This window comes from Myiozetetes cayanensis, unplaced genomic scaffold, assembly GCF_022539395.1.
Source record: "Myiozetetes cayanensis isolate MyiCay16 unplaced genomic scaffold, myiCay2020 scf2-11, whole genome shotgun sequence".
Lineage (NCBI taxonomy): Eukaryota > Metazoa > Chordata > Aves > Passeriformes > Tyrannidae > Myiozetetes > Myiozetetes cayanensis.
The window spans coordinates 82,123,478-82,195,566 of NW_026087411.1; the positions used below are offsets into that span (position 1 = coordinate 82,123,478).

The following is a 72,089-nucleotide window of genomic DNA, read 5'->3' on the forward strand; positions in this document are numbered from 1 at the left end:
TCATATTAGCCAAAAGCAAAGAATCCTCATCTCAAAAAATGAGTCTTTAAAATACACAAAAAAGTCACCAAAATACCTCACCCCTGAACAAAATTCCTTCCTAGTTATTTAAAGGAGGGGGGGAGGGAAATGTTTGAGAGATAACTTGGTTGCTGTTTTTATTGTTGCTGGGAGCAAAAAGTAGCTATTACAGTGGTCTCTAATCTAGTGGGAAAAAGTTCCAAGGAACTAGTATCTGCAAGATGGAACTGGAGACAAAGCACAGCACTGAGCACAAGCACTGAAATAAAGCTTTCAAGAAGATTTATGAATAATCATCTTTGAATCAAATTTACTCTGAATGTTTTTGTCAAAAGTTTATTTGTCTCAATACAAAGGTAATACAATGAAATGCATTAGTGGTGATATATCAACACAGAGGTTAATTTCACTGTCCTGTCTGACTTAAAACTATGAAATAATTAATTACAAAGATCCCAACAGTGAGTTTGAGGCCAAAACCAATGTCAGACTTCAAAAAGTACTGTCTGTGCTGATGGGGATGGTTGATGCTGTACATCTGAAGAATACCAGTCAGGCTGAGGTATTATCTCTGGTTGCTGTCAAGGCATGAACAGCACAATTAGATGGGAACTAAAAACATGTTGTACATGAAAGATAGATCAGAAAAAACAATCTAGTAAAACATGAGTTCCTTTCATCAGAAAGAGAAGAGATCCCACTAAACACTGAACATTTTGAAACTCCTACTCATCAGTGTTTCAATATAATTTTCGTAAAAATGAAATTACTGTGGAATTACATCCATTTTTTGTCATCATAGACTAATTATTTGTGTAAGTACATTGCTCTCCATTTTTAAAAATGCAACATTGACTATGGGGTTGATTTTGTTCTAAATAAACTTCCCAGAACTATAAAATGCATTGTCACGTTTATCAGTTACGTTTTACTTCCTAAATGGCTTGCCATATGCTGAGTGACTGGGTTGCATTGCTGTATAGGAGGTGTAATTCATATGACATGAATATTTTGGGGAACTCTTATTTGCATCACAGCCTGTTTTCAACACTATGCATCTTAGTCCCATGTCTTCTCTAGTCCATCTGTTTAAATGGTAAATTTGCTAAAGATAGCTTTAAAATGAAACTTCTGAGAAGTAGTTCTCTCAGATTTGACCTTTCTGTTGAACAGAAAATACATAATTGTTGCAAGACTTACACAGCTTTTTGTGGAATAACGTATTTATCAAAATTTTTTTTCATAAGCAGCAGTAAGAAAGAAGAAAGTAAGATACATTGCAGAATTGAAGAATTCCAGAACAGTTCCAAAGTAATAAACTGAATATTCAGCTACGGTCCCTTTCTAACATACTTCTAAGAAATGTGGTTGTAGTGCACTCATAAGAGAAGCTACAATTAGATTTACCCATGCATTACCTCTCTGATGGTGGAACAGCTCAAAAAGGCCCAGCTCCCATCACAGTTGAATAATGCTGAAAAGACTCAACATCAGTGACACCCCCATATGCAAATGGTTTGGTGATTTAAGAAGATTCTGAAAGTCATGATAAATGGAAGTATAATAGTACACCTTTTCTTTTCCTTCAGGTAAAAAATATAGAGAAGCCTATAACAGCACATGGAATCCTAAGGCCTGGTCCAATAACTTCACCAAAGTTCATCTTTTTTTTTCCCTTTTTGCACACTGAATTCTCATCAGCTTTCCATGACACACACATCTGAGGCCTCTATCATTTGGCATTATTTTGGAAGTACTATATTCATGTGTCTTCTCAAACAATCCCATTCTCTTTGAGAAAAATCCTTCCCAAGTCCACTTTGTAAAATTATACTCTTATTCTCTCTGTCTTCACATTATTTTTCCCAAACAGAAACATCCATCCATTTCCTTACCCGCATTTGTCTTCTTTTTTGCATCCAGATGCAGCTCTCCTGCTACATGTTTCACTCCTGTACCCTTTTTAATGACTTTGTTAGAATAGCACTATACAGTAGAAGCCTCAGAAGACAAGGGGCTAATGCGTATGTCTCAAATACCAAGAGCTGGATATATGTGAAGCGAGCCAAGGGTTGTTGACAAGAACATTCTCTGAGAAAGAATGGGATGTGGCTGGAGAAGGGGCCATACGGAGGTAGGGCAGCACTTTTCTGGGACAAACATCCTTGTTCTGGCTCCTGGACTTAAGCACAACACAGTCCAACAGAAGCACAGGAATGAGGTCGAGAAGCAGGCATGGACTGTCAACCAAAGGCCAATCCAAAGGGATGATTAAAACCACCAAAGATTCCCCCAAACCCCTCTGAACCATTTCCAGAAAGGTCTGGAAAAACAAACTGTGCATGATAACTGATTTGGATAGAAAGTGAGAAACATAGATCCAGGGCAGGGAAACTTCTGTATAAAAATGTACCAACATGAAGTCTGGGAGGTAAGTTTTTGCAGACCCTCTGACTTTTGTTTTTCTTTTCTGACCATGAGGATCTACAAATATAGGGTCTTCCCTTTCCCTATGGGTCCAATGCCACACATACCAAGTCAGGCCTTGAACTTATACTTCTAGTAATGGCAAAATTCTTCAAATATCCCTGAAATAGCAGCTGTCTGGAATTGGACTTTCCAAGAGTCTATAAGGTCATTGGTGGTACTCAAACACATGTTATTTGCCCATCAAATTAACACATGGAAAGTGAATTACTGAGGGCGCTATTCCATCATTCTCAAGTGGTACTCAACATGTACGTGTACATATCATACAATCAGAAAATAATATAATGGTTTGGGTTGGACAGGGACCTTGAAGATCGTCTAATTCCAGCTCCCTGCCATAGGCGGGGACACCTTCCACTAGACCAGGTTTTTCAGAGCCCCATCCAACCTGGTCTTGAACACCTGCAGGGATATAAGTATCAGCAAAGGTATATATTGTCACATTGTTAAAGAGATATGATGTTTGCCTTTTGGGACAACAAAGACTTTACTCTCTTACTAACAAGCACATGATTTCACAGTTGCTGCAAGGAATCCCATTGACCTGCTCCTAGCATGGTGCCTAATGACTGCAGGATGATGGAAGAATGTGCAAGGTAAAATGAAAACATCAGTGTGTAGCGAAATACCTGGGTGCTGTCCTGGCCAGGTCTTTGCAGTATTCTGCAGCTTACATAGGAAGCACACACTACCCATGTTACCTTCTCATTATCTGGGAAGATAATGGCAAGCTCTGGTTGCATTCCTTATTCCCATAAACACTCAGCTTGACTATCTGGCACACACAGACGGAAATCCGATCTCCTCCCTCTAAGGCTAAGGGGAGGCAATCAGGGAAAATGAGGGATACCTCCTGCTCCCACATCCCTTATTGCAGGGTGACGTGGCTTAGGAATGAAGGAATGCCAGGCAACCGTGGGTCGTATGTGGTATGCATATCCACTCTCCTGTTATGGACTGATTTGATGTTGTGCATCAGAGACTTTTGGTTTTATAGAGTCTACCTATAAGAAAAGTTTTGGGTGGAACAACATGTTTATCCTTAAATTTCCAAGCACATTATCTGAGTTTTAGGGTAGCCAACCAATACATCAAAAAAATAAAATATATGTGCAAAACCAGACGTATGTACTGAACAACAGAAAATATTTTTAACAGAAGCAGTGGAAAATGTGTTCCTCTTTTCTAGGCAAATAAAGCTTAGTTAGGATTTGTTATCAACGTGACATGCATCTATTCCTATTTGGAATAATATGCATATGGAAGTCTGCTCTGAAGCAGTCTGGGCCAAAATAAACAAACAGTTCTCTGTTAAGAAGTTATTTTTCTCTATTAGCTAGTAAAAACCTTTAATAACTGGGAAAATGTAAGGGGGATTTGCTAGGAAAAAAATAACAAAACATAGTATGGCATCATGATTGTGTTACCAGAAATGGTTTCACTATTGCTTCATACTCAGTAGGCCCTGGAACACATTAGTAACGGAGACTGAAAACAGGCAAACTATGGAAAGATAAGCAGAATTCCATCTGTTAATGCAAAGGAGATTTCTTCATTAGTCACTGTTGTGACTCAATAGTGTATTATGAACTGCAACATGTGTTATGGAGGTTGCCATTCAAAACAAGCACTCACTAGCACCTTGTTGACCACTGCAATTCCCCCGGTATGAAGTGGTCTGAGGTGTCCCTTGACAGCTACAGGGAAAACTTAGACAAGCATGAAAAGAAACTAAACTATGACAGGAATTCCAAAAAGCAAATCTGTTTCACATCTTTCCACATCCCTCTCAGTCAGAAAAGGCTTGCTGAAAAATGGCACAAGCCAAAGACTGTAACTGTACTAGGTTCCACAGTCTATCCATTTGGGATAATTTTTCAATGTTAGTTAATCTGTCTCAGTATGCTGCTAGGTTAGAGTTACAAAAATATCAGAAGAGATGGGTACTCTTCCTTAATATACCTATCATCATCATCATGGCTAGGCTTCATGAACGAAGATTTGAGAAGGGCTCTACCCACGCTTGCTGCAAGCACGCTGATGGCTAAAAAGGCCAATGCAAGATAGACAAGTCTGGTTGCAGAAGGCACAGCAGAAAGACTCCCCAGGTGATATCGATGAGACACGATTCTTTCTGAGTTGTCTTTTCTCCTCGAGAGTGATCCTGCGTTGTGTTCTCAAAAGCAGCAGCAGCGTTATAGATGGTGTGTCTCCAGGCCTCCCGACTGGAGGCCAGGGTAGACCAATGGTGGTGATCGATATGGCCAAGGCTGAGGGATTGTTTCAGGCAGTCCTTGTATCTCCTCTTCGGGGCTCCTCTCTCACTGCAACCAGTGGCAAGTTCCCCACAGAGCACGATCTATACCTATACACCTATATCTCTTATATTTCTGCTAATTACAAAGATAGATCTTCAAAGAATATGCCAACTTGGAAGGGACCCACAAGGATCATCAAGTCCAGCTCTTAAGTAAATGACCCATATGGCAATTGAACCCACAGCCTTGGCATTATTAGCACCATTCTTTAAGCAACTGAGCTAGCTAATTGACAGATTAAAAGATCCTCTACTTGCATGCTTAAATAACTTTTCTTCCATCCTACATAGTTTACCAGGGATAGGGAAAAAAATGAAGTGGTGCAAGAGAGATGCTCCTTCTCCCATCTTTACACAAAGATAAATACAATCCATAGCTGTAAAACAGTAATAAATCCAGTGTGTAAAGCTGGATACTGCAAGGAAATTCAGGAGTGTCTTGCTGTTCTACTACGACTCACCCATGACAACAGTAAAAAGGATCAGTGGACCTTTTTCCAGCCATACATTCTCTAAGACATGTCCACAGCTTTACTTAGTCCAGCGCCTGTAGCATTCAGAACACCTTCTAGTTCATGACCCAGATAGCAGCAGGAAAGGTGACTTGGCATTTTGTTGCATGGCATAACTGATGAACTGTGTAGCAAATGGAGAGGGACATATGGAAATGGAAAGCAAAACATTGTGCAAATGTCAACTCATTAGGAAGTTATCAAATACATGGAAGAGTGACAGGGAAAAAAAACCAGGAAGAATAAAAACATGAAGGGAATTGTATGAATAATACTTTGAGACTAACTTAGCAACATTTGAAGTACCCAAGTGTTTGCTGCTTCCATACGGCAATGCAGAAGTCAACTTCGCAGGATTTGTCCTGCAGCTGTGGCGATGCACACACTGGTGACAGTAGGTTTATACATGCAAATGAGAAGTGCTGGACAAGAATGGCAGTAGGGGAATGAAGCCAGGAGGGGAGAGGAGTGGTGTAGGGAAAAATATACAACAAATCCATATTGAAGACAAGCTCAGAAATAACATGAAGCCCACTGAAGGTGTGAACAAAACCTGGCATCCGTAGATACCTATGTTCCCAATTGGCAGCAGGTAATGTTCATGATCTTGAAATTAAATCAGCTACACTAGCAAACTCCTAAAATGCTCCCAGTCCTGCTTTCATCCTGCACCAACTAGTTTTGTTCCCAGCTGTTCTGAAGCCTTGCTGAGGGAGTGTGATCCAAACACTCTCAGCCTGTCTTCACAGGAGGTGTGCTCCATCCCTTTGATCATTTTTATGGCCCTGCTCCTATGCTGAGGACCCCAGGGCTAGACACAGGTTGGGGCTCTTGAGAAGGAAGTAGAGGGACAGAATCACCTCCCTTGACCAGTTGGTCACACTTTTTTGGTGCAGCCCAGGATACGGTTGGTTTTCTAGGCTGCAAGTGCTGCTTGTCAGCTCATGTCCAGCCTCTCATCCACCAGTACTTCCTGACTTCTTGTCAGAATGCTGCCAGATTGTGTGTCTTTGCTGAAAGATGAATTCTTCAGAATCAAAATAAATGAATCATACAGACACAAAAATATGTCGAGTATGTGGAACAGGTATTTGACCCTTGCCCTGTCGTTCTGTCCTTTGTCTGGCTATATCTGTACCAAGTTTAGTGTATGACTGATGTGAACTCATCAGGAATTACCTTGTGCACACCGCACCTCAACCTGTTTACTGTGAATAGGGCGGAAGCGAGCGCCATATTACACTATTGATTTGGGAACCACACCTTATGATTACCTTATCTTTGGGCTATGATTGTGAGACATCCGCCAGTATTTACATTTATGCCACTGGCTTTCTATGCAACCTGGGACAACTTATTTAAACATGCTATGGCTGCATTTCTTCATCTCTAAATTGGGGGCAATTCTTTCCTCATGAGATTGTTATAAAGCCACATTAATTAATGTTTATAAACAGAGGATATCCTGAGGTGAATGAGATAGATACATGAAAAATATTCTTATTATTCATACTGAGACAGCACATTCTGCTTGTATGTACACAGAGAATAAACCACCTCAGAATGGGTGAAATTTACTTAAACAATACATAAAAGTAATAGCCTAACATCTTCTAATCACAGTTCTAGACTCTATATATTATTGAAAGAGACAGAAAACCTCAGGCAATGGCTTGTTTTATCTAAGGGTGGTAGAATACATCTTCCTTATCTAGGGTGGTAGAACACAACTTCCTCTGCAAGTGTCTGTTTCTCCCCACTGGCTATGAAACCTGGAGTAGTTCATAGAAAATACCCAGGTGCGCAAAGGAAAGTGACATTAAGCACAGACTTACCACTTTGATCAACCAACTGCTACTGTTTATTACTTATTCATAAGAATGATAGGGCTAAAATATCACCTTTACTGCACCTATCATACCCTTAAAATCAAGTTGGGCAGCCACATAAAAGTTATACAAGTGTGTACCTAGCTTTATCCTTGTACATGTGGGTTGTTGCTACACCGTGCTATTAAATGTACAGACAAGATGCAGGAGAATCACCTGGAAACTCTGGAAACTCCAGGTCCTGCAGGCCTGAGCTCAGGTTTCTTCACTGAATGCATGGCAAACTCTAACCCCAGAAACTGAATACGCAGCAAGAATCTATTTAAACTTAACATCAAAACTGAGCTCACGTTTGAAAAACGAAAGGAGAAGAAGGAAGAGTGAAGGAGGTGCAATCACCTCAGGTACCTATTTAAACACCAGTAAGATCGGTGAATCTTTGTTATAGATCACTATACCTATATAGTAATAATTTCTTGGCAGCCTCTACGCAGAGCATGGACCAGAGGTCATTTTCCCTAGCCTTCCTTCCTGTGGACAAAGCATTTTTCATGCAGGCATGTTAGAGTGTTTTGAAACTGCCAAAATCTGACTTGCCTGTAAGATATTTTTATCCAAGCCTATGTTGCAAGGCATTTATGGCAAGGGCTTGTGTTCTACTGTAGGTGTGATTTCTAGTATAAAGGTGGCAGTTTCCAGTTGCTATGGCATTACAGATAAACTATTATTATTTGCAATTAATATTTTCCTAAACCTCCTATAATACATAGTTATTATACAATGGATGTATTCTACATATGGATGAAATTCCATATGTATAAATTCCATTTATACATGTATTAGACATACAGAATAGTCACATTTTTTGATATACTGCGAGCTATTCTAACATTTTTGATATTGTCATGCAACAAAAAACTATACATTCATGGGGAATCTGAACCCAAGTGGCAATAAAAGTTGCTTGTTTGATTCTCTAAATAAAACAATCTTGCAAACACTCCTGTGATGACAATAAGGAATATTCCAGCTATATTGTTACTACTGTTATTCCTATACAATAGCATATTTGTGGTTATCATCACACTTGTACATTCAAAATATTCCTTTATACTATGTCTTATCTGTATCGTTCATGAATTTGAGCAAATTTTGGATTATAAATATTAACTGATCATAAATCCTGTATGATGTACTGTAAGATAGCATATACTGGAATTATAGCTCAGGACACATCACAGTGTAACCTGTGTTCTAGGATACATTTGCAGAAAAAAACAAAACCAAAACCAAAATACTGCTAGGAATAGATTTCATTTTTAGTTGCCATAAAAACCTTTTCTGACATTTCTGACACATTAAATGCAATACACATGGAACAGAATACAATTTGCATCCCACCTAGTTGCTTCACAATTCACTAAATAAAGCTATCTCGCTTGAAACAATGAAGTGAAGTTATAATTTACTGGACACAGATATTCAATTATATTGAAACTTCAAAATATTAAAGTTGGTTTTTTGGTTTTTTTCTAATCTTGAAACACTCATTTAATTTCAAGGGTATTAAACATTAAAAATGTTAAAAATGGGTTGATTTTCACAAACATGTAACTCATGAACATGACTTGGATTCAAGACTCAATTAAAAAGGCTGAAATAGGATTCTGTGAGAACAAAAGTAAAATATGTGTGTCCTCGTTTCAGCCAGGACAGAGTTAATGTTTTTTTCAATAGCTGAGGGGGTGTGGCTGTAGGCATGTCTAGGCAGTTATTCGATACTACTTTATGTCATTTGCTGTGTTGGGGAAAAGGGATTCTCACTTCCAAGAAGGGTGTTCCCTTCCAGTGAGAGAAACTGGAGTGGTGAGGAAGAGTGGTCTGTATCTGCCAGTTTTACATGTAAATAATTCCTTTGTCTCATATCTTTTGTTATTAATATTGTTGCCATTTCTGTTTTCTTATCTCATTGCTGTTTCCAGTAAGTTGTTCTTATCTCAACCAGTGATTTTCACCTTTTGTACCTCCAATTCTCAACTCCTGGAGAGGGAATGAGAAGTGGGGGGAGCACAGAATCATAGAATCAAAAGACCTCTGAGATCACTGAGTCCAACCTATGACCCAACACCACCTTGTCAACTATACCATGGCATTAAATGCCTCATCCAGTCTCTTCTTAAATACCTCCAAGGAAGCTGACTCCACCACCTGCCTGGGCAGCCCACTCCAATGTCTGATCACTCTCTCAGTAAATAACTTCTTCCTAAAGTCCAATCTAAAGCTTACCTAGCACAGCTTAAGACTGTGACCTCTTGTCCTACTGCTGGTTGCTTGGGAGAAGAGACCGACGTTCACCTGGCTACAGCCTCCTCTCAGGTAGTTGTAGAGAGTGGTGAGGTCTCCCCTCATCAGGGGCTAAACACTCCCAGCTCCCTCAGCCTCTCTAGCTTGTGCTCCAGCCCCCTCACTAGCCTCACTGCCCTTCTTTGGACACTCTCCAATGCCTCAATATCCTTCCTAAACTGCTGCAAGCAAGCATCATCTGGTTTGGGAGAGTTCTGGTGGGGACACTGAATTGGGGAATACAATTCCTAAACCATGACAGTAAACAATTAATGTCCGGCAAGATGGTATTATGAAATCCAAATTTTGTTAGATAGGCTTACTATTTGAAGATCAAAAGTCTGATTGATAAAGGTAATAATACAAGTATATAAGATAAGCATCTGAATTTGGTAAGCACCTGAAATACATGAGTTTATGAAAAAAAGTAGAGATGCAAAAATTAATTAAATTATATGGATTAACAAGTAGTTAAGTGATAGAACATATAGGGTAACTGCTGTATGTACTAAGATCATTATTGAAATACTGTAGACATATCTGGCATTTACATTTCTACAAAAATACTAAAAACTTGCAAAAACTTTGGTGAATGATAAAACATCTGGAATATGCCTTACAATAGCCATCAAAATAAGACTATTCTGGTTTGCACTCCAACAAAAAATCAAGAAGATACTAAATGAAGACATATGAATACCTACAAAAAGAAGAGATTACTGATGGTAGACTGATCTGTACAGTAGGGCTGAGAAGGTATAAATATATATAAATTTCCAGCTGCAACTGGAAATTCAAACAAGAAAAATTATTAAGTTCTCCTAAGTACTTAATTCAAAATAGAAGATAAATGGAAACTCTTGTATGCTACAGAAATAAAAGATACGACTTTTCTTTTTCATTGCTACAGAAACTTAGACGGAAGTTATTTGATAGGCAGCCAGTCTGGGCTGACAAGAAAGCAGAGATGGTGACAGCAACCAAGATGGATGTTTCATCTGTTTCTTGACACAGTAACCAGCAGGTCTGAGGACCATGTCTTCTGTACTGCAGCCACTGAGCAGTCTTGGGCTGGAACTGTGTCATGCACAGACCTGCACTTTGGCAGAAGTATCTGGTCCACACACTTACCCCCATGTCAGCGAGAGAGAGGAGATAGGTCCTCTTATAATCATGTACTGTCCTATAAGGGATTTTTATTAAGGTACCAATATTGTACTGTGTAAAACTGTAAAAAAAAAAAATTAGAAGTATAATTTCCTTTCTGTAGTTAAATAGTCTCTGTGGATTTTGAATACAGCCCTGGAGCTAGCCTTGTAGCTACAGATATCCTTTCTAGAGCATGCTGGTATAATGAATGTTACCATATATTATATATATTGTATATATACCTGTAGTATTACATGGTGTTATTCTATCCCAGATAGAATTTTTCATCAATTCATCAATTTTCCATTGATGAATTTCATAAAATGTTTGTTACCCCATTTCTCCAGCTTGTCAAGGTGACTCCAACTGCAGACGTATCACCCAGCACAAAGACGGCTCCCTCCCAGTGAATATCATCTGTGAGCTTGTGGCAGAGACATGCTGTCCCATTGTCAAAGCCATGAATGAAGATGTTAAACAATATTGGTCCCACTATGAATGCCCAGGGAATACCACCTATGAACAGACACCAGAACACTTTCAGTCTATTGCTCCAGCCTTTTCTTTTACTCACTTTAATTCACCCAGCTAGTCCTATCTCTGTAGCCCCAAATATTCTGGAAGACCAGGGTCAAAAGGGAAGGCAAAGGACATCCACTGCTCTGCCCTCATCTTCAAACCCAGACATTACATTGTAGAATGCAATTAGGTTGGTCAAGCACAACTTGCCCTTGGTAAATTCATATTATTTTTTTTCCAGTCACCTTTTTTTCCCTTATGTGCCTGGAAATGGCTTACATAAGGATTTGCTCCATAACCTTCACAAGAATGAAAGTAAAGCCAGTTGGTCTCTATTTCCCCATCTCTTCCTCCTTGTCTTTCTGGAAGATGGGTGTGGCATTTGCTTCTGCAGTCATTGGGAACTTCTGAACACCGCAACCCCTTGAAGAGATAGAGAACAGCCTTGCAGTGATATCAGCCATGCATCCTGCTTGGCTCTGTATTTAATTTGCTTAAGAAATCCCTAACTCAGTCTTCCCCCAACATTGGTTATATTCTACCAAACACATGGAAAGACTGAGAACAGATGTTGCTAGTAAAAACTAGGGAATAAAAACCTCAGCCTTTTTGTTCGGTCATCACTAGGTTCCCTGTCCACTTGGCCTTAGTCTTCGTCTTTCTACTTTTCTTCCAATAGAAGCCCTTCCTGTACTTCACCAGTTTTTACTCTGGCTAAACTCTGGATTTTCTAATTCAATCACTGCAGACTTGGGCATTCCTTCTGTATTCTTCCATCTCCCATAGGCTTCCTTTTTCCATCTAAGCCCTGTAGGAGTTCCACATTTAGCTAGTCTGGCCTCCTTATACAAGCTTATTTAAAAAAATATCTTAACATGTATTAATAAATTGATTCTCAGAACATGTTAATATAAATATTACATTGTGCTCTTTTAGTGCAATATCTTTGGCCTCCCTCACATTTGCCACTTTCTCAGTGAAAAGGCAAGTAGTAGATTTCTGTTGATGTAAACAACATAACATAGTTGTTTGTAAAGACTCTACTGAATTCCAGAGAGTCCTGTTCCTTTATACAAGCTGAGGATCTGTTCCAACTGTTGGTTCATGAATCCTTGAAGTCATTCAGATACAGAGTTATTCTTCTGTGTCCATAAGCACCTCTGTTCCTGTGATTTTGGGGCAGATATTACGCTATTTGTATGGTCTGTCATTTAGGCATACTTTAATACTGCATCTAACATATAGATCCTCTTCCAGTGTCAGGCTTCCCAGGCTTCAGTTTTTAGCATTTTGCTCTATTACATAGGTAAGACATAAGATTTTGAGACAAGACAAATAAAGATTTGTGGCTAGACGCGGAGTTGATAAAATGTGCACACAGAATAAAATGTGCATAGTTTGTGCACCTACTCATATGCAATAGCTGTCTTTTAAGAAACATGACAGTTTAAGGTCTCATCTTCTCTTTTGGGAGTCCATTTAGCTGCCACGTAGAGCTGTGACTCTTACCTTGGGGACAGGTGACTTTGTTCCCACCAGAGCTTTGTAATCCTGGTAAAACCTGCCTGAGTATTAATTGCCTCTTGAGCTAAGAATGGATGGCTCAGAGGCTAACGCCAGGCCCAGTGCCACAACACCCTGTAATGGGCAGTGCAAATCCCAGCAGGAAGCATGGTATGCCTGCACAGCAGTCCTCCCTGGGGATTTCCCTGCCTGTATACAGGAGGGAGAGACAGATGCATGGCAATTTGGGATGAGTGTGGACGGCAGGTTATAGATGACAGCTGCAAGGTCCTTTACAAAGTAATGACTGTTTTTCTGATTTCAACAATTAAATATGTTGTATTATCATTTTCTTCTCTTTTCTTGTTTGTTCTATTCAAACATCACTGTGTTATACACACATACATACACACTACTGCTACTAAATTTTCTGTCGAGCTACCCTGCTAACTAAAAGCTTTAAAGCAGTCACTGCATGACAACTTAAAAGAAAATTCTCATATGCTTTGTAAGAAATTTGGAATTTCACTACACAGCATAGGAAATGCTATGTTTTATATGTGTCTCTCTTGCCTATATATATATATATATACCTAATGGATCTTCAGGTTCATTCCAAGTAGGGTCCTGAGGCTCATGCCCTAATCAATCATACCTGAATATGGCACTGGAAAGACCAGTGAACCACAGGTTTATACTAGTAAGCGACCAAGACTTAGCTAACCTGGGGGAGATCCCAAAATTTTTGCTCTCTTCCATTCCAAAGAGCTGGAACTGACATCACTTTTCTCTAGGCTTGGTTTTACCATACAAAAAGTGAAGGTAATACTGCCAGCTTATCTCCGTAGGGCTATATGGCTAACACACTATTTATAAAATGTTTAACCCTGTGGCAAATACTTCCACATGATCTTCTGAGGATAAGTCAACACAAGCCTATAATGAGGACTGGCACTCAGGTTGTCCATCAAGAGTGTACAGATCTACAGAATACCCCCACTGGCAGAGTGAAAGGTGGAGCACGCACCAGGTCGCACCAGTTCAGAGGCCCAGAGGCTGACACAGCCTTTATGTAACTCCTTTAGCACAATTTCATCCTCCACACATCATACAGACAAAGGGTACGGCCGGCACCATCGTTACCACCCATACTCACACAGTCACAGCCGGAGACAGCATAATAGAACTCAACTTGCACAATCAACGCCCTTCCACCTAACTATATTGCTATAAGCGGCTTCTGCAGGGGACTATGCCCTACATTTCAGGCCATTACCAGCGCAGAAGCAAAGGTGCAAGATCATCCCTACAAACAGCTACACGCCTTCAGGAGGCTGACACACCCAGCGAAGTGGGTGCAGTAGCAGTGACACACACCTGTGGAAAAGACTGGATTTGGTAGTTAGCGACGTGCTGCAGATCTGACTATACATGTTGCTGTCGTTTCAACACAGTGCCCTCAAAACATCAGCCCGTAGTTTAGCATCGTCCTTCTCCAGCATGTACACATATGAAGCCCTCATTGCAAAAGCGTGCTTGCCACACCTCGCAAATGATAGATGCTGTGACAGATATCACTGCAGATAGAAATCTTAGCTGTGTAAAAGTATGAGAAACCGTGTAAGAAAAGTATCAGTAAGGCAGAACAAGATGGTATACATACAGGTTTTTATCATCCTCCCGTCTGTGAAACACTCATTTTTAAAAGGAAGATGAAACATGGGTAAAGCTATGAACATGTGAGTATACAACACATCTCATACACTGTATGTACACATTAACTTCTTGGTTAGTGACATCTCCCACAGAGGAACTAATTATAAATTTATCTCTCAGATTGGGGCTGGGAAACACTGGAATAATGGCTCCTCTTCTGAAACAGTACTGAACACCAGTAGTTTAAGACGGATGTAGCCCAGCCACTGCAGGCCAATGCTTTAAGTCTCTGTCCAGATTGCAGTAAATGGGGTTAGTTCTACAGTTCAAAACCTGTAAACATAATGATCCAGAGTCAAACCATAGTTATATTTGCTGGGGAGTAAAGCCTGACATGGCTGGGAGAAAGTTGCCCCCCACTTCCCTGGTTTTCCACCTGGGACCAAATTTGCATGCAGAAGGATGAAGAAGAAATGTCAATATGTATAGCGAGTCCTGTGAAAACAAAAGTTACATTCATTTTGCCACTGGGAATGTTGAATCTGGCCCTTGAGCATTTAAACCAGGATATTAAGCACACTTTAATTCTGATATTTCAGATAGAGCCACAGCAAGAATGGCTGATGTTCAAAACATGAAATTGACACAGATGAGAAATCCAATTCAGTGCTGATGTCAACAGATACAAGTGAGGTGGAAACTAGTGGGAACTTAACATCAAAGGTAAATTTTGGCCAAAGCCTTCACTGAAAATTAACACCTCTGGATACTTTCTGATGCATCATTACAATATATTTGGGTTGGAAAAAAATATTTTGATGTAGCTAAGTGTATGAAAGGACAGATGGAATCTAGCAGACTGTTTAGAAGACAAAAAGTAGGACCTTTTTTAGCTTCTAAAGGAAGGAAGGAAGAATCTCTGTGCAAAAGCTGTGTAATCCCTGTGTGCCTGAGTTACCCCACCTCAAATTACGGAGTTAACAATGTTACGTAATAAACAAAAAAAATTAGTTAGTGCTGAAAGACACTTTGTTGGTTTTAATGTTATTATTTTTAAAAGCTATGGTTGCATTTAAAAAATGTCTTTTAAGCTTGTATAGTATAAAGCTGACTTAAAACAGCCTCTGTATTGAAGCAGATTGCAGTTGTACTATTGCATATGAATACACTTGAGCCTGTGCTTGTTGATTCAAAGATCAGATAAGCGTTTTTTTGGCTCAGCTAGCAGTCTTTATAAGGCATATCAGCTCAAAAGCTTTAATGCAAGGAGCATATCAATTGGACAGGCTGAGCAAGAAAATCCCATGCACTGCAAATTAATGTGCTATTTTATTTCATCATTTTCCTTCTTGAGACATTGATGGAAACAAATGAAAAAATATGATAGTTCAACAGTTAATCAAAACACATTTCTAAAGTTAAGGTATTTTGAACATTTAAATTTGGTTGTGCTTAACACATGTAACACTTTATGTGCCCTCCTTACTGGTAAGTGAATAGGTAGTCCCTTACCACATGGTGTAACATTTAGGTCTGTCAAATGCATTGATTCAAGCACTTTTATGCTTTCCCACGTGGTTGTGGTGATTCTCTTTGTAGCAAGGCAGAATTCTTTCACTGCTGTTTTTGTCTTTTGGTGAGCTGCCTGGAGGGATCACTGGTGGCAACATACAAAGCTCTGACTGCTTTCTTCCTGCTACACTTCATAAATATTACCAAACATACCTGTATTACGTTTTTCCCCTTACAACAATTTCATTGCTAACCTGAAGCAAAATCTGAGTGGGAACACTTGCAACTAGTGCAGAAGCATCTGCTGATTCATCAAACATTATGATAAAGTAAGCTTCACTGAAATTAACAAATACATGTGTTTTTATAAGTAGTCCTGAAGGCACTGGTCATCTGGAATTTGAAAAGTTTCTATCACTATTTATTTGTTTCAGGAAGAACCAGAAAATGGCTTTGAAACAGTTCTGAAATGAGATATAATTGGGGGTTGTTACCAAAAGATCTGGAAGAAATACAAACTGTTTGTAAGTGGAATGGGAACTGTGAGGAGACCTTCCTTGAGGCAGGCTGTCCCACAACTTCCTGTTGCCTTCTGCACCCTTCCTGAAGCACAAAGACTTGCCTGCTGCCAGCACAAACACCCTGGAGTGCTGGCCAAATGGACAGAGCACAGCTGGGAATACATGTGTGAATTCCTCTGGGGTCAGCTGCCACAGGTCTGCCTTTCCCAGCAGAAATTTGCCCATCTGAGATGTCCAGGTTTTAGGAACATGTAGATTACCAGGTAGATGAAAACACCGGCTAACTAACAGTATTGAAAAATCATCTTTTTCTGACTACCATGCTCCATTCCTGGAGGATGCTCTGCTTTTGGATGCTTCCTTCTGCTCTCTTTAAGTAGAAGACATGGTCTCAGCATTCTTAGATCCACCACATCCTGTTGGGTGCACAAATGTAGGAAAGTAGCTGCAATGTTTGGAAGCTCCCAGTCACAGACTTAATCTTAAAAGCATATCCATATACTTGCAGGCTGAAAGTTAAACTAATGAAAATAGTTTGTCATAGATTTCAGCACGTTTTTTAAAGGCAATCTCAAAGCACAAAGGAAGTTACACTGGTTAGATTGTTCATCTTCTCCCTGTTGTCCAACCTCTGCAGCTAAGCTGAGGCTCTTCTCAAGGCTTTCTTGCTCTGTAAAATTATCTATGTACAATCATACAGCCAATATAAAGAATTTAGTTGCATTCAAGAAAAGTTGTCTAATCTGAAACAGATGACACAGTAAACTGGACCGAATAAACATTTTATACACAGTAATTATTGGTGTCAATTGTGCAAAAAAGTCTTCCACACAATAAATAGGTAATCATTTTAATAAAGAAGCAAGCATATCTAAGCTATAATATAAATAACTATTAACAGGAATATATATTAATATTGCTAATGTGCCTTGTTCTTTTTTTGTTCTTTGGTAGTTAGATTGGATCTTCACTCCTTGTGTTGGTGGCACTTTCTTTAGTGCACATCTTGCCCAACAAGGGCAGGGAAGTGTGATCCTTTGTCATGTTGATTCATTCAGTAGCCCATTCTGTTTCAAGCATGTGGCCATCACAAATGGCCATACACCAATTTGAGGATTATGACTCAATCTTCTGGTTTCCTTTTGATTTAAATGATAGTGTTAAAAAAATTTCCAAATCTGTGCTTCAGACAACGCTAACCACATATCAAGATCCTAAATGTCCAGCAATGCACTGCAGTGGTTTCTCCTAAAGGAGGCACAGGAACCACAGCTAACAAACACTACACTGTCTGCCCACAACTTGGGAAGCAGGTTGCCCTACCCAGTGACAGATCCATTGCAGAGCTTTCACCAGACCTTCTGCCATGAGCAGTGCCATCAAAATAAAGAGTAATCCAAGTCAACGTAATTCATGCAGAGTTTTAAATGATGCTTCTCACGTGAGAGAACTAGCAGTTGTCCATACATCCCTGTGCAATGACCTTGCTTTGCTCCAACTTTCAGGCGGCATTGGGATAAGCTGGACTTCCCTGTCCGTCCAGGCCTCCAGGAGTTGACATAGCTCCTCTTCCTTTTCCCAGTGTAGGTGATTCCTACTCCCAAACACCTGGTTTTGGTGCAGCAGCTCAGCTCACTGTGGAGTACCTAGTGATGGCCAGTGTGCCTCTTCTGTCCATAGGGCTGGGATCGCAGCAGCCAGGGCAGTCCAGGAGCTAAGCAGAGGGTGACTCACCCAGGAGGAGCAGTGCAAGCTGTGCTCAACAAGACCAAGTGGCAAGTGACAAAGGTGCTGGTGCACTGGAGAAGGGAGAGGTAGATACCATCTGATCTGCTGTTTGCTGTGAGGAAAGCTCACAACTCGGGTGGAGCAGGTTCCCTCCTGCCCCTCAGTGGGCAAACCGATCCCGGGGGTGTCATGCAGCCATCCACACTATGCAGACCGTGGGAGAGGGAGGGTCAGAGACAAGCTGGCAGGAGGAGATAAGAAGCAAAGGGTATGAGGAGCAGCTGGTGCCCTCACACCAGGGAGGGGTTTTGTTGGGGCTGAAACGCAGGGTGCCGAATGGATGCTCCTTCTCCTGCAGCACCCAGCAACGCTCCGGGCAGGGAAAACCTCTCTGCGCCATGGAGCGAACGTACAGGCCTTGGTGTAGGAGATGAGGGGAGAGCGTGCGAAGGGCACCTCGGTGGCGCCTGGAGGAGGCTGGTCAGGGAAGTGCCACCAGCCGGTGGGGCAGGGAGGTCCCCGTTGCTATTGCTGGTGTTATCCGTGCTGGGAGAAGGGATTTTAGCGGAGTCTCCTTGCAGCAGCAGAAGAGCCTCGGTGCGCATAAGCGGACCTAACGCGGGCGCGGCGAGCGCCGATGCCTCGGCGTGTCCGCCAGGGACGCGTCAGAAAGGGGGGGAATAGAAGGAAAATCCAAACCGCTACAAAGCGAAAAGAAAGAACGGCAATAAGAACTGACTGATTTTTTTTTTTACCCCACTGGTAAAAAAATACCCAAACCAAACCCTATTTGAAATAAAAAGCCCAGTTAAGTCAGCAAGCGCCCCCTCGCCGCCCCGTGAGGGAGGAGCGGGGTCCCCGCGCCGCCCCGCACCTGCTCGCGCCGGGGGCCGCGGGGCGCCTGCGCGGCCGGGCCGTGCGGGGCCGTGCGGCCGCGCGCCCCGCGGGCGCAGCCGGCGGGCAGCGGGACGGCGGCCACGTGACGCCTCCGCCCGGCTCCCTCCGCTCCGCTCGGCTCGGCTCCGCACCGCGCCGGGCCCTGCGCTCCGCACCGAGCTGCGGAGCCGCCGCCGCCCCCCGCCTCCGCGCCCTCCGCCCTGCCCGCGGGGCACGGGAGCCGGTGACGGGAGCGAGGCGGAGTCTGGAGGGAAGATACCGAGAGATAGAGATTTAAATCACATCCCCGGCTGTAGAAGGGGCAGCAGCAGCAGCAGCCCCGGCGCAGAGGTACGGACGCACGCGCCGAGACAGGTCTGTCGGCTCCGCCGCTGCTGCTGCTGCTCATCATCATCATGGGTGCCGCCGCCGCCGAGCCCCCCAGCGCCATGGGCCTGGTGTCCAGCGTGGTGAACGACACCCTCGAGTTCTACCGCTGGACCTGGAGCATCCGAGGTAACGCGCCAGCGCGGCCCCGGCCCCGCCATCGCCGTGCCCGGCGCCCCCCGCCTGCTGCCACTGATGCGCAGCGGCTCAAAATGGCTCCGTCTCCCGGGAGACGCGGAGCGCGGTCCGGCTCGCCAGGACCCCCCGCACCCGCCTCTCCTCATCGCCCTTCTGGGAGCGCTTGGGTGCTTTGTTTGTTTATCCGCCGTAATCCCGGGTGAGGGCCCGGGGTGCGCGGGGCATCGCGTCGTGGCAAGGTGAGGGTGTCCCTCGGGCGCCCGCGGGCGGGACGGAGCGAAATCCGCTTCCCAGAGCCGTGGCTCCTCTGGTTCCCTCTCGCCGCGGTGTGCCTTGAGGTGGTCATACGGGAATCTGATGTCGGAGGTAAGCGAGGCCCTCCGGTATTTCGTGCCGGAGCTGGGACGGCCTCCGGCTCCTGCGGCAGGTGGGAGCGCCGTGCCGGCATCGCGTGGAGTTCAGCGAACGCAGCGAGGAAACGATTGTCACCGTCAGTGCTGAAGATTTTCGTTTCGTGTTAGGTGTGTTTGGGTCAGTTTCGCTGGTTTTCGTTTTTAATACGCCCCATTTCTGTAACTGCACTCCACAACTGCAATGTGGAAGATGCTGAAGGAGGAGATAATGTCTTGGAATAAGGAGAAATGTGAGAAAGCAGCTTTCAGTGCTGGAGCAGTAAATGAGGTGGTAACTTGCTGCAGTGACCAGTAGCTCTGGAAGCGTTATTGGTCAGCGTGAATGGCTCTGTCTCGTTGGTCAAATGAAAGGAGTTGCAGCTTTCATAGCTCATACTGTGAGTAGGCACGGTCGGTTGACAGGAGGATCACTTCTCCAGATGTTTTCCTCGTTTTTGTTGTCCACACAGTGATGAGGTCTAGGCTATTTTGATTTAAACCTAAAAACACATAGAGCAAAACCGGAATGAGTGCAACTATGGATGTGTTTTGTGGCAGCGTGGTGAGTGGGAATGTGGGGCCTTCATTACAGACGGGGAGCTCACTGCATCAGCAGTCTTTGCTTTTCTGCCCACCTCCTTTCTGCCATCTGTCAGATAATAAATTAATTTCACGTTATACATGGAAGGAGCTCACTTTTTTCCCACAATCTGCCTTCCCATAACTTAGGTGTTTTGCCATATTTTAAAAATTAAACCTACATGCATACTTTTCTGTATTTAACAACTGCCAGAATATGAGAGCAAATAAAAATGCTTGCAGCAGCACTGCATTGTAATTTACCAGTGTTTGCTCTCTTTCTCTGCCTCTTGCAACATACCATTGTTTATAGACTGCCAGGTAACTCGTGAAAGAGATGCTGTTCTAGCCAATCAATAGCATTTTCAGATGGATATAGAAACAGATGTGAGTACAAAGTTGATATCCTTATGGATTACTTGATTTCTTTGGAAAAAATACTTCAACTTCTGATATGTTTCCTGAACTTCAAACACATTATTTGAGTCTGTACATTTCTTGTAAGCAAAAATGATGAGAGAAAAACTAAAATAAAAGAGGGGGATGAAAAAGTAAGTAAACATAAAGAATGTAAAGGTGACTGACAGTGATACTATGTATAGAGAAGACTTTCATTTCTTCCTTCTGCCTCTTTGCAGAATGTCAAATAGTAGTAGGGTGAATACATTGTTATGGCAACTAAAATATGCTTAAGTCTTGTTAATTTACTAATACAACTTTTTTAAATTTTCGCTCTAAGTTCAGTAGTGTTGCTGTTAACACAGGATTCCACTGTAATGAAATAATCAGTCCTATTTTGTGTAAGAAGTGGACTGTTTCTTGTTCAAATTCTGAATTTCAGCAGGTTCCTGCAAGGCTAGTTTTGGTAGAGCCTAAGTCACATGAAAAACATATTACGGTTCTTGTTTGTACCCAGTAGTACATAAACCAAGGTCCTCCTGTAGTGTTTACAGTCAGATATGGATAGGCAAAACATGTAATGTCTCACATTATAGTCACAAGGTAGCTCTGGATAAGAAAATGTCATTCATGAGGCAATGCTGTGTAGCTGTTCAGTGAAGTAATTTCTTAATGCATTAAGTTCCACTCAGTTTGCTGCTTTTCTGCATGTGTCTTTGTTCAGACAAAAATAATTGTCTCCATTTGCCATGTCTGAGTGACTATACAGCAGCCTTCCAGTACCTAAGGGCAGGTGATAGGAGAGATGGATAGGCACCTTTTACAAGGGCATGTAGTGATAACACAAAGGGTAATGGCTTCAAACTGGAAGAGGGCAGGTTTAGATTAGATATTAGGAAGAAATTGTTTACTGTGAGGGTGGTGAGGCACTGGAACAGCTTGTCCAGAGAAGCTGTGGATGCATCATCCCTGGAAGTGTTCAAGACCAGTTGGATAGGGCTCTGAAAGTCTAATGGAAGGAGGTGTCTCTGCCCACTGTCAGGGTGGTTGGAACTAAATGGTATTTAAGGATCCTTCCAACCCAAACTATTCTATGATACGTTCAGATCACGAATTCAGCGCTGTTGTGTGAATTCATGCAATTCACCTTCATGTCAAGAGCTATGACAGTGATATTGCTCAACAGAAAACATAAATTATGGCATGCAAGACCATTGCCTAATGTTCAATATCATTAAATAAAAAACTATACCACGCAGCAAAGTTGCTCAACAAATGATGCTATGCAATAGCATTACACAATAAATCATACTGAAACACTACTACACAGCAAAATTACACAACAAAATATGAAGAAATTTTATTCCCACTACGACTCCTACACTTATTCTCTCCAGTTCCCACTTCCATTTTTTATTGGACACCCATCTGTCTTTAGCCCTGTTCTTAGTATTCAGCAGGATTGTCCTGCCAGCAGGTGTTTTCTCCTGCTGTGTCAGACTCCTGTGATGAGACTTGTGTAGAACTGTGCCAGAATGTCCCACTGAGTCTTGTGCTGCTTTATTTTTGCACATTAAGGATTTGATCTTTTTCCTCCCCTGCTTTGTACTATTTAAAAGCAACTGACCTTTTCTGAGACTAAAAAGAACCCCAAATGATCACGTATGTGATGAGCCTAAATGGGTTTTGTTTGAATGATGTCACAGAGATTTTTTCAGCATTGAGCATGCTGTCTAAAGCTGTTTTGTTTGTGGTTTTGGTTTTTTGGAGTTTTCTTTAGATCTTGCATTTGGGAATAATATTAGTGTTCTATGCCATTTTCCCCATATGTATTATCAAGAACATTTGCAGCCTTACCTTAATGTTTTTGCTTGTTCATTTGTTGAAAAACTACTTTTTTTCTCTCCTTCCTTGACTATGTTTTTAGACCCCTTTCATGAAAGTCTAAAATCCACTGTAGCTGTATATTCACCTAGGAGGCTGAAGAATATAATTTAGGAAGCCATAAACTTCAAGGAGAGATAGAAAGGTCAAAAACATGGTCTTGGCAGTCATCAGGAGAAAAAAAAAAGGTGGTCGGAAGAACAGTTACTATCAGGAAGGATGATCTAGGAATTCTGTGCCCTTATTTCTGTAAGGGCATGGGACCAGTTCCATGTAATAGCTAGGGCAGGGCTTCCTGCTTTCTCGCAGCTCGGGTAGCTGGTTGGGGTGAGGTCTGCCAGGAAGGATTAAGGATATGATTAGATGACTGAGCAAGTGACTTACCGGGAGGTTCCAGGCTGTGTCCAGGGGAACTATTAAGATGAATAACTTCAGACATAATCCAGGAAAGAAGAAGGTGGAAATTTCAAAACTTAGGTGAAGAGACCACCGTCAGTTGGGGAGGGAGAATAGGAGACTGTGGCTTGACAAGGAGATTTGTGAAATGCTGTACAAAAAGATTTATTTAGAGGAACTAGTTCTTTTGAATGTATGGAGCTAAAGAGCAGAAGGCTCTACCGACTTTGGGTGAGAATGATTGTTCTTGGAGCTCAGAGTTTAAGGAGGCAGGGCCATCCCGGGCCAGGTGGGACTACTTTGGAACAGCAACTATTTACAGCTGTTGCAGTTAATAAGATTACAGACTTTTTCCATCAGTAGGAAAGGAGAGAGGAGAAAGATGCGAACTTTCACTTTAGTGGTAGGATAGTCTTCTATGTAGCATCTTGTTCAGGAGCAATATCAGGTGTAGTTTTTATCAGTTAGGTCAGAAGCATAAGGCAGTGAGGATGGAAAACATGGGAAACTTAGAGCTGTTTGCCTAAAGAATGAACCAGTGGAGCAGCTTCCATGGGAATACAGATTGCCATAAAAACTTTTGCCAGGAAGATCTTGAAGAATACCCAAGAAGTTCAGATTCATTTTCTTTTTCAGTCCAGGGAACAGAACTGGAACAAAACTTGTTTCTTCTTCCTTCATTCATTTCCCCATGGAGAAATCAACTATGGCCAAATGATCCTGAATGTTTATGCTTGAGGAAAGCTCATTGAGGTGGTTAGCAGAACACTCTGAGTGCAAGTACTTCCCCGTATTTGAGGATTTGTGCCAAAGCTGGAGGCAAGTAGAATCCCAGTGAAAGTTCTTCAAAGAGTGATGATGGGGAGAGAGAGTGAAGGGTGAGATTAAGGTTCAAGAAGCCTATATCACAGAAACAAAGCAGAATGTGTTCCTAGGCTTTTGGAGGGCTGGCTGAGCATTAGACTTGGTGATTTGGAATGGTGACGTGGTGATTTTCTGATACTTGTCTTGCAGATACAATTTTCTTCTCCAGGGAACAGTTTTTTCCATCTGTGAGCATGACTGGGTAAAACACAAGGATTAGACAGGAACATACCAGAAACCAGAGAATCACTGTAAATGGGCTTGGCTGTCTTGTGGCACAAACACTAAGACCTGTGGCATAACTTGGAGAAATTGATTACAGAAGTAAAGAATGTTAAAGGCTAGATCATATAAGTCTGCTGTCAATAAAGCTGAGCAATAGGAGCATCCCAGTTTATTTGGTTTGTATCATATTTAATTGCTTGTCAGTGGAGGGAGGGACTTTATTAGTGACGAAAAAACAGCTGTTGGTATTAAAGACAATTTGCTGGGTGTTTGAGGGAAATACCACCCACATTTCATCACCAGGAGATTTTATCAGATTGCAGCACTTGAAAGACATAATCAGAACTAAACAGATACCAAGCATCTTTGGAAATGAAAACATAATTCAGAAAAGTACATTACTGAAGTGGGAATGTCTGCTTAGAGGTTTTGGATCACCAGGCTTCAAGAACTCGATTATGAGGGAGTAGCCTGAAGCAAAGTTAACACTATGGATGAGGAGCTGAGCTGTGAGTGGAAGACTTCTCTTTCCTAAAACGAAGAAGGAGAAGTTGTAGGGACCACCTGCTCAGCTTGAGCAAAGACACTAAACATAAAAAAGCCTTCAAAGAGCACCAGCAAGAATGTGATACATAATTCTGTTTGAACACTCATCAGCAAAATCCAAAAGCAAAAGGAAATGTGTAGACAAAATCATAGGAACATAATTTTTGAAAATTCATTTTAAGGCTGTGTAGATAGCATGTTGAAATCTTTGAAGGAAATCAGGTGTTATGAATATTCTTAAAGGAGAATCCATGGAAAAACATAGGGAAACAACTTTGTGCAGAATTTAACCAAACTGATTGCATGACCTTAGTATCTACTGCAGAAGGCCAAATAACTAGAACTTATTTGGTAAATTGCTGTTGTGGAGTTCTCATCAAATCATGTCTCTTAGCTGAGGCTGCATGCCATCAGCGAGTTGCAAATCGGTATGTGGTCCTGGAGCCACGTACTACAACCAGAGGTGAAAAATCCTTGAGCAGTTGAAATAGCTGTGGCATGAAGCGGATTCCACTGGTTGCATAAATTGATCAAGAATAGTGGTGGAACTCTTACTCGTAAGGTGAGTGTCTCTAGTTAGAGTAACTTGACTGTAGTAGTCACTGCTGTATTTATTCTGTGCTCAGAGTGAAGAGGCATGTAGCAGGGCTGTGGTTATAGCTGTGGCAGACCAGAAGAGGTTGTATTCAAGGCAGCTGTGCTGTACTGTTGGGTGCAACCAGGGAAGGTTGTCAAAGGCTGCATAAGGACAATTAGTAGAGGAAGGTGTAGGAAGCATAGGATGTAGTTCCTTTTAAGGTCTTGTAGATCAGGAGCCATGAGGAATGGGTGAGGCAAAACTCCACTTTTTCCTCTGCCAGTCCAGGCAGGTTTTTGGAGTTACTTGATTCACATGGATTAAGAGAGCACTTAGATAAAAGGTGAATGAATGAAAAGGCTCTAAGTGTATATGAAGAGAACTTTGAGAGGAGAAATTTGCTGGGATGCAAGACTAAGGGAGGAGAAAAGGCTGTTGTGTGTACTGAAGAGTTTTTTTGAGGTAAGGCAAGTGGGGTTGAATGAATGCCTGAATGACCTGAAGAAGTTTATTTATCTAAAAAGAACTGACCATTAAAAGAATGAAACCTTTGGCTTTTAAAGGTTGTTGGTATGATTAGAGTGTGCCTGGCGCACAGAAGTTGGGACATTGTAATTTAAAGGACAAATCTGATCCATGAGGTAGGACTTCTCTGACTAGTAAGTATATGACAGGGCTTTGCTTTCTCAAATTGTATTTGGAAACCAAATTTTAGCTACCATTGTATTTCATAAAGAACTCTTTGAGTGGGACTGTCTGACTGACATCTTTTTTAGGAGGATATAGATGCTGAATATATAGCTACCAGATCTCGTTTAGGTGAGAGGTGGGTACAACCATACTCAAGTGTTTCTGAGACAAGTTGTCAAGACTCAAGTGTTTCTGAGCATCTGAACTTCAAGGTCTTGTGGCAAATGAAGACAGCTCTGAAATTCAGGCTTGCAGAGACTTAAGTGTCAGCTCTGTTGGGATTTTGAGTACTGCACCCTAGATTGTAGACTGAGCAATAAGCTGCAAGGCAAACCTGGAGATGATTTGAGTGTGGCATGGTTTGTATTAACACCCTCTGTGTGTGCTTGGATCTCAAGATAAGCATTACCTAGTTTATCTTTCTCTCATGGAAGGTGAGGGGGAATAAGCTGCCTCAATTTGGCTTGCAGTTTTGGGCCACCAAGTTGAGGCATGGGACCGGTTAGAGACATGGAGCACCTCTCCTATGAGGAAAGGCTAAGAGAATTGGGATTGTTCAGCCTGGAAAAGAGGAGGCTTTGGGGTGACCTAATTGTGTCCTTCCAGTATCTGAAAGGAGACTACAAGAAAGATGGAGAGAAACTTTTTACAAGAGCATGTAGTGACAGGATAAGGCAGAATGGCTTCAAACTGAAAGAGAATGTTTAGATTAGATGTTAGGAAAAAATTCTTTACTGTGAGTGTGGTGAGGCACTGGAACAGATTGCTCAGATAAGCTGTGAATGCCCCATCCCTGGGAGTGTTCAAGACCAGGTTGAGTGGGGCTCTGAGCAGCCTAGGCTAGTATAAGATGGCCCTGTCCATGGCAGGAGGGTTAGAACCAGATGATCTTTAAGGTCCCTTCCAACTCAGGATGTTCTGTGATTCTATAACATATTTAAGGAGAGAAAAAAAAAAAAAATTGGTGCAGAAGTAATTGCAGCCGGAGAAGAGAGGAGTGAGAATATGTGACACAAACCACTCTGCAGGCACTGAGGTCAGTGAAGGAGGGGGAGGAGGTGCTCCAGGTGCCAGAGCAGAGCTTCCCCTGCCACCCATGGGAAGAACCATCATGAGGCAGGCTGTGCCTCTGCAGCCCATGGAGGTCCACAGGGCAGCAGAGATCCCCTTGCAGCCTGTGGAGGAGGCTCATGCCAGAGCAAGTGGATGCCTTAAGAAGGCTGTGACCCTGTGGGAAGCCCCTGCTGGGCAGGTTACTGGCAGGACTTGCAGACCTCTAGAGAGCAGCTTGTTCCTTAAGGACTGCGCCCTGTAGGAGAGACCCACACTGGATCAATTTGTGGAAACCTACAGTCTAGGGGAAGGACTCAGGCTGGAGAAGTTTGTGGAGAACTTTTTCCTGAAGGAGTGACCCCATGCTGGAGCAGGGGAAAGACTCCTCCTCCTGAGGAGGAAGCAGCGTTAGAAACAACATTTGATGAACTGACTGGAACCCACATTCCCCATGTCCCTGTGCTACTGGCAGGGAGGAGGCAGAGAATCAGGAAGGAGAGGAGGGGTTGGGGAAAGGTGTTTATCAAGGTTTATTTTACTTCTCATTATACTACTCAGATTTTGATTGGTAATAAATTCAGCTAATTTCCCCAAGTCAAGTCTGTTTTGCCTATGACAGTAATCTGTTTGTGTTCTCTCTGTGTCCTTATCTCAACTCATGAGCCCTTTCTTCTGTTTTCTTTCCCCTGTCCAGCTGCAGAGCGGAGTGATTGAGTGGCTTTGGTGGGTACTTGGCCTCCAGCCAGGGTCAAACCACCACATTCCTAGTTTCACTCCGTCCATCCCCCTCCCACATGTACTTCTCTTTTTCAGCACAATCATGAACTCTTGACTGTTTGGTTTGTTTCCATCATGTCTTCCTATTCCTTTTATCTCTTTCTGCTGTATCTCTGAAGTATCTTCCTCCAGCTCTTGTATATGTTATGCTTAGTTTACATGCTTGACCATGGTGTTCTTTTTTTTTTATATATATATTTGCTTATAGACAACATCTTCTTGTTTCCCTCTCCCAGTTATAACCAATATGAGAGGTTGTTTTATTTCTTTCTAAATGCTCACAGAATGTGGCTGTAAGAAGGGAATTTATAAACCATGTCTTTCACTTTTTCTGTTGAGCCAGGAAATCTTATCTCTCTAGACAATATTTTATGCCCTTCTATTCTTAGAGCATCATTGTAACACATTGTCTTTAAGATACTCTAAAGAAAAAAAAAAGTAAGTAGGAAATACAGCTGTTAAATTGAGTAGCTGGGCTTTAAATGGGAGACTTCATAATCATATTTTCTGTTTGCATTTAATACTTAGTGCTTTGCTAAGAACAGATATGCACAATAGAAATTCTCACATGCAGAGTACCCCGAAATGCTTTGATATTTAGATCAGATTTTTTTTTCTACACACTCTAATCTCTATTTTGCTGTTCCATGAATTTTTGATCAAGAGTAAAACTTTATTGCAGAAACCATTAGAGAAGCTTAGATTTGGAGCCATGTGTTACCATGAAACACCAGTAACACAACTGTAGGAGTGAGGAGACTTAGCTGTAGCAGTTGTTGGGGCATGGACATTATGTAGCTGCCAAGCTGATGATTTTGCTACTGTATACTTAGTGAAAGATTCAGACACTGATCATTCTTTTCACCGTCTTTGGGTTAAAAACATTTTGTCATTTAGTTCATATTTGGAAAATCAACATTTCAAAATTAGTCTCTTTTTATAGTGTTGGGTTCTTTACCCCTAATTTGTAATTTTTGCTGATGTTAAAGGCATGTTGAAGAATTAAGTTCTAAATGTTTAGAGTGTTGTTTTTCTTTGCAGGCTTTGACTGATGTATTTGTGTTAGGCTAACAGAAGACCTAATGTATCTCACAACTGTAAAATTTACTTCTACCTCTGAACTTTGAAGAGCTTATGCATTTCAATAACTCCTTTTGTAGTTTTTAATCAAAATTCCTTCCTCATTCATCCTTCTGTAAAACCAAAGTGATGAGCATTCTTGTGGTGATGCAAACACAAAAAGCAGGTAGTTTATCGGAGACATTTCTGTGCAACTTATTGCAAATTTTCTCTAGTAGTTTTCTTGTATTTTGAGGTAGATTTCACTTGCCACTGCTGGTTTTCATACATGTTCACGCACTGCACCTAAACGTTCATCTGCAGCCCTAAATTATTCTGTTACAAGAGCAGCAATGTAAGCAGTTTACATTTGCAGTGTAGTTAAGCATCACTGTCCTTCTGCTGTGTTAGCACATTAGCAAGACATGTATCAGTGCTCAATATACTGTCCCGTGTATGCTGAGTATGTAACACATGTCTCTACAGTGGATAAGGCCTTGCAGAGTTATTATTAAACTGTTGTTAATAATCCTTCACATTTTTCAAGGATTAGATTTAAACTGAGGGAATCTAATAAAAATATCTGTTTACGGAGAAGCTAATCATATTCTATGATCATCCCCTTCAGCATTATAAAACCCTGAATGGGTCAATAGTCTAATCTGTTATTGCAACACTGAATATGCATAAATCCTGTGTTTGTATTACTGCTTACTGATACCCCTACAACTATTTTCATAGCACCAAACCTCAGTGCTTTTTTGTGCAGTAATGACATCTCCAGTTTGAGGTCTGAGAAATAGTTTTGGCAGAAACCAGAGAAGTTTGAATAAAAGTTTCAGTAAGGAAATCACTGTAGAAAAGTTTTATGCAATACTTTTATTGCTTTAGAACTACATAGAGATGGACTGGATCATGAAGTCTGCAGCTGGTTTATAAAATTGCATCTTGTGCCTGCATTGAGGATATTTTTTTGTTTTCTTCTGTTTATTCTCTAACATACAATATTTAAGAAAAGGCAAGCAGGTATCACTGCACTGGGAATGCATCTTGCATTTGTGATGTTTGGAAAAGTAAGATTTGACAAACAGAAGCCCTCAAGGCATGAAGCATTCTTCTATCTTGGAAATCTTATGTAAGCTTCAATGAGGATTATATTGTTATTATTCCTTGAAGCAGAGCATTTGCACTGTTCCCACAAGTAGTCATAATCAATTGGAGAGATAAATCAAATATAATTCGAGCAAAGTAATCTCTTTAGACTTGAAAATCCTGAGACTTGATGGTAAACAGTTGTGTCTCCTAAACTTCATAATAATAATATATAATATAATGGCCAGTCTTTGTGAGCGAAGATCCGGGGAAGGTCTTTACACCTTCCAGCCTGTGCATTGGATTTTTTAGGTGAGACACAGTGTGCGTGGAACTGAGCCCACCCTTTAATCCTAAGGTTCATCTGCCGGGGCCAAGCGAGCTTGGACGGTGGCAGCGAGGTCCTCAGGATGTAGATGGGTTGCCTTTAAGGGCTAACGAGCTCCATCTGCCCGGGAGTGGCCCTGACCGGGAATCGAACCCGGGTCTCGGCGGTGACAGCGCTGCGCCCTTAACCACTAGACCACCAGGGGCTCTAAACTTCATAATAATTCCATTATTATTCTTGTCTTGAAACAAATAGGTCCTGTAATTGCTATATACAGGTGCAAAGAAACTATGGTATTAATGATTGAATGATGGGAGTCCTGAGAAGACTAGAATGCTAGTTAGAATAACGGGAAGGGTAGTTAAAATACGTCTGGCCTTTTAATAGCAAGGTATTCCTGTTACTTTAATGGAAGTTTATGAAACATACACATTACCCAGCTGTTCATCAGCTGCAGGAGATAATGTTCTTAGCTGTGTGGTATTTTCATTTTATGTTTTTGTATATAGCTTTAAAGAAGACTAAGCAGTCAAAAAGCCCTGAAATTCAAAACAAAGCCACAACTGGTTATAGGTCGTACCTGTGAGTCTTGTCTTGCAGTCTTTTTGGTGCTGTGGCAGACATCTCTCATTTCTGAGTGCAAGAGGATTCATACATCTTTGCAAACTTAGAATCTGTTGGCTTCGTTGTTTTGGTTTTCAGACTAAGTGCTTTCATTATTAATTGTGCTTCAGGCTGAATATTCTTGTTCTTGCAACTTAGTTTTGTGTTTCATGGCTTGCTAAAACGACAATGCTTTGCCATAAAGTTTTGATGTCACTTGTTCTTGACCCAAACAGGTTAGTTTGTTCTTGACTACTTAAAGCTTGAGGATAGACAAAATACATAACTCAGATATTTCCACTCATTGTTGAAGATCAGAGTAAACTTCCTTTCTTTGTACTGTTCTGTTCTACATTAAAAGAATACTTACTTAAACCAGTCAACTGTTACGCTTTTTTGTTCCAGGTTTTGGGAACCTTTATCCATCCTGTGCACGTCATCCTTAGCTTTACCAGTAACATATGTAGGAACAGATTCTTTACTGTCAGGGTGGTGAGGCACTGGAACACATTGCTCAGGGAAGTTGTGGATGCCTCATCCCTGGAAGTGTTCAAGGCCAGGTTAGATGGGACTCTGAGCAACCTGGTCTAGTGAAAGGTGTCCCTTCCCGTGGTGGTTGTTGAAACAAGGTGATTTTTAAAAGTCTTTCAACCCAAGACATTCTATGATACTCACATTATTGTTTCCTTGCCAGTCATAGCCACCACTGATGCTATGACATTATCGTGACAATACAGACTTTTTTCTATGAGAAAAAAAAAAGGGACTTAATTGTTTCCTGTGAAACCAGTGCAAGACTGATTTCAATGTTTGTAGAGTATCCAGAGGAGAGCCATGAAGATGATTCTGTGTTTGGAAAATATACCTTCAAGTGAATGAGATGAAGAGTTTCTTTAAATAAAATTAAAAAAAAAAAAAAGGCAGCTACCAAGTGACCTGATAACTGCTTAAAACTACCCAAATGAGGAGGAAAAAAAATTTTAAAAGATATATCTTCAGTTTAGCAGAGAAAAGTATAATGGACTAATTAAAGTTTAATCCTAATTTCTTTGGATTAAGAGAGCAAATTTATGCAGTAGGTCTAGTTAACGTTTTACAGCAAGCTGCTATGTGTTCTGCTGGACTTTCCACCTCTGAGAAGATGTACACTGAAATGGGAAATTCTTCTAAGGAAGATTGCTTAGCTCATACATGTGTTAAGGAAGGTTTCATGGCCTTTGTAAATCATACTAGGTTCCTCCTGAGTTAGGTACAGGTATCTTTGACCCTGTCAGACTGCTTAGAAATATCCACAGTGCCAGAAGACTGCAGACAGTGCCAAGTATGATAGGTGAGAAAGAAGTGTAAACTGGACATTCTTTGTGTCCCAATTGTTTTGCTTTCCTGCACCAATCTGTCTGCACAATCCTGCCTAGGAGGACATAGAGAATTTTTCTGACTGAAACAATGGTGAGGCTATAGGCATGCAATTTTAATTCATGCAGTAGCTTCAATCTACTATCATAGGATTTCTCATAAATAAACTTGATACACTGAGGTAATTAGCAACATGACAAGAGGAAATGGCCTCAAACTGTGCCAGGGGAGAGTCAGTTTGGACATCAAGAGGAATTTCTTCACAGAACGGGTGGTCAGACATGGGAAAGGGCTGCCCAGGGAAGTGGTGGAGTCACCATGTCTTGAAGTGTTCAAGAAAAAACTGGATGTGGCAGTTAGTGCTATGGTTTAGTTGACACAGTGTTCAGTCAAAGGTTGAACTCAATGGTCTTTGAGGTATTTTTCAACCTTAATGATTCTTTAATTCTGTGAATTGAGGATTAGAGTGCAATATGTGCAATGAATAATCAATATCAAAGCAGATAGGTTAATTCAAGCACTGATGATGTTTTAAGAGAATAATTAATTTTGGTCCATATGAACTGGTCTATTAAAATCATAATAAATAAGTGTGTAGAAATTTTTAACATCTGTAGATGTTTGATCCAAATGTATGTGGCCTCTCAATTTTTACTCTGCAGTGGTGCTTCTCTATCAGTCTTCAAGCAGTGCAGCCCATATAGTTAGTCACATGCTGTTATAAAGGCTAAGTTTATAGCTTCAGCTGTTTTTGTTCCATTTGTACATTCTGAGGTGTTAAAGACTGCGGGTTTTTTCTTGGAGTCTCTACGAACTGGTAACAGTAAATGTACTTCTAAATTGTTCTGATACCTTACACAGTTTAGTTTAAAAGCCTAGGGTTTAATCAGGTAGATGCTTTTTCAAGTTTACTTTCAACTGAGCCAGTTTGCAGTGGTTATGTAGCCACAGTGAACCTTGTATTCACTTGGAAATATTTACATGATTCAAACAGTATTCCTAATACAAATGTAGAAAGAGAAGTATGCTGTATAGAGTATTTATCTGTAGCCAGAAAGAAAAGGGGAAAAAGGGGCACTAAAGTGCTGCAAAAGGATCTAGTGTGAAAACTTTATAAACATTTTAAAGTGTGTGAAGTTTTGTTTCTTACATTTTCTTATATGTATTTTCATTTTGTAATACCCTTCAATTACAGTACCGGTGTAACTAATAAGACTTGGGAAATTCTTAGGTAATTAAAATAATGTAGTTCATAGAACAGTACTCCAACTAGATAATACTGGTTTGCCCTCCTCATATTGTGGAATTAAAATTTGACTCATTTAAGGAAATCTTTCTTAAATTTGAGATTGGGCTTTGAGAGGACTTCCTGTTAAAGTAGTCAGTGTGATCTGCAGAGGGCTCTCACAGAACCACTTTTAAACAGTTGCCATTATTTCTGCAGTGTCTTTAGAAATGTAATCGGACAGATGGATGTGCTGGATTGGCACTGTAAGTGTCTTTGCGCTGAGAATAGTATCAATAGCTATTAATAACTTTGAAAGTCTCTCCAGATAAATTAGTGAGTAGTGACCTTATAGCTAAGGAATACATAGTAAAAGTAAAAATAAAGACTAAGTTTTGATTTTTCAATCTAACATGAATGCAGGGAATTTTAAAAATCATGTATTTTAGTAATGTAACTTTTCCCCCTAAAGCTAGTGTAAAAAGCAGAGATAGTCACCATTGCACTGTTTCAGGATTTCTTTTGTTGAATGTCAGAGTGACTGTGCTGTGCATTTGTTTGCTTATTTTTAAAGTTTGAACTTCTAGAGGAAAGGAAAAAAAAATGATCATAGGCTAAGTAATACCCAGGAAATTGAACTAAAATCCTTTCTATTGAAAAGGAAATTCTAAACCACATTTAAGAAATGTTTGTATATTAATACAATTACATTATGTTTCACAGAAGTTTCTTGCTATCTTTAATACTAACACACCATCACTGCAACCTTACTTATTGAAATTCATCTTCATTTGACATCCATATTTCAGTATAGGTTAATTATTTTCTCTTTGGACATTATCAGATGGGATATTCAGTGCTTTTCACTTGTCCTGCTCTTTTTCTTGCTTTGAAGGAATCAGAATATTTATATGTTTGTTTTTTGTTAAATTCCCCATGTAAATATTTCCATCCTGCAAAGGTGAGTACCTCAGGGCAGTTTCAATCGTTTTTACATATATACATACATATATACATATACATGTATACGTACATATATTAAGTTATTGCATTTCTTGTCTTTGCAAGGTGAAACTTTAAAATATATTTACATGACATGACAGGAAAACCTTGTGTATATAAATATTTCATACTATTTCCTTACATTACAGTAATTTTCTATCAGGAACATGTTGGCAGGTACCCTATTCTGCACTGGATTCATCTTTGCTATAAAGTGCAACTCTTAAGTGTTTGTTCTAAAACTTTTCCCACCTTACCAAAAGAGCACTGTACTACAGGCTGTGCCATCACAGCAGACATTTTATTTGTGATCGAATTAGAATCTGGGTCTTGGGATTTGAAAGACAAACGCATTAATCCCCTGAAAGATTCAGTCAATCTCTGTCAATTCTAATCAGGTAAAGGCATTGGTCATTTTGCTTCAAAGCAGCTGGAGGGATTTTTTTAAATCAGGGAGCTGGCCTTTTTATTTCAAGCTTATTTCATCTTGCAGGTAAAAATGTCCCTATTGCATGTGAAATAGTGAAGGAATTAATACACTCGTATGTCCCCTTCAGCTATCACAGTGCTCTGTAGTTTGCAGAATCTTTTGTGGTCATCAGCACCAGCTATTAAGTAGAACACAAAATTCTGCTGGTTTTGCTAAAACAATGTGGGGGGTGGGAGGGAGGAAGGTGTTGGAGTAGCTTGGAATGTTTGTCACTAAGCAGATGACTTAAGAGAGTGAACTTACCTTGGTTTGAAAGAGAGTATCTGAACAGACGTTTGGAGCAAGAGTCTGCATATTTACTGTGTTTTTTGTGTAGAACATGGTCAAGGAGGCTTGCTCGGTGAACTGAAATGAAATTGGTTTTGAAATACCTTCTATGCAATAAGAATGATTCGGGGAGCTGATTTTAAATGCAGCAAGTTACTTTGCGTTATCCAGGAGAGATCTTGTGATGAAAAAGTTTGGAATGAATAGTAGCATGTTTTCAGATACCACAGTACTAGTAAAAAATAATCATATGCAGAGTCTCCTAGATGCCTTTAAAATAAATGTAAGGTTGTGTTCTTAGTTAGCACAGTAGGAACTAGAATAAACTTTTCCTGTAGATACGTTTCTGTTTTGGCCAGGATGTTCTCTAGAACTGAATTGCCTACTGTATTCCCTCTCATACAGGCTCATTTTGTGTTTGAAGTTTAATTAATTGTCCTAGAAGAAATCAGGCCCCCCAAAATGGCAGTCAAATTCCCTAGGCAGTGTGTTATGAGATCTGTATCAGTAATCTGTGTTTTTCTTGCAAATATTTAAAGACTTGTCTCTGAGATGTGGCTCCAAAAACCCTTTTCGGAAGGAAAGTACCAGGCTGAAACCACAGTATGGAGGAGTAATGGCATCTTCTCAGGTGCTCTTATGTTGTTGTCAGAATTAGTGGAATATATCTCTTCGTTTTTTCCAGTGAAGTTCTTCAATTTGTAGTACTTGTGGAAAGGAGGTGAAAGAATTGTTTACAGTGCTGATGAGGTGTGAGGCAAAGCCTACTTACGGCTGGGCTCTAATATAAGTTGTCCTTTTGTCTTTCCTTTCACCCTCTAGTGAATCCTCATTCTTCCATCTAGAAATCCTTGTCTTCTACCATAAAAAGAAATCTGGAATAGGTCATGGTTTCCTTTTTCAGCAGTGGGTGGTAACATTCAGCTCCTGGGTAAAATTACAATCTTTTTCCTTTTTTACATTTCTTTGTCTTGCCACTTCAGCATTTAAGCTACCATGAAACACTGTGTTATAAAATATAAGACAGATTCTCTAATGTGTCTTTGCTTACTGCAAGAAAGCTGGGAAAGCAACTGTGTTACTCACCTGTTATTAACTCTGTGCAGTGAAGTGAGATGTGGATTTGATGAAGACATGACACACTGACTATTCTCAGAGCTGCCTCTTAACTGACACCTTTCTTCTTGCTTCATGATGAGTCTTTGTCTATTAATTTGTACCAGATAGATTAAGAGTTTCTCCATTTCTTTTTTTTCAATAGTGTTATCTTTTATTTTTAAATTCAGATTGGTAGAACAATTGCTAAAATCAAGCAGGAACTGAAGTGTAAGGGATATATAACTGTGTAATAATTGGAATGCAGCGGTGATTTTGGCTTCGGTAGGTGGTATTCTCTCTGGTTCCAGGAACTTGCTGAAAATTTAAGAGGTAACTAACTGTCTTCTCTCACTTTGTTTGGTTCTGTTTCCACTGCCTGTGTTTCTACAGCCAGTCTTCCCTTTTTCTGTTTGCACTCCTCCCTGTGTTCTTTACTCTGTTTTGCCCTTGGCTTCTGTTGGTGGCTGTAGCTGGAAGGCTGAATCCCATCACTCTGACAGTGTCAGCCTTGCTGGAGGTTTCTATGCAATTAGGATGAATTCTCTCTTCTGGTATTAACAGCCATAATGGAAGCAACTAGGCTGGTTTCTCTTTCTTATTTTCCACTTCTTTTTAGGCCTACTTTGAATGCACAGCTCAGTTATTGTTAAATCATCTGGATATAAGAAGAATCAGTGTTCTGCGTGCTCTCTTTCTGTAGCTCATAATACTTGTTTATTAGAAATAGAGGGTCTCATGAAATCTGCTCCTAAAATGAAGTTCTAATTTATGATCTTAAGGACAAGAAAGGAAATGAGAAAGAAGCATAGGAGAAGTAATGGCAGTGCTGTTCTGTACCTTCTACATTTCATTAGAGATCCTTATTTTCAAGATAAGTAGGGTTTTCTAACTTACTGGTTAGTATGCCTGGGATTAGGAATTAATTTTTGGTATAGGGATTTTTCTCTGTCATTGAAATCTTTAAAAGAAACTTGACCTCTAGGTAAGTCTGTGGGCAGCTGCATTTGTGAGTTTGCCCACAGATGACGGAGGGCAGGTATTTTAGATGTCTGAGCTTCCCAAGGAGACCTGTGATGTGATTTCCATATGAACTGTGACTGGCCTAAGCAACTGGAAAATATTCCAGTTAGTATCAGAGCTGTGCAGTATCTGAAGTTCTGACAGTTATGGGGTAGTTGCCTTTTATGTCTTGCTACAACTTGAGATTAGCCTACAGGGCGGGGAGGACACACACGGCACATAGGACGTCACAGGCACTAAGGCACTAAGTAAGGAGGTGTCATTGTAGTCTTGCTTCCTTTCTCTAGCAGAGCCATCTTCTAATCCTACATGTCACTGGTTCATCAGGCTAAGAGCGCTTTTTTGATACTGATCCAGAACTTAATACAGCATATTCTGGGCTCTGAAATATGTGTAATGTAACTCTGAATCCCGTGAGTGGCTGAAGCAGACTATAAATAAAACCTTTGTTTCCCGTATGGCAGCACAGATTAACTAGAACCATCCCTTTAAACTCTTTTATTTAGTTGTTTTCCAGTACCATTGTTAGTATTCTGTTTGAAACATGAGACTGACCTACATCAAATAGCCAAAGTTCTTGGTTATCGTCATACAACCTGTGTAAAATTAATAGGAGGTTTTATAGTGCCTAATTTTAAACTAATAAAAGCTACTGGTTTTATCAATATTTTGCCAAATTTGTGTATCTTTCATTTACAGTGGTGTTGAATATTTGATTATGTTGCCACTGCAGTCTCTGTTCATTATAAGCAAACTGGGTTTGGGGGGATTAGTGGGTTGAGTCGTGTTTGTGCTCATGTGATTCTGTTCGCTTTACTGGGTTGTAGAACTGGACAACAGAGCTTATATAACGTGATGAATCTCTATGTGAGGTAATGTGATATAGTGTGTTTTTTAAAAAAACTATTTTCTTTAACCTTCCTAGAAAGAATGAGTGTATTGTGTTTCTACTAGCTGATGCAGCTATTCCAGGAAAGAATAATATTTAACAAATGCAGTGCTTTAAATGATGATGAAATATATTTTATTCAGACCTTGTTGATTCCTTCTGTTTGCTTCACCCCCTCAGACAAACGTGTTGATGATTGGCCCTTGATGCAGTCTCCATTTCCAACATTGACTATAAGCACTATTTATCTCCTCACTGTCTGGCTGGGCCCCAAATGGATGAAGACAAGAGAGCCCTTCCAGTTACGCTTCCTGTTGGTTGTTTACAACTTTGGAATGGTTCTACTCAACTTCTTCATTTTCAAAGAGGTGTGTATGCCCTCTTGCAAGAGGGAATTCTTACTGAGGTTTGAGGGTGTCTGCAGGTTGCAGAAAGAAAACAATTATCTTGCATATTTATGATGTCTATTGAGAGTGAATGTTTTGCACAGACTTTTAAAGATAGCTTTGCCTTTGAGAGTATTTCTATAACTAGGTACTTTCTGTTTGAGAATAAATGCACTAAATGAGTCTATAGAGAGAATTTGTGTACTGGCTATTCCAAGTTCTTAGACTTAGGTTAGTCTAAATACTGAACAGAATAAGTAAAATCCATAGAGATTTAACACTTGTAACTGATTTTTTTTTCCTTTTAATAATCCTAAAGGGTGTCAGACTGCATTTTGTTAGAAATTGAGCTGTTTGTTCATGCTTTCAATGTTTTTATCATTTTTAGAAATTCAAATGTCCATTACCTGTAGTGAGGAAAACTGTCTTGTTTGTATGTTGTCTTTTAGAATAAGAATAAAAATGAAGTGAACTATATCTCTAAATAAAAATAAAAGGATAGAGTCTTCTAATACTTGGTTTGAAATGTTCAGAGTGTGTTAATTTTAATAAATTTCTGTGTTGATGCATTTTTCCTTTGGATTTCTGTTCCGAGGAAATGAGTAGTAACAGTGCAGTGGGCCAACTCTGTAGTGGTAGCAAACTGCGATTACTTAACAGTTTGGTAATTATTATTCAAGGATAGCTGCACAGAATATGGCTGATGCTAAGTTTATTCTGCTATGACTGCTCATGTGGATCAAGAGGCATCTTCCTGGAAGACCTCGGATCATAGATTTGCAAAATCTGTTTCCAGAAGTAAGCAAATGAACAGAGTAGTTAAAATTACAGCATTCAGGAACTCTCTGGCTGGTCTGTTCTGTACTTTTGTCAAGACAGCATGGTATAGCTGATGATGATACACATGTTGACCCTTTCCCAAAGCTTCTATAATAAAAGCATTTAACTTATTTCATCTTCTTTTTAAGACATGATTCAGTAAAATTTTAGCCATCACACCTCAGTCATCATTTTATCTAAATTGTTTCCTTGGACTATTCAACTAAGTAATCAAGAACTACAAGTACAACAGAATTTAATCCTAATACCCAAGGATAGTTGTGGGAAGAGATTAAATCCAGTCATCTTGGCAGGTTAAAACTGAAACTCCTCTGAAATTAATTCTGCAGTGTCACTGCCATGCCTGACTTTTAAATTGGTTTGTTTTATCCATAAGCTGAATTATACCAAACTATGGTTGAACAGTTTTCAGACCTATGTTGCTTTTAGGGTAACATGTGTTTGTGGCATTTCCAAGTCACTGAATTAACATAAAAACGAATGGGACTGCAAATACATATTTACTGCTGCTATGCTGAAATTCAGCTCATCATTTTAGACACAGAGGTTCTAGTTTCCTGCTCTCTCAAATGGTAAGTTGTTATTCAATGAATGTTAAGGCTATGGACACAGCATTTACAGGAAGTGTCTTTTCTTGATCTTAGAGAGTGATAGGAGGAAGCTGCTCAAGTTTCAGTTGATCCCTTTACAATGCAACTTCTACTTCATCTACATGAGGCTTACAATACCACTGTGCCACTGTTGTAATTCACATGAGTTTTAATGGAATTGGTATGAGTAAAATGATACGAAGTGTATTTTGTGAATGACTGTAAAGTTTCCAGACAATGCTAAGAACAGAAATTGAATGTGAAAGGCCTTTAAATGCTATTTAAATAAGCATCCTATTGTCAAGCTTTTTTATTCATGTGTGGTAACTTTCATTAAATAGTAAGTCCATGGAACATTGTGAGGTTGTCTAGTCCAACAGTTCCATACATTGGATTCAAATGCAGGTTCAAATTTGGAGCAAATTTTGCTCAGAGCATGCAGAAGTCTCTGTATGTGGGGATGTATAGACCCTGTGTTGCCACAAAATCATGACTTACTTATTCTACTTTGAGGCAGTCTGAAGTCAATTTACTGCCTTTTGCTAAGGTAACCTTGGCCAAGTTACCCAGTAGGTTGCAGCAGAGATTGGTTGATTTCTGTAACAGTGTGGACTAAACTTTCCTTGCTCTTCCTTTATAGTATCAAATGTGCTCATGCCTGTGTGGGACCACACTGGAGAGCAGTGGTGTTACAGCAGTTTGTAAATGGACTTGGAGGATGCAGACATATGTTTTCTAGGATAATTTCTGTGAACAGTTCTTTCATTTACTTACTTTAAAAGACGTGCAGCAAATATGTCCAGAGCTTCACAAGGTTTTGTATGCTGGGCTATTTTTTCTGGATAACACTTGTCACTGCATCTGACTGCACTCCTAGTGCTGTGTGCAAGGTGAGACACCAAAGTAAACTCAAGTTCAGTCCAAATAAGATGGAAGTCAGGTTAGTGGTAGGAGTAGCCAGTGCCTACCCATGCTTTTTTTTGGCCATATTTTTGTCTCACCCTTCTCTACTTTTACAACTTTCAATTTAAAGGTTATATCTGCTCCACTGCTGTCTCTCTTTGATCCATAACAGGGTGGGATTACTTGGCTTTAAATAATTTTGGATCATAACATTCATGAATGTCAAGATTAGAAATATTATTTGAATTTTGTACAGGTCTAGACAAATGTACTTTTGTCCAATAGGAACTTGCTCAAGTGTCAAGTTTGTCTTCTCCTGTCCAGGTTTTTTCAATGTACTTGGTTTGGAGTGGCCCTACAGGAGCACTTCATATGTTTTAGGCCATTTCAGTTGGCACAAAATGGGGAATTTTTCTCCATCCATCTTCTCTCAATGTGTTTTGTGAGTGCTCAGCTTTGGCTGTTCAACCTGTTTTTTTTTTTTTCTGGATTGTGATTGGTGTACTGTGTTAAGAATTATAGCTCCAAATTATCCCTGTCACATAAATAGAGTTCTCTTGAATCCATCCTGGGACCAGTAATTCTGTCAATTGTAGTGAAAGCAGATAGATATTTTCAGTCTCTGAAGCTAGAGCCATCAGAAAGAATACTCATGTTTGAATAGCTCAAGGTCATACTGGAATTTGTAGTGGTTTGTATGAGGCTGTAATTATCTGGGCAGATACATGCAGGGAGAAATGAGTACTGTCTCTTTAATTTATAAGAAAAAAGTAAGTACTGTGTAACAGCTGGTTGTTAGTACTAAATATTGGCTTTCTCCAATACTATTCTCAGGATTAATAGGGATATTTTAAATATTTCTGTTCAGGTAAGTCTAATGTAGCAGGAAACTTGCTGATAATTGTTGTAAATATGTTTTATGTAGTATCTTTCCCCTCATGTATGACTTTAATATTTTCAGCTGTTCTTGTCATCAAGAGCTCGAGGGTACAGCTATGTCTGCCAGACTGTGGATTATTCAGATAATGTTTATGAAGTTAGGGTGAGTATTTCTTTTTTTATATTTGTATGTGAGTGTCTGTTATACTTAGCACCACATGACAGTTTAAGTCTTGTCAGAAAATAGTGGTTCTGCTGTCAGCCATGACTGTATCCCGTTATGTTTTCAGAGACCACTTCAGGTTTGACTACACTGTGCGCAGGTTTAATTAAAGTGCATCAGCATATTTGCATTAACTTTCATCTGACTGCTACAAGTAAGGGGAATCTTAGATACTATCCTTGGCTTCATCCACGGTTGTACAATCCAGGATAAACTTTGTATGCATACTTTGGTTCCTAGATCTTGCTGAAGTTTATTATACCAGGGTAACCGCAGTAATGGTGGTGTTTTCTAGTGAGATCAAAGCAAGTAAGATTTGTCAGCATATACTGCACATATAATGCACTTCACCCATACTGGTGTGAGGCAACTTTTTGTCTCCTTTACCCATCTATGGCTTCATGAGGTCTTGATGGCTTCTGGCAGATGTATTATCACTTCATTTCATTGTAGAATCTTAGATTTCAAATACCTGAGTTCTGGAAAACATCCAGATTAAAAGTGCAGATGCATGTTAATTTTTGTGTAATGCTGTTGATTAGCTCATGTACTAACCCTTATCTTCCAGCAGAGCTGACACTTGAGAGTCTCTCAGCTGTTCCTGCAAGTTTCACTTACAGATTAGAACATTAGAAAGTAATGAAAAACATAATGAAAGTATGGTATAGTCTAAATACATTTAATGTTTATAGCACAGTTGAAAAAATGTTTGTCTACAAAGTAGCTATTCATGGACAGTATTACTCAAAAGCTTGTGCATGTGGCAGGAGTGGTAGTGAGACAGAAAGGTGAGTCTTACATGTTTTAAGGTCCAGCATATTCAGTTTGCAAGTGAGGGAGTTGAGGAAGCAGGGAAAATTGAGTTCTCTCAAGTTATTGCAGCAACTGTATATAGTACGCTGTCAGTCAAGACTCTTACCTTGATAATTTTCTGGTAGTTCTGTGGAATGAATTCTCAATTCAGGTAAATTAGTTGCAAGTAGAAGATTGTGTTTTCCCCGAGTGTTCTTTGTCTAACTGAGGAGTCTGGGATACATTTCTGTTCTGCTTTACAATGTATCATGCTTTGCATTTAGAAGGTATGTTGTTGATTTTTGACACTGTTGAAAAGAAAAAAAAACAAACCCTCAAACCTCCTCAAGATTCTTTTCGCCATCGTTTTTCATAATATAAACCTGCAAAAGGAATTTTAAAATGTTTTTGCAGGTTTGCATTTAGAATAGATAAATATTGTAGCACATCCCTTGCACTCTTTTAATAGCTCTAAATACTAAATGTCTAGTATTTATTTGGCATCAGGTTTTCTCTGAAAAGAAATGCTGCATTGAAGCAGTGGAATTAATTACAAATGCAATTACTTTATTTGTAAAAGAATAAGTAAATAAGTCCTGTATTGCTCAGATAAAGGAAACTTGGACTAACTCAAATGGAAACAGCACTGAGCCCAGAAAAGCATTATGGAACATGCTCTGGAAAGCAACAGCTTCATATATGATTTTGGGGGGGGCTTAGAAATCTGGAACAAATATTGAGAAATGTGAAAGTAATTACATATGATGGTCTAAATGGCAACATAGAAGCCATGTTATGACCTCTGTTTCTGTCTTTTTGGGGGTGTGATGCTGTGATGTTGCCATGCAGTGGCCCCTTTGTCAAAGCTCTTGGTCAAAATGAGGGGTCAAGAAAGCATCCTTTGTCCCTCAAGGGAGTGCAGGGAGCTGGTAAACAGTTCCCAGGGAAAAAAAGTTGGGCTATCCTGGGTGCCCGAGAATGTCTTTCCTTTCTTTAATCCACGCACTGTGTGTCAAGACGGTAAATCAGTGGTGATTTTAAGGGAACAGTGTAAGGGCATGTGGTGGCACTTCCCCTGATTAGTCTAGCAAGACCAGCAATCTGAACCTCACAGAGCTCTGAAGTCAAACATAGCCTCTTTGTTTTGACAGTTTTTAAGGGGTTGTTTTTCCATTAATTTGCCTGTATGTGTTCTTCATCATTATCAAGCTTCTGGCTTTCACTGATGATCAATTATGTAGGTAGTTTACATATAATATGAAGCAGCTGATGCTCCTATTTACTGTTTTGAACCTACCTACACCTGTTAATCTCATTCAGGCTTTTCTGGCTGTTCTGCAAGAGGCAATGGACAACTGGAGCAAGCAGGGATGAAAATTAGATTCCACAGTTGTAGAAATAAACTCTGTTGTGAAGGATTTTATCTTCTGGGTATAGTAGGTAGCCACCTTACTGCTAGCAGGAAGTTGAGTGCGTTTTGTTATGAAAAAAGTAAAATGTCTGTAGTAGACAAGAAGGAAAAGAGGGAGCAAATCTCCAAGAAGGAATTTGGAAGGATCTACTGCTGCATTTTGGAAAAAAAAAGTTGGTTAAAGCTTAAGAGTCAAAATAATAAATGCAAAGGGCTGAAGTGTTAAATTCATCCTTTGTAGTACTCCCTTGGGAGCTTCAGTATTTAAATTGAACAGTTTCCTAACACTGTCTAACTCAAGGCATGATAGTGTCTGTAAGTCCTTGTTTTCCCCCTCTACTTACATTTATGTGCCCTTGTTTCCCAGGTCAAGTTTCATCTATTTTAGTGTTTCTGAAGAGCTAAGAAATGGGAATATGGAGTTGTGTGAACTGGGTCTCTAGTTTTAAGTGTGCTAATTGTAATCCTGAAGCTGAGCAATGGTTATCTCCTGTATTGTGGTTGTAATCTGCATTGTTTGTATTTATGTCTAGAGCTTGAGTGGTTTTCTCTTATGAAAAAAAGCCTAATATTAACTTACATTCTTTTTTCACAGAAGTTAAAAGCGGCTTAACAAGTCAAGTCCTGTAAACAAAATTCTGTAACGGGGAAAAGAGTTCTCTTTAAAAGCCACTTTAATTTTTCATGTTACTGTGACCTTCCAAGAAGTACCTGTCTCTTCATACCCCTTAATGGATAACTGTCACCAACCAGAAATGAGGAAGGATGGTGCAGAAACAGAGTCCTGTGTTAAAACAGCCGTCCATTCAAAACCTGCAGCAGGCAGAGGACATGGGATTGAACCTCTTGTTGACCCCCTTAATCCTAGGCTGTAATGTAATCTGTCTGTGCCATCTGGTGTTTTAACTGACTTAGATTTGCACATATGAAAATTACGAGAAAAGATACGATTTGACTAATATTGTTCTTTACGGGAATGTACCTTTTTAATGCATATTTTATTTTCAACTAAATCTTTTTTCATGCTGTGTTCAAAGACAGACTAGAGGTTAGGCCTGATTTCTGAAGCTTTGCAAAAGAAGTTTAATAGTAGCCAGCTGCTCCTGACATAGCTTGCATATCGGTGTATTGTTCTACTTTATTTCTGCCCTTTGTCACTGATTGTACGCATGGCCTCAAGCAAATGACATGACTTCTGTTTCATTTTAAAAGCATCTGCATAAGCCATTGGAAGCAGTGAAATAGATCATCAGTACACAAAATCTATCAGGTATGGGAGTAAATGATAGAAATATTTGATGATAGTGAGAGAGCAAAGAAGCTGGCAGGCAAAAAAATCTACAGGAACACAAAACCAGCAGGTATCATCTTGCAAAGAAATAGAGACTATTCTTTTTTGTTATTGTTCTTAAGTGATGGGAAATATTTTGATCAAAAGTTCAAATTATTTTTATCCAGGGGCTGTAATTACTTTCTCTGTTAGACAGGTGGAATTCAAGAGGAATGAGGTGTGTTAAGAGACTTGTCCAGGAGCATATACTGATCCTGTGGCATCTTGGGCATAAAACATAAGTATTTTGTAGGATTTTTCTCCACTTATATTTTGCTCTCTATCATACAGTGAGTTGGGGTTTTGCTTATTGGCTATTTGACTTATTGTTTCCCTGTTTCATTACTAAAAATGTTAAAGATTTTATGGCAGTTTGCTTGTAACTGACATATTGATTCTATAAAAGTTTCTCAGAAGGGAGGACCTCCAAAGAACTAAAGTATTGCAGTGCTGGATTTGTCATTTTATGGATACAGTCCAAAGTGTTTGTTGTTAACTCATGAGATGAAAAGATGCTTATCTTAATTTATTTAAGAGATGCAGCTTTAGCAAAGACCTGTAAAAGATGCTGGACTGTTATGCTAATCCATGGGTGTGAGACAAACCTTGATGTGGGTGTTATTACATCTGACTGCCTGTCCCAGAGGCAGTACTGTACTGGATATTGAGCAACATATACGTATATATATATGGTTCTTGCAGCTTGCCTGTGTGCCTGGGAACTCAGATCTGTGAGAGTCACTTTTCTCTCACTAAGCCTCTCTCCAACTTTTACGGATATTAATATATTTTTGTATGAAACTGGTAAAATCTGCCTCCTCTTCCTGAGATCTGAAGTGAGCTAAATGTCACTCAGTGAGTGAAAAGGGTGTTCATTAAAGGATACATTGAAGTCTGCAGTTTGGCAACAGTAAGATGTGCAGTCCCTTTGGGAAACTGCAGTCTGCAATGCAGATCTGCAGCACTCTTCTCCTGTGCTGCTTTTTTTGCTGCTGCTGTAATTTCTCCTAACCTGTTCACTAGTCCAATTATGGCTGTGAAAAACTTACTCTGAGGAGAGATGTGTTCCTTTCCCACTAGTTTGGAGAGGTGGAGGAAAGCATCATGCAGGGCTTGTAGCATTGCTCTGTACAGTTCATTCTTCTGATACCCCTTTCTCTCACTCCCCTAACATTATGTGTGTAGTTGGGAAGGAAAGCTGCTCTGTGTTAACCTTTTTTTCTTCTGTCTCCTGTGGGGACTGAGTAGGTGGTGGGATTATTTCACACCAGGTTAAGGTAAGAAAGTCTGATTTGTCATCAACTGAGTCCTGAAAGACAAGGCGAACTTCTTACAAATAGGTGTGTTGTGACATTGCCTGCTCACCTCTTGCAGATGGTACCAATTCCAATTCTTTTTTTTTTTTTTCCCATTCTCTATGTGAGTCACCATCTGGGATATGTTCTGGTCCCACCCTTGCATAACAAGCTAGATGACTTATGATGCCAGGAACTAGACTTGTTGCTATGCTTTGGGATCTGGAAGGGAGTCCCTACCACCACCATATTCCCATATCATAGTATTAACAAATTACTACACAGAGCTTCTGGTTTAACAATATCCTGATTTCAGCTGGAAGCCATGTTTATGTTGTATCCTGGTCACTATGATGGGTGGATTAGAAAAAGAATTTTGGGTTGTAGCACTGCCCTGTTGGGTTAATGGTTATATCTGTGCAGTTTTTATGGCTCCTCTAGTCTCATTTTTTCTATTCCCTAAATAGCACAGAGCCACTGGGGGAATACTGCTTTTCAGAGGGAGTTAGTGAGCAGGCCAGAAAAAGCTGAGGGAATATTGCTCTAAGGGATGTGAAATCTGTACTACATCTAACTTGTCAGAGTGATTTGGTATCTTTCCACCCATGTGCCTGTGGTGTACTGAAGGTTTCAGTCTTTGCAACTTCATTTTTTCATAATGTTTCTGCATTATTGTTCTGACCACATCAAAGTGTTACCTCATGTTAGTAGGGGAAGTCCTGTGGAAGTCTTCTTCCACAAAGCTTAGGAGAGAGAATGAGGACACAAACTCCCTATTTAACTGGTAAACTGTTCAGAGATGGCAAAGCTTTTAACTGTATTAGCTCTTTTTTACAGTTGTATTTTGTGAGCAATAGGTTCGGAATTATCTACTTCCGTGTCCAGAATAGATGGAAGGAGTATTGTTTTTGTTGTTGTTCTCATACCATCAGATGCTTAATGACTCCACCTCAACATTTACCAGGATATGGGGAAGGAAGAAGTATCCTTCTCTTGCAGCACACAGGTGGAGAGAACTTTATTCCATTCAGCTTGAAATCACTAAACTCATATATTGTCTGTTTTTTCATTGCAGATAGCTGCTGCTTTATGGTGGTATTATGTCTCTAAAGGAATCGAGTATTTGGATACAGTATTCTTTATCCTGAGGAAGAAATTTAACCAGATTAGTTTTCTTCATGTCTATCACCATTTCACCATGTTCACCTTGTGGTGGATTGGTATTAAGTGGGTTGCAGGTGGACAAGGTGAGTTCCCTTCCTCCCATACCCCTTTTGAGTGGGCAGAAGAGAGAATTATTATTGTTTTGGAGCAATGGAAAAAAGTTTTGTAGACTTGACTTCAGAACTTACAAGACTGTTTATTAATGCGTAACTCTCCCTCTGTGGGAAGCGTGGGGGAGGAAAAGATAGCAGGGCAATAATCTAATGAATTGCGAAACTTTTCTTTTCCTCATGGGCATCAATTGCAAGCCTGAAGTTCTGCCTTCAAAAGTATCCTTATTCTCTATGAATCAGAAAAATGTATGTGTCTTGCCTAACTTTAATTTTTGCAGATACAGAGAACTGCAAAATCTAATTATAGGCTACAGTCTGTGTGCAAATTTAATGAAGTTAATGGAGATGTCATTTTGGCATTGTATCTGAGTTTGAGGTTTACTTTCTTCTTTATAAAGGGGCTTGTATAAAATTCTGAAACCTTCCCTTGGAGGTGAGCCAATAAATCTGTCAATTCACTTTTGAAACCTTTTCATAATGGCACAAGTGTATAATTCATTATCAGCCTTTTTTTCCCATTGCTTCTTTTTTAAAGCTTCCATCAAATAATTTTATTATTATTTGTTGTACTTGCCACATTCTCCCTTGCCTGTATTTGTACCTTTGTTCCTGGTGTTTTGCCTTTGTCTCCCTGAAATTACAACTCTGCAGAGCTGAGGATACAGGAAGAGTGCCATGTTTTGTTTGTAAAGTGCTTTGTAGGCTTATGACACTGAAATTAGCATATAGCAAAGACAAAATGTTGTATTATAAACACCAAGCTAATATTTTGGGTTTGGCATTTTTGCCGGGTTTTTTTTCTGAACAACATTAATACTCAATGCATGGGGGGTTTGTGTTCCAATTTACTATAGATATTTTGTCCTAAGTGGTCACTTATATTCAAAAGAAGAAATATATAAAATTAGTATCTATGACTGTCTTTTAATTTCTCTCAAGTAACCTGCAGAAAGCAGGTACTCAGCCAGACATTTCACGATCTTTATTGGCAACTGCACCTATAAAATAAGTTTATTGGAGACTGGATGATTACTTGTATTCTTGCTTAGAAATTCTCTGGATATCTCAAAAGACCCTCTCCCTTATTGCCTTTTCAGAGTTTTCATACTAAATATCAGCAGTTTTCAATATAACTGTTGCAACTGTTTCCAAATTTCTTTCAAGTTTTGGTATTCTTGCACTGCTTCTTACTTTCCAGATCCTGCAAAAGGAAAAGCAGCGGTTGCTCTTCTGCATTTATGTAGCACTGCTGCATAAATGTGGGTAGATCTGTGTTCTTCTGTTTTCTAGTTGATAGCACACTGCTTACATAGACAGGTCTATTATAAACTAGACGCTGTTATAGCTAACTGGGTCTAGACCACATGGACATCTGAGCTGTTTGATGTCAGCAGCTATTGTCTGTATTGCCCTAATCTTAGACATTAGAGCCTTTTTGAACCTCTCTGTCAGTGTAAGAACACCTTAACAAGATGCGATGTGTTTCTGTTAAATGGCTGCTAATCTTGACAAAGCAAGGAGATCTTAATATAAATGAAATTTGTCATCTTTATGTCCAACATGGAACATTCTTGATAATGTTGTACTATACACTTATATACTTAGGAATACTGGATATTTTAATGATAAACAAAGAAACTAAAGATGAATAATTTAGGCAAACTCACCTGGCAGTGCCCTTAGAGTTCTTGTAACCGTAAGTCAGGTTTTACTCTGGTTGATTTTTTTGGCCTATTTAATCAGACTTTCACATGAGTTTCTTGCTGAGAAGTGAACTTTATGCATTTAAATTCGGAACATGATATTTTACATTGTCAAATACGGCTTTTAATTATCTCTTAGCCAAGCAATTGCAGTTATTCTACAACAACTGATGTGGAATCCATGTCATTTATGTCTGTTCAACGAAAATTTTATGAAAAGCTTTTGCCTAAATAGTTCCATGAAAGATGTGACAGCTATTTGTGTCAGCATATGTTAACAGTCAGGTCTGTACTATGCTATTGAATATTTTGAAGATGGAATCCTGGCATGTCCTGTGCTTTGTAATTTTTACTGTTACATAAATAATACTAGAAAAGACTTCTCTCTTTTTTCCAAAATTACATTACAGTCTTCCCTTCTGTTCCATGACAGCTTTTTTCGGAGCTCAAATGAATGCATTTATTCATGTCATTATGTACATGTATTATGGATTAGCAGCCTGTGGCCCTAAATTTCAGAAGTACCTGTGGTGGAAACGATACTTGACCATATTGCAACTGGTAAGTAAAATTTCTGCCTTTATCTCAAAACTTATTGCCTCTGAGTGGATTTGCATTTGCAGAGCTTTGGAACACATACTGCTCCTTCCAAAAGTTCTACTCTGTCTGACACTGACAGCTCAAGTTAGAATACTTCCTGGAGATGGAAGCATTTATTCAATTTCTAAAAAAATGTGCAGCATAGATAAGAGTTGCATGAATTAAAGTCTTTCTTTGCTGTTTGTTTCAACTGAATTACAAAAACATGCTCAAAAGGTAGAGAAAATCTAGATCTTTTATTATCTTCTCAATTTCCTGTTTATGAAAACTAATGTAATAAATTTGATGTTCCTGGTCAAGCACAGGTGTGCATGCGTGAATGTGACAGCTAAATACAGCTTCCCTGCCACCTCCAGGTTTAGCGGTTTTTGTAACTTAATGCATAGATATTAATTGTTGCAGTCAGACCTACAGAATATATCCAGACCTTTTTGATCCTGTATTTTCTGTCTTACAGGTGCAGTTCCATGTGACTATCGGCCACACAGCCTTGTCTATTTATATTGATTGTCCTTTCCCTAAATGGATGCACTGGGGTGTCATTTTCTATGCTGTCACCTTTATTTTCCTGTTTGGTAACTTCTACTATCGGACATATAAGCTGCCCAAGGAACCTGTAAAGAATGGAAAAATAGCAAATGGTGCTGTTGCAAATGGAGTAAGCAAACCAGAAAATAATGCAGTGGTGGAAAATGGAAAAAAGCAGAAAAAGGGAAAAGCAAAAGGAGAGTAACTTGATCCAGGCCTTAACCATTGTTGGCAGTGAGGAACCTCCAGTTTGGTTTATAAAAGGAAGAAAAAAAACACTATCTGTACCAATTAACCTTAGGTTACTGAAGAGCTAGAACACAGATATTTTCATTATTTATGAAGATTGTTTTAAGAACAACACTAAAGTTGAATTTCTATTGTAATTATGTAATTATCATGCATATGGTCTCTGTGTAAACTTGTAGACTGCTGGTGTTGGTGAATGTAAGGAAGAATTGCAGTTGATTCCATGTTTAGCAGTCCAAAAGTTAATACTACCATTGATAAAGGCGGTTTTGTTGGCACCCACATTTCTTTGGGGGGGAGGGGAAGGAAGTAGCGTTTGGATACTTGTGTTTTCCTTCCAGAAAATTATTAAATTTCAAATTATGATATATTATCTAATCAGAATGTGCAACTTTCTTGTCCTCCACGGAGAGTATCTTCAGACACGTCATGTGCTGTCAGAACAGTGTTTGAGTTTTCAGACATTACTTGATTTAATTGAGTATCTGTTACAGTTTGGTTTTTGTTTTATTTTTTTTTCTTGTGTGGAAATATACCTACCTCTTCATCTGCTGAAAAGAATATTGAGCATTAAATAACTGGTTTCTGAAATATGGAGTCTTCTAATCTAAGTATCTGTTAACATTAATTCAGAAGAAAACATGAATTTCTGTGGGAGTAAAAGGGATTTTTGGTGGTATTTTTTGATCAAGTCATCAATGACCTTTTTAATGTAAACTGAAATTTTGGAACAGTACTTTTAGTATAGCTAAATCAAGAAAACATTTTAAGAATGTATAAATATGAAAGAATATATTGTTTGAAGCAATCAGTAAAAGTGGGCTTGCTGCTTGTTTTCCATGACCTGCATTAAACCTGTGGTGCTGATTGATACTGAAAATGGTAAGATAATGTTATGGTGGAAAGAAAACAACAACATCTAATTCCATTTAGAAATGCTGTGTGCATGGGCAGTCATGCTCTCTACAAGACAGTCACTGTATAGGGAGAGGAATTTGGATTAAAAGTACTAAATACAGCAAACATAAAACGTTGAAAATGCTGCTACTGCTGGATACCTGTCAAAACTCTATTTGTTAGACACTTGCAGACAAAGTATTGCTGATAGACAGGCCACCATTTTTAGTCAAAACTGCTAAAATAAGGAGAAGCCTTTTAGATGGATGTTCATTTGCATGTTATGTAAAGGACTTTTTACTGTTCCTTTTGTGAAGAAAATAGGGAAAGAGTTATTCACCTTCTGAATAATGTGATTACTAAGAAATGTTTTGAGCTACTCAGCATGCAGTGAGTATAGGACAGGAGTGGAATTAGAAACCACGTCCTGAACTCCGGTGTTCCTTGCTCATCACTTTAAGAGCTGGATTGTTGCTGTCCAAATGCATTCCCCCCCAGCCCTGGTCAAAAACATGTTCACAAGTAGCGACAAACTTGCATCTGTCAAGTGGCAGCATTGTACAGAAAAAAGTACATGGAGCTGGAGGTGTAAAGTGTGTGACACGTTTAATAGATTTTTGCATCTTGATTATCCATTCGTCTGTTTATAATACACAAGCAGGTCACATCTTCTGTGTCTCAGGTTTGTCTCTTGTCTCTGTACAAAAAAAACCCATCTAAGCCCAAAAAACAGGTCCTAAGAAAAAAATTCAAAAGTAGTTTGTAACGCTTGGAGTTGGTTCAGCTGGAAGGTGGTTCATCCATAATCGCCACCACTGTGGATTTTATAGCAGAATATAGAATTGTGAAAGAATGTCTCTGCTGAACTGTAATATATGTGACCAATAAGTTTCTATCTGTTGTGTCTTGTGATTCTTCCAGGCTTTGTACTGATGCTTTTTGCATTTGCATAACTCTGTGTATTTTTGTAGTGTGGCATGAGGAAGAGGGACAGTGATCTATGCTTCCTTCTTGGACAACTGCCACTACTCTTAACCAAGCCAAAATGCTGGCTGACTCGGTAACTTTGGAGTGGCTCAAGGAGTAAATAACTACAAAGCAGATTTACAGCACACCTGCTACTCCAAGGTAATGGGTGGTGTGAATACACTTACCCTACTGTAAATTCAAGGTAGTTTACCCACTTTGATTAAAGGGTAGCTTCCTTTCGTTTGCCATGGGATGTGAGCAGCTAACCTGTAAATCTGTATCATTCCTTGAATTATGTTAAATTGATTGTGTGCTCTGTCATTCTTTTGGTAAGCCAGATCAGATAAACTGATACTCTTAATGTGATCCTCCTCAGAGCATACTGAGGAGTATTCCAGTACAGGTTCAATTATGTCTTTGCTACACTCTCTGAATTAAGGATTATATCTTGCATGGTGGCAGATATTTAAATAACTGAAAGTCAAATCTTTCCTTCCCTCATCATGCATGGAAGTGGCTTAAATTGATTGCAACTTGAACCTTATTAGCAGTACTTGAGTAGGAACCTACTGTCAAACTCTGGGGAAATTGTTAACTTCTAAGAGAAAGTGAAAAAATGCATTGTGAGAATGCATGGGTACATACACATCATGTTGTCTAGCCCTGTGCATAAAACTAGTTTGAGAGATTACCATTTCATGGGGAAAAAAAAGTTAAGTGCTGGAACACTGCTGTTTTGAGTACATCTTCTGCAATATGACTTTCCTAGCTCTATTTATGATATATATGATTGTTTGTGTAACTAAAGTCCCATTACAATCTTGAATATAATGGCCTTATTAAATGTGCATTTTTGTAGGCATGGTCTTGAGTGCAATATTTCTATTTCTGACTATGCAGCCAGACTCACAGGATACAGGGCTGAATTTTTACAGCTTTTTCTTTTTCAAAATTTGAGGCAGTGATGCACTGTGAGATACTGACAGATTCATTAAAGTCATCTTTGAGTCTAAGGCACCTCAAAATTTTGCCATGAAGGTAATAGAGTATATGTACAAATATGTGTATTTGCTATACACAGAACTGAAATTTAAATTTTACGGTCTACTTTTCCTGTTTGGTTGTTGGTTTTGGTTTTTTTTGGTTTTTTTTTTTAATCCAATTTATTTCAAAAATGAATTCAAAATATTTGGAGCTTTTCCTTTCTTGCCAATGAAAGAGTTTTTTTGGTTTTTTTACTAGGATTTCTGAAGCTCTTGGGCCAGAGTATCATAATTATTTGATGCCATATAAGTAATACAATTTCATTTAGCCTCATCTCTAGCAGTGACAGTTGTTGGATTATTTTAGCATTTTGTCAGCGTAAAATAAATACAGATTATCAATACATGTCTGTATGTATGTGTACACATACATAGTGTATTTGTTTGTGTGTATATATATATGGGTTCTTAGCAGATTCTTTCAATATGTGAAGGAAATTATGTTTCTTTAATGTGAAGTTGGCAGGAGCTAACAGAATGGTTCCTACAGCTTGAGCAGTAAAATAAAGCAGTTTTCTTCAATCCACAGATACAAGATCAATCTTGCAAACATAAATAGTATTTTTCAGTCATTTAGACATAGGATGGCAGAGCCATTTCACCCAGTGTAGTAAATATTTTGAGGCAGCAGTTGTAGATTCTGTGGGGAGGGACCTCAATTCGGTGTAGCTGAGGAAATATGCTGTTTTATAGTAGGAATCATTTTAGGAAGCAGTATGAGTAACTTGCTCCAGCTAAGTCTTTGAAATTATTGCAATCATATTCTCTGTTTAAGAAAACACTTTGAAAAGTAAATCCTAGAGTCATAGAACCATTTAGGTTGGAAAAGGCCATAAAGACTCGTTAAATAAATGTTTCTCCGTAGATTCAAAAGCATGGCCTATTTGAATATGTGACCATCAATTACTTCCAGCTCCAGATCAGGAGAAAAAGGTGAAGGTAAAATGAAAATTATGCATATTTTTTTCAGGTTAACCTTAGGGCACATTTCGTCAGAGTAAGCACCTGAACTCCACGTGCTGGGAAGGGAAGGTAAGAAAGGATAAATAGCTTTTGTGCTTCAAGGTCTCAGTCCTAAAACAGCTTATGAACATACTTTGTCTCTTAAAAACTTGAGTAAAATTGTTCATGGTGCATAAAGTTAAACCTTGCATGTGAGCTGAGAGTCATTGTTGAAACAGATATTTCAAGTGCGATCTGTTTCAGTTAAAGTTGAAGATAATGGGGAGCTTATTAAGTATATGGATAGTGTATTTATCTTGGTTAGAAGCACGGACTTATCCAATCCGACACCTAAAGCAAGACACCCATGTGACATCTCACTGCATTGTGCTCTGATGTGTTGGCCTCTTTGCTGACATAAGCTGCTGGAGCTCCGTGGGAATCGGTGGGGTGGTTCCCATTTACCTCAGCAGGGTATGTTGAACCCTAAAGAGTGGAGAAAGTACTTGCTTTCTGCCAGTATCCTGGGAGGATAAGGGAAATGTATGGCTCAAGGTGCCGCTTTTGCATAAGGTGTTCATGCTTTTGTAAACATTAAAAATAAACATTACTTTTTTCATGCTGTTTGAGTTTGGTTTTATACATTCCGTAGTATGTTCTTCTGCGTCCCATCTTGCTCTGAGATGCTTGCTAATTTCAGTGTTGTGCAGATCCTATAATGTAATCTATTTTGTAGCCCAGAAGTTTGAGAAAAATATTTTTGTGGCACATCCTCCCACTTTAAGGTTATGGGGATTACTAAATTTTAAATATTAGCCCCAAAGAGTAGTGTAGTGGCTTTGAAATCACCCTTAGGGAACTGGCTGAAAATAGGATGTTCAGTTACACAAAAAAAAAAAAACCTAAGTTTTCTTTTTTGGTCTTGCAAGTACTTACAATTAGGAGTACAATTAGCAGATAGTTTAGCTTTTGTGGGACACTGTGTTGTGTTAATGTGATTTCTCCTCCCAGAGAATCTGGAGCACTTTTGGCCATAGGTACAATTTGTGATTACATATTGCTGTGTACAGTAAGTTCCTTCAGAGTTAGTTTGCCAAGTATGATCTCTGTAATCAACTTTACAATATTGAGTTGCAACCATATTGCACTCCTTGCACCTAAATGCAAATAGCTACTCCGGATGTCAGGTAGTAGAGAATCAAGTCTGCCATCATAGCAAAATATGGTGTGATCAATTATCTCTTGCATAATTCTCAGCTATTGCTTCAATCCACTGCTTACATCCTCCCTGGAATCTGAAAATAGAGTAAGTGTTCAGAGCACAATTTGTCCTTTAGATGATTAATATGTGCTGGAGTTAGGCTCTCTGTCCAGGCATCTTTTCCATAATACTTACTCCCCACTAATACTTAAAAATCAGAACACATGATCAAGTTAGATTCATCAGATGATTAGATACAATAGACTGGATCATCTGTTTTTCATGTTCGATTTTCTTTATTGTATCACTTGCATCTTGAAGACCAGAAAATTGGGGTTGGGGAAGGGGCTTTATTACCTGTTTCCTTGCTCAGCTCAAAGCACTGGGTGAACACAGGCTGTAGTCTGTACAAAACATGTACTCAAAGACAGCTTTGAAGGCAGTACCTTCTATGGACTAGTGCCTTTCAGTGTCTTTTTTTGCTTGAGACTTCTCCTCCTGAATGCACACACACATTTCTGTTGATTGCCTGATGTGTCAGTGACATCGCATTTGACTTAATTACAAAGATGCTTATTGATGGGCAAGATTAAGGCTCTTGATCATCACAGTGTTAGTTGTCCAGGCCCTGATCAGTGCATGCTGATCTATAGTACTAGAGTAGTGCTGGCAGTTCCTGCCAGAGCACCATGCAAGTCAGTGCAGCTTTGAGGGGAAAAAGCTATTTGCATTTTGACTGACTATGTGGGAATTGACATGAGCTCATGTGGCATCACCACTGTCTGTCAAATCAGTATCAGGTAGGTTTCAGTCTGCTAAATGAGAAGAAATCTTTGATTCATGGAATGATTCAAAGATAAGTGTTAATCTTTAAATGGAGGTATCCATTGTCCTTATCTTTAAATGGAGAGCTGTTATTCTTGCAGTGGTATCACCTTAATTTGTTTCATAAGAAAACCACCTTTGTGCTGGTATCTTTTGGAGGGTGTTTATGAGAGAAAACTAGATAAATACAAGAAATAACTTGGGCCAAAAATTAGAGAACATGGTATAGTTGCTCCTCTAGTTTTTGCCTTTGCCCCTAGATGTTGCAGAAGTTAAATGATTATAACTGTTACTGCTGTGTATTTATTATTTATAGATGCTGTGATAGTATCCGAGTAGTGTACTTGTGCATAAGCACATTGTGAAGTACATAAAAATTTGCTCTGTCTTAAATGACAGTAAAGAGAACTATTTATCTAACCACAAATGTTAGTGGTTAAGTAAGTAATGACAAACGTTGTAGTCCTGCATTGGCAGGACTCACAAATAATTCATCTTTCCTCTGTATTTTCTGATTAATAGTCTGAGGAGCTTCTGAGGCGCTTCTTGCACTAACACAAAACTCTGGAAAACTGAAAATAGCTGTATAACTGCTAAAAATCTGTTTTTGCTGAGCTCCTATTATTGCTTAGTTTCTTTTTTATAAATATGTTTTCAGGTCAGGGGCTTGCTTACTAATTTATTTCAGAGTGGGATGTATTTTATAGGAAGACTTAGTAGTTGCAAGAGAGTAAAATGTTAAAATGAACTCTGGAGTATTTTACAGGCAAGGGTTTCTAGTCCATGGCGTGATTTGATACACTTGCTTCACCTCAAATGCTGCCCTTGGACACAGAGCACAGCAGTCTGGATCCATCTAGCCTGTTAGGAATTTTCTTTCCTGGGCAAGAGATTCTCACCTGGACCTGGTTTCCATACATTTGGCAGGTGGGGCAGGAGAAGTCCTTGGACCAAATAGGAATGGTTTTTTGCAGTTCTACCTATTCTGAAAACACCGAACTTGGCAGGAGGTCTTGGGACATTTTCTACTGACAGCATGAGGTACAGAGTTTGAAGAAAATGTGTCTCTAGATTCAGTACTTGTAGAGAGCCTATCATGGTTTTCAATTTCTAGTTGCTTGACAGAAATCAAATATGCTGGAAATGCTCCAATTAAATAGGAAAAACCCACACCCTTTTAGGATTTATTCAGGAAATGAGGCTTTATTTAGTAGCTAGATTTTTACTGAGAAATTCCCCTTTTTTCCCTTTTACCCTTTTCAACACTCTGCATGCCTCTCTGCTCTGCTGGTGTTGCTCCTTGGATGAAGACTGTGATGTGTGTTCAGGGAATAATTTAGTGCGAGGAGATTTGTCACCGAGGCATGTGAAGTGACTTTTCTTACTGCCTGAAATGCGGAACAGCAGCTGCACAGTCCAAGCAGGTTGAGTAGTAACAGTATTTTGCTTATAATGATCTCAAAATACCATTACAAAACTGGGTGTTCTGGATACACTAAGCTAGAAAGAGGAATAGCTTTTATTAAATTTGGTCTTTCTGGTTCATAAATATGGGGCTACAAGGACAAACTCCAGTTTTTTATTTTATGATATGAAAGCCTATAGTACATTCATAACCAAGAGCTTATGGTTACGAGAGATGGAGAGTTTACTGCGCTATAATATCGCTTTGTTAGAGATTTTATACTGAGCTACTCTTTTCTGTGATCAGAATTTAATAAAAACCAGACTTTTATATAAATCTGACCTTTGGTTGGTTTGTTTTTTTTTTTTTTATTTCAAAGTCAGATAACTAGTATAAGTATTTTCTTGCTCAGGTAAAAATTCTCATCCTGACTTTTTTATGCTTTTTGGTGTTCTATAGGTGAAGTTTCATTTATTTCGGTGAGTATTTTCACTACGTACACTCCATGAAGCTAACAGAATTTATAAGAGGACACTTACCATTTAGGCCTTACATTGCACACTAAGAAATTTGGAGGATAACAGAAAAATAAGTACCGAAATATTTTTTTCTATTTAGTTTTTTTAAACAACTTTACGATGAAGGTGTAATTACCTTAGTAAAACACTAGAAGTGGCAATGTATTTTGAACTTATCGGTGTTGGCTGCGGCAGATTCCTTACTGAGAAAACCCTGCTTTGTGCTGCAGACCAGTGCATAGGAAGAATTCTTTCTTGCTTTCTGACACTTTATTAATAATCTGCTTTTGATAAGGGATCAGATATGAGATTTTATGTACAACACTTGTAGCTCAAATTCTCCTGAATGCCTCTGGTTCCATCAGCACTTTGGAATACACCTGTAGTACCATCTTGATAAGCAGTTGGCATAAGTTACGTGTCTTGCAGGTCTACAAAATCTCTTGGATCTGGAAGATGTTGTCTGAAGCCTGTTGAAAACTATGGAGGTATTGATTTACTAAAATACTTGAACTGAACTATTAGGACAACAGCCTGAATTCCAAATTAAGCAAGCCTGCAATTTTTTTCATACTTACTCATATGGGGCCTTGCAAAAGTATGTTTCAGAGCATTTTTGGCAATAAGGCAGTTTCTTATTCTTTCCACACCTTGAGTCTTCGACTCTGTGAGCCTCTGGTCCTGCCACTGGCTACCAGGGAGCAGTACAGGGCTCTCATCCATTCATGGCAAGTATGAGAAGGTGGTGGCTCAACTCAGTAGGTGATGCATTAGGTAGAAGGAATCCATTTACTTTGTTATGTGTTTTGTTTTGAATTTTAACAACTGACTAGAGCATAAGTGGGTATTTTAATCTGACCTAAATATTCATGATATTTTCTTCACGTCATATCTAGACACATGTTTTTCATGGGCAGCTGGAACATGTGGGTTAGAAATATGCACAAAGCATTAGTGGCTTGCTTGCTTTTGCATTGCAAGGATGCTGAAAATAATGTGTTATTTTAGCCAGTCAAGTGATTTGGGGCTCTGCTCTCAATTAAATTTCTGTGTAGCAATTTTGGCAGCATGAAATCTTGAGATAATGTAATTCTTTGTTAGAACAGGAGCAGAATGCTGTGCAGTGCCTCCTTCACTGAGCAAATCTCCCATTGTAAGCATAATGCCAGACAGCAAGATTAGCTCTCAACATCATTGTGACCTGGTGAGCAGTGCATTCTTGATCTAAATTACAAATTTAAAAGAATTTCATAGAATTAAGAAAATTGGTATCAGGTTTTAAAGACTCAGCTAGAAACTGTCTCTCTTTGTTGCTTAGGTGAGGTAGCCATTACAGTTGTGAAGAGTGCTTTAGAAAAGAGTTTAATGATATACTCAATCAGAAACAGTGGTTGGCTAATTAATTATGTTTCTTGATTTCTTTTTTCAGTGTTACAATGTTGTCTGAACATTTTTGCCAGAATTTCAGTTCCTGAAACTGGAAATTTCTGGAGTAGAAGGAGCATGTTGTGTTAGCAAGGAGTAATCCATCCACACCCAGAGGGATGGCTCTGGCATCCTGTGAAAGTTGAAAGAATTAGAAATCATAGCAATATTTGACCCTGACCCACTTTTAAAATTACAACATTCTCATCACTCATCAATCCTATTTCTTGGGACTGGTTTGCCTTTGAGGACTTACTGGATTGACTGAGCAACAATTTAAATAGGTAAGTAAATAAAAATAACAGATGCTGAATATCTGTTCCAGGTGATTTAGTGGGGAAGTGAACATTCCCATAGCTGGAAACTGCATCCACTTGCAAAACATTTTCTGGATGGCAATTGAGTTTAGCAGGTTTGCACAACCTGCAAGCTGTCACCAGATTACACGATGCAGGGACAGATACAGGTGAGTGGTAGTGAAGGCACAACCAGTTGGACGATGTATTTCACTTCAGTGTTTCCTTGGGAAAACTTGGAGCCTTTCTGAACTGCTGATGTTTTCTAAGGAAGAGCTAAATAATGTTCTGGCATGAATAGGAAGGGCGTTTCTGCGGCTCCACCTCCATGGCTTTAAGATTTAACTGATGGGCAATCATAAAATGGCTTTTCTAGTGTCCACATACCAGCAGAAGCAAAAGCTACTCTTTCAAGAGCTCCTCAACGTCAGTAAAAGACTGTTCTTGGGTGTTTAGCTTTGGACTATGTCTTGCCTTGACAGGGAAAGGAGAGCAAAAGAGAAGACCTGTAGTCTACCTGGAATAGCTACTGTGCAAACTGCAAGAGGGTTGTATGTTTTCCAGTGGTTTATAGGCAAGGATGAGAGGATTGAACACGCTTTGAGCAGACACCCTTTCTACAGTGTGGTGCCATGCCTTAACAATAGTATTATCCCTCCTGGCAGCACTATAAAGTGAGGAGATTATTAATTTAACAGTAAAAAGTTGGGTAGGTAATTTGTGTAAGTCCTAGCTCTTTGTTAATATTTTTTCAAGGAAAAAAAAAAAAAAAAGACATTTACAAAGTGGTTGGAATACTTGGTAAACAACCAGAAACAAGACTTGCAAGAACTTGGGTAAGGATGACTCTCTCCTTTGATCCTGTTCCTTCTGCAGCCGTGGCAGGCTAACACAGAGCTGGTGCTCTGTCTTCAAGTTCAGTGCAGGACTTGTCACACCAAGGGGCTGGAAATGAGGTGCTGTAGCCAGTGCTACCTCCTGGGGGATGGTGGTGTGGAAAAACACTGAGAACTGGCAGAGCTTTTGTTCTCCTGCCCATCCCCAGAGCACCCCGAATCTTCTCGTGCAATGAATATGCTGCAATGTGTGATTTGTACCATCACAGCTTTTGCAGTTTCTGGGATAAGAGACTGGATTAGTTTGCACAGCATTAATAGGAATTGTGCTGAATGCTGAAAGCTAATGCCAAATCCAGTATCTTATTCATTAATAATAAAGTCTTTTTTTAATTTGGGATGTAATTAGCTTACATCATAAAAAATTCCTAGATAAGCATTTTCTAACAAACAGCTGAAAAGCAGTCAGATGGAAATATTCATAATTGCTTGACACAGAGCTAAAACATTTTTGCTTTAAAAGCTTCTAACACAACAGCAGTTGTGTTAGCCATGAAGTCAGAAAGTGTTTAATTTTGCTGAATATGTCTACATATATACATCCAAACACCCATCCTTCCAAAATCATGGTGTTGTGCTTTTCACTTTTATTTAGAAGATTGATGTGTTTTACCTCCTGTTCAGTGTATCCAGGCTATTTTGTCTTTTTCTAATGTTAAAATTAAACTAATCTGCTGGTACTGTGTTTTTCTACAGCTCTTGTGAAGTAAATTGTAAAACCTCCAGCATTTTTCTGGTGTTATTCATGAGCAGTCCCAGACACACCAGTTTAGCTGTTTGTGTAAGCCCTAAAGCTTTTGTCAGCTGCACGAGAATGACTCTTCCTTAGCTTTGACTGAGCCACAGGAGGGAGATTTTTATGTCACAGAACTGCTCTGTCCTCAGAGTCTAGAGCACATGAAGTACAGTACCGGTGATCAGCTGTTTTTGCAAGGTGTTTATATACGCATTTTATTGCCTTGTAATGAAGATTAATGATGTCACTGTACCACAGCCATCAACAAAAAAGGCTACAAATAGAAATTGGTCCAGTGTTTGAAAAGCCAGCAGCAGCTCAGGAATGAGGCTGGTGCCTCCTGCAAAAGGCTCATCCCCTCGGTGGGGTTCAGCTGCTTCACCTTGTCCAGAGGGCAAGTGTCCCAACAAGGGTGGCCATCACCTCTCTGCTCCAACAATTCTCTGTGTTTCCCCATTCCCAGACTAACCCTCAGCTCATGCCCAGCGTTTATAGAAAGGATTGACCCATCTGGCTCCTGACGGAGAAATGCTGGCTCAGGCAGGAAAACATGCCAAAACCTCACCAAGCAACAGGGAAACATGAGCGGGCTTGGTCTTGGTGTTGCCCCGGCTGCCTCTGAAGAGCGCTGGCTGTGCAAGGCAGGCCTGCCCCTCGCCTGCTGACAGCCCTGTGTTATCTCCCCTACCATCCTTCCCATCGGCTCATTTTGCTTGGTTCTCCCAGTGACTCAGTCTATTAAATGAGCGTCATATTTTATTATAAACCTGAGCTGATTAATTACATGCTGTTAGGCAAAAAAAATGCAGGGCAGCTGGAGAGAGGAGTGGTGATGCAATGGAGGTGCAAACAGAAAAGTTGTCACTTCTGGAAAAGGGAAGAAAAGGATTAAACAGCTAAACATAACCAGAAGAGCTGCTTTCCTAAGTGGATGTCTCAGTGGAGGCATTGGGAAAGCATAGCCTCGTGGGCCTGCCAACATGGGAAGCACTGCCACCCACCATGCCAGCACCTTGCAGGGCTGGGGAGTTTCGATAGCTCCTTGTACCTCTTCAAAAGTAGTTATTGCCATCTGTGCTAATTAAAAATAAAAATGGTTGTTCTTTTTTAGGAAAGATTTTGAAAATTCTTCGAAATGGTGAGCATCTGAGCTGGTGTTGGGGGAATCCAAAGGAGAGAGGGTTTGGAACCCTGGTGCTTCCTTCATCTGCCTAGTAGTAAAGCAGGGAGAAGTGCCTACGTATCCTGCCTTTCTGTTTGGGTCAGCATCATAACTTTGCAGTCTAATCAGAAAAGGGCAAGGCTCCTCTTGCCAGGGAGAGACAGAGAGTTCCTGGCAGCTCTGTGTCTCAACTGGCACCTGTGGGGAGGGAGGACACAGCTCCATCCCTTTGCAAGTGTGAGTGAGGTGAGGAAGACCAGGCAGGTGCCTTCCTGCTGCTAGCCCTGTCTCTCAGCGTGCAGGTTGGCAATGCCAGTCTTTCAAAAGAAAGCTCTGTGAATACACACACACATTAAAAAAATTACATTTGAAAAACAATTTGGAAATTTGGGTCCAAGACAAAGAGTAAGTGGTGTAGTTTAAGAAGCCAGGAATGTGAGTAGATGAGTGCATGAGTCATTCAAGCGGCCTTTTGCGAAGGGGAAGGCAGCAGGTATCACACTGAAATTACCATGGGTGGCAGCTCACACCCCTTGAAGAGCTGGCTAAGCCAATTTATTTTTTTGGTGTGTTTGTTGATTGTACTTGAAATGATGTACTTGAAAACCCCCACTTCTGCTTGCTCTGTCTCTTTGGTGCTTGAGCTGGCACATCCTTGTGTGGTGGGTTGACCCTGTCAGGACAGTGTGTGCCCATTGAAGCAGCTCTACTACTCCCCTCCTCAAACAGCTCATGGGTTGAGATGAAGGCAGGGAGAGATCACTCAGCAGTTACTATCACAGGTACAAGAGATTTGACTTGGGGAAATTAGTTTAATTTATTGCCAATTAACACCAGAGTACATTAATGAGAAATAAAAGCAAATCTTAAACAACTTATCCCCACCCCTCTCTTCTTCCAGGCTCAACTTCACTTCAGATATCTCTATTTCCTCCTTCCCAGCAGTGCAGGGGCACGGGGAATGGGGACTGCAGTCAATTCGTCATACGCTGTTTCTGTCACTCCTTCCTCCTCAGAGAGAGGACTCCTTACACTTCCCATGCTCCAGTGTGGGATCCTCCAAGTGTGCTGCAGGTGGATCTCTGCTCCAGCATGGACCTTCATGGGCTGCAGGGGGACAGCCTGCCTCACCATGGTCTTCCCCACAGGCTTCAAGGGAATCTCTATTCTGGCACATGGAGCACCTCCTTCCCCTGCTTCTTCACTGGCCTTTGTTTCTGCAGAGTTCTTTCTCTCACATGTTTTCACTCCTCTCTTCTTTGGCTACAATTTGTTCCCAGACATTACCTTCTCCCCCTTCTTAAATCCATTATCGCAGAGGTGCTACCACCGTCACTGATGGGCTCGGCCTTGGCCAGTGGTGGATTCATCTTGGAGCCGGCTGCCATTGTCTCTGTTGAACGTGGAGAAAGTTTCTAGAAGCTTCTCACAGAAGCCACCCTTGTAGATCCCTGCTACCAAAACCTTGCTGTGCAAATACAATGCACCCTGTTTTCCAACACCACAGGAAACTCTCTGCATAGGAAACTCTCTGCAGCCTGTGGAGGGAAAGGGAAAAAAAATCCTCTCATGCACCATTTCACTCTCAAAGCCAGACCCATGGACTTGTTAACTCTGGAGAGGCCATACAAGTCTCCTGTGTAGTAGATGTGTACTCAAAGAGCATCTCTGTAAAGTCAAGGCTGGTTCCTTAGAAAACCACTTTTAGTTTTTGCTGATGCTGGATGTCTTCTTCCTGTGGCCCCAGGTGTTTCAGAGCCCTGGCTAAAACAAAGCCAGGAACGGCACAGAATTTGAATGTATTACTAGCAAATGGAGGTGACTCATTGCTTTCAAAACAGCAGTGTTATCACTGTCTCACTCACCAGAGAGCACAGGTTCTGTGTAACAGAGGAGCCAACAAGGAAAATGTACATCATCAGGCGCTGGGTACATGCCTGGGCACCAGCACCACAACGTGGCATCAATGGAAAACCTTCAAAGCAATTTAGAAAGTCATTGGATTAGGGAATATTAAAAAAAAATGGTTATATGCTTCCTGCAAATTTTTACTTTAGGAAATAAAATAAAAAACCCAAGTTTTTTCAGTAATGTAGTTATGTCTTATACCTCATCCTGTACCCCACTGTAGCTCTTTTGAATACTTTCAGCTATCTTACATGTGATATACCATATTTTTACATAGAATTATAGAACAACTTAGCCTTGGAGATCTCACTGGTGACCTTCTGGCCCAAACCTGCACTCAGATCAGGACCACGTTCCAATGACCGAGAAGCTCCTCGGATAACCCCTGCCCTTTACTGAAAATGTGGCATCACCAAACACTCACTATTTGGAGACCTTCGCTAACACAGGGAGAGGGCAGAGAGAGACTGTAGTTGTCCCAGCTGTTAGTGAAGAGAGTGGACTGAAAAGGACCTGAAATAAGAGGTTAGAGAGAGGGTTCAAGGCTCAGCTTGCCCATCTTTTACCTTCCTGTATATAGAGACAGTCTGGTTTTCTTTTAAATCATGACAAACAGACAGCTAGCTACTTGCTGGAAATAATGGTGATTCCCAGCAAAATACAAAACTCCACCCATCAGGGTGGTTCATAAATTGAAAATTTGGAATTTGGTATAAGAACAGTGCATATGAGGTCCAGCTCCAAGAGCCATGGCCAAAAGTTCCTCAAGAAAAGACATTAGGAAAGGAGTTGAACTTACAGCATCCCACCAGGAGAGTTCTGGAAGCCTTTTAAACAGGCAGAGGTACTGTATTTTTTATGAAATATCCGGCAGACCAGCAAAGAACTTGTGCTCCTGGTGAGAAGTGAGACATGCAAAGGGCAGAGCCTGACGGATATCCCTGAAAAACAGCAGGCAGCAGTGACAGTCTGCTAAGGGGATGGGAGAGAAGAAGTAAAGACAGATAGATAGACATTTCTATTATGCCTTTAGAAATAAGCAAGATGGTATTTTCAAGCAAAATGAGAGAATGACTATTTTTTTTAGCTGCTAAGTTATAAGTGAGGACGTTAAAATCTGTATGAGACATAAACAGGTTTAAGTCTTGCTACATACTCAGGCCTGGAAAATCTGCCTAGGAGATAATTGGCCCACTTATCTTCATTTTGAGAACATCCTGGTGTACCAGGGAAATTCCTGAAGTCTTACAGAGCATTAGCATTAAGCCACTGATAAAAGGCATAAAGATGAGCCTGGTAATTGTACAACATTTAGTCTGACATCAACCCAAGGCAAACCGATGAGACTGCTGACAGAGGGATTGGACTGATAGATGACAGGAACAGAAACTAATGCTGCTCACTGTGGTGAAGAGGAGGAAGGAACAGTTTGAGAGTGGTTTTTCTCCCACATGGGGACTCTTTGTCTGCACTCTGTGTATGCAGATATTTGGTTTTCTGTGAATCTCTTGGTTCAGTGCCATACGACACTTCGGTGAAAATGTTATTGTAAGTTGTATCAGAAAGAGCAGACAACTCTGGGTGGGCAGGGAGAAGGGACGAAGTGAGAAACAGCAAAGGGGACACCAAGGTCAGAGGAGGAGAAGGAAGAGGGTAGAGGAGAAAGTACTCAAGGAGCTGAAGAAGATATCCATCACACTATTGAGGACCCACACTAGAGCAGATTTATCCTGAAGAACTGCAGGCCAGGGAGGACCCCATGCTGGAGCAGGGGAAAAACATAAGAAGGAAGAAGCAGCAGTTATGCAGTGACCCCAGCTCCCATTCCCTATCCCCTGGTGCTACCTGCGGAAGAAAGGAGATAAAGGAGTTGGAAACAAAGCTGAACCTGTGAAAAGCAGGAGAAGAAAGATATAATATTAATGTTTATCCTTGTTTCTCTCTACCTAAATCTATCTTAATTGGCAACAACTTAAAATATTCTTCCCCTCCCCATCATGTCTAGTTTGCCTGCAATGGTAACTGGCAAGTTACCAAGCTCCCTGTCCTCATCCTGACACAAGACCTGGGATGAAGTGTCTGGAAGGCATTTTGGCTGTCTGTGAAGACTTACCCACCACATACAGATCATGGGAAGCAGAAAGTAAATGCATTACTTAGTTTAGAAAAAAACAAATACGGATGATTAATAAAGTTAGTAAATAAAGGGTAAGGAGGCCAATCACGGGGTTATATTTTTGCTTCTACCAGGAGCCTGTCCTTGGATGCCATATATTGGGGACCCAGTGCCATCTCAGGCTATTCCAGAAACTGATATTGAATGCTATTGGCAGACTGGTTTTTCCTTACAGGTAATTTTTGCCTTGTATACATCTACTAGATGAAAAAGATCAAGCAGTTTGTCTTGAAGTATTGATTTTTAATCTTGTTTGCCCTTCATGTTTGATTTAACTAAAGAGAAGGAGCTCTTGTAAGAGTTTGCAACTGTTTGCATGTGCTGTGCTTACCGTAATTCATCCCCTGTGTACCTTAATTATATAAACAAGGCTTTTCAGAGAGCTGCTGCCAAGGCTCCAGAGACCAAGACCTGAGATGTGTTTTCCAAAATATCCACTAGAGGGTACTCAATGACCTCCTAGTGAAGGCAGGTTTGCGGTCTGGTGACTGGGAGAGGAAAGGCAAAAGAAGATGTCTCTGATCCTTGAATTAACAATAGCAGAGCACAGTGCAGCACCAGAAAGCACAGTAAAGAGGATTTTAGAGGAAAGAAATGTTGGACGAGCTTAAATCAGGACTATATCTGTTCCATAGCTCCAATGGCCCCAAACTGCCAGATGAAAACAGGCCAATGGGAAATGGGGGTTTGTTGGCCCTTTCCCGAGCAGTGTGAGCCTGTACCCAGCCCCACTGTGGGACTGGAGTGCAGGGTTGGCTGGAGCCCCAGCACACTGCTGGGGTTTTCTGCTTTCTTTCCTGCTTTTGCTATGTGACCTGTGCAGGGGATGACTTCTGTGCTAGCTTGTTTGACGTAGCTGAGATTTTCTGGGGGGAAAAAAAAAAAAAAGTGCATTTTTTTAATATTGCTGGTCATTGAGAGAGCTGATGTGGGATACTGGGTATAACCAACTGTCTCATAAAACAACAGTGATTGTTATTCCACAGTGATCACAGTAATTTTTTTTTTTTTTGCTAATCCCTCATGATCATTTTAAAGAGGCAGGCAATGACTGTCCTTTGTAGGTAGACTAGAAAAAAAATATAATGTTACCATGCAAGGAAGTGACAAGCAGAGACTTTATAAACCCGCCAAATCTCCTTGTCACAAATTTATGTTTGTATTATTATTATTATTCCTGGCTTTTATTTCCCCACTAAATGCTATAAAGGTCATGTAAAATGCCAAATATTGTCTCAGAATGCTGGCCCTGCCAAGGATATGCCATTTATCTTTTGCCTTCTGCTTCCCAAAATCAATAATAAGCATCTTATTTCACTGTTGAAAGAGAAGATTTTTACTATCCAGCAGGACATCTGAGTTATTGACCTTGAACGCTAATCAGTATGTTTGAATGTTCTCACCAAGTTTAGAGCTGAGGCTTAAAAAAAAACTTAATTAAATCAGCAGGGGGCACGATTTCTTCAAAATATCACAAGATTATCCAGCCGTGTGCTGGGTTTTCTTTTTATTACACAGTGCAGAGCTGCCCTATACTGTTTCTAAACATCAGTGTGTTTTTCTCAGTTAACCTGTTCAGCCCCTGAACTGTCCCATAGCGAAACCTCAGATCTTATCAATGGAAGTCACGGTCCTGCAAAGAGACCCTCTGCCCCAGCAGTGGGTCAGTCCTGCAGGGCATTGCTTTTAATCATCCTGGAGTCCTTTTTATTTCTTTTCCTGAATGTCCCAATTTCCTGGGGACAGCCCAAACCTTGGCTGCAAATAGACCCTGAAGGTGTTTAAAAGGCACAGGGAGATGCGTCACTAGGACGTTGCTTAGTGGTGGATTTGGTAGTGCTGGGTTAATGGTCAGACTTTATAATCTCAGAGATCTTTTCCAACTAAATGATTCAGTGATTCGGTAGACCAACAGGCAGCATCTAAGTGAGCAGGTACCACTTCTGGAGGCAGCAAGGAGAAAACCTGAGGGTAGTTACAGCAACAGAGAGTACCATACCAGAGGGGATCATAGAAAAGACCATAGAAAGGACCACCCAGCACAGTGCTCCAACTCTGTCAGGAGACCGTACATCTGTAGGGAAGGTGTTTAAAAAGAGAGCAGATTTAGGGTATCTGTCCTCTCCCTCCAGAAATCAGTCAGTAGTATTGGGACTTCCTGAGGCAGGATCCAGTCTGTGGTGCCTTGTAACCATTAGTGGCTTTACTCACAGAAAGGCTGTATTGGGGATGCAAGCAAAGACTTTTGGGTCACTGCCCTCCTAGGTGAGTATAGTTATCGCTATTTCATATCTGAACTTGAATCTTGACAAGCTCCCATTTTCGGTCCTGTTTTTATAACTCTGAAAGCTTATCTTTAAAGGCTAGGCATTCAAGCTGTTAGGTTTCACAAACCAAAATAAGAGGTGAATTCACTGAAAAAAAATTACTCTTCTATCTTTGATTAAAAAAAGCCCAACTAAATGGTATGAGTATCTTTGTGTGTTTGCCCTTCACAAACATTCTCATGAAATGTCTCTACCTGTTCCCAGTATATGTGTTACATCTCAGTCAGAGCCTCACTTCAGGAGTACTACTGATGGAGAGAGTACCTCAAAGGTCTGCAGGTAACAGTGGCAAAAATTACCGGTGTTGATTGTGGGCATGGATGAGGGAGCACTGCAAGGACTTGCTGTTAGAAAAGGCAGTATAGCTCTCAAGGAAAATTTTACATGCTAAAATGCTGCAGGTGAAGATCCTCCAGTAGCTTCCCAGTTATTTCCCCACTGCACTCCTCTCCCCCCTTCCTCCCACCCCCTCCATTTAGCTTGTTCCCCATTATGTCCCATTGCAAATGCTCTACTTAAATACACCTTCAGACTGGATTCAAAACTCAGAGATAAAGCAAAGGTATTATCCACTTTTAGTTCAGGATAATGAGATTTCCCCGTTTCTCTAGCAGACTGGCTGGGTATACTTGCCATTTCTTTACCAGTTTCACCACTGGATGGCTTTCACCTGCTGGATAGACAGGGCAAAAACAATGAGTGTGCATCGGGTGGTCACTGGGGTGGTGCTCTGGAGTGGAATGCAGTCAGGTCTGAGTGCCCACAACAGTATGGACAAATGACAAAAGAAGCTGACATATCCTTGGTTTTTTATGTCATCTTGGATACTTGATCCAAAGGCTCATGCCATTTTCACTGGAAATTCCCATCCAGACTCCACCTCAAGTTCTTGGAAATTTGAATTCACCTTCAGTCTTTGGTCAATAAAGAAGAGGATTTACTCCTTGGCATCAATGACTGCTTGTAGATTTGATGGCTCAGATTGACTGAATTTGTTTTCTCTTGATATAGAAGTTGGTGATGAAGACACAACCATGTGAGTCAATCAAAGTTCAGAACACAGCATAACCCTAAATGAGTGGTTTGTGGCTTGTAAAGTAACACATTGGTAATTTTAGCAATTGCACAGTATCCTTTTTTTCATGCAGATTCCCTGCCTTCACTTCAGCGCACTTATCTAGGTCTCTAGGTCCCTTCACTTCAGCACTAGTAACCTTTCATGTGCATCTCCTCCCTTCTGGCTTTTTGATACCTCAGAAAATAAAATGGGGCTGGTAAGGGGCCTGTCTGGGCTTTGTTCTGCAAGACTGGGTGTCAATAAGATACTCCAGTTTCTGCTGAGGTGCTGTCAGGAGGAGATCTGCACACTCAAGCAGACTTCCCAGAAGACAAAGTACTTCATCTTTACTGCTTCCCTGGTGAACACAGGTGTGGGTTAAGGTACACCCACCTTCTTCTGATCTCAGGCATAAATCGTGCACTCTGAAGTGGGCACTTGCTACTATGACTGCTAGTTGCTAAAAAAGCCTTAGTAATGCAATTTTTAAAGCTATTAAATGCTGAGGAAAAAAAATATACAAACAACTATTTTTCATTTGGGAAATGTTTTCCAACCACGTGTAATGAAAAGGCAGAGGGGATAGAAGCCAGGCTGCAAAAATCTCCTTTTTTCTTTCTCCCCAGCCACCCCAACCAATGCATATGCAACTCCCCTTCTGCACACACATTTGCCAACAACTTCCTTGGGACATGCAGGTCTCCGTCTCCTGACTAGTCAAGACCTGCAGAGCAGGCAGAGATGCTTATGCCTGCCCATGACCCCTCTGGCACTTTGCTGTAGACACATAAATGGGTTGACTGGGCTGGATTGCTCAGTAACGTGGTATGAGCCAACTGGAGAAGCAGCGGCCACAGGAAGAGTCAAACATCCCATCAGCCAGCACTGGCTACTTACTGTTTGGATAGTCCCAAGAGGGGAAATAGGGAAGAGGATATACACAAATAAAAACCCTGATATTTTAGCTTCATGGTTAAGGAAAGAAACA

The 72,089-nt window shown here is 40.2% G+C and overlaps 1 protein-coding gene across 1 annotated transcript; it reads left to right on the forward strand.

Annotated features, from left to right (window-relative positions):
- The first annotated feature begins 18,998 nt into the window (after positions 1-18,998).
- ELOVL4 (ELOVL fatty acid elongase 4) lies at positions 18,999-55,811 on the forward strand. The gene is made up of 6 exons (XM_050314269.1): positions 18,999-19,492; positions 38,493-38,680; positions 41,993-42,073; positions 48,037-48,208; positions 50,375-50,502; positions 50,999-55,811. The coding sequence occupies exons 1-6, from the start codon at positions 19,393-19,395 to the stop codon at positions 51,272-51,274; spliced, it is 945 nt and encodes a 314-aa protein (XP_050170226.1). The 5' UTR covers positions 18,999-19,392; the 3' UTR covers positions 51,275-55,811.
- The last annotated feature ends 16,278 nt before the right edge of the window (positions 55,812-72,089 follow it).

Excerpts from the sequence above, each read along its gene's own strand:
- ELOVL4 (XM_050314269.1), top strand. The coding sequence starts at position 19,393 with ATGGGTGCCGCCGCCGCCGAGCCCCCCAGCGCCATGGGCCTGGTGTCC. Across the intron at positions 19,493-38,492 it reads CTGGACCTGGAGCATCCGAG|ACAAACGTGTTGATGATTGG; the intron begins GTAACGCGCCAG and ends TCACCCCCTCAG. Across the intron at positions 50,503-50,998 it reads ACTTGACCATATTGCAACTG|GTGCAGTTCCATGTGACTAT; the intron begins GTAAGTAAAATT and ends TCTGTCTTACAG.